The 70,929-nt window shown below is 53.0% G+C and overlaps 1 protein-coding gene and 1 pseudogene across 2 annotated transcripts; both read left to right on the forward strand.

Annotated features, from left to right (window-relative positions):
* Positions 1-35,027: 35,027 nt before the first annotated feature.
* On the forward strand, positions 35,028-56,134 carry LOC308228552 (olfactory receptor 14C36-like; the record flags this gene model as incomplete). Its single annotated transcript, XM_080631934.1, has 3 exons — positions 35,028-35,945; positions 49,518-49,629; positions 56,112-56,134. The coding sequence occupies 3 exons, from the start codon at positions 35,028-35,030 to the stop codon at positions 56,132-56,134; spliced, it is 1,053 nt and encodes a 350-aa protein (XP_080488060.1).
* A 96-nt stretch (positions 56,135-56,230) lies between these two features.
* Positions 56,231-57,201, forward strand: LOC308228553 (olfactory receptor 14C36-like; annotated as a pseudogene). Its single transcript has one exon. The product of its transcript is annotated as an olfactory receptor 14C36-like (transcript).
* The last annotated feature ends 13,728 nt before the right edge of the window (positions 57,202-70,929 follow it).

A 70,929-nucleotide genomic window follows, 5' to 3' on the forward strand; every position in this document is an offset into this window, starting at 1 on the left:
TGAGCACTGCTCCTCATGCCCCATGAGCCGACCTTCCTGTCTGCCTCTCCTGCACTACCCAAACTTGCCTGGAATGCAGGATCCATCCCTGAGCCTGGAGAATGCAGGAACCTCCTGCAGTGAGGGGTCACTGCTGCAGGGGAAGTGCAAAGCTTCTGTGAGACACTTGTGAGTGCGGGCAGAGAGTGGGGTGTGCACAGCAGAGAGGGTGCTACAGGCAGGAAGCTGTCCCAGATGAGGTGCCCTGTCCCCACAGCATGGGGTACCTTGCACCCAAGGACACCACCTTTCCTTCTGGCTCTTGCCAGGAAGTTCTCAATCCAGACCATTCCCTTTTCCCACTGCTCTCCCATGGTGCTTAGTTCTCTATCCTGATGGCATCACCCATTCCTCTAGAAGCCTCCTTTAGATGGCCTTGCTGAGGGATATTCACTCCACCTGCTGAATTGACAATATAGTAGCAGCCTACAACTACTTGAAATGTGGCTTCAGAGATGAGGGAGGTTTTCTTGCTAGCGGGAAGAGAAGGAAACCTCTGCAAAGTGCAGCTTGGAAGGTTCAGACTCAAAAGTGAGGAAAGAGAAATGTCTCTCTAAAGGTGGAGCTGTGATGCAAGAGGTCACCCAGAGGGAGTCTGGCTCAGCCCATGGCTTTGTGTTTCAAGGAGCAGACAGCCATGGGTGCAGAGATGTGACTGAAGGTACAGAAATGCCAGGTGAGAGCCAGGTGGGAAAGCAAGATGGGTGTCAAGAGCCTGAAGGGAAAGAGGTGCAGGCATGGGCCAGTGAAGGACAGCCTGCAGCAGAGATGAGTGAGGATTCTGGCAAGGCTGAAAGGCCCAAAAGAACAAAAGGTCTCTGTGCCCTGGGCTATGGCAGTTGCCTCTTTCATCAAGGCCTATGGGGAGAACTTTCATTCTCAGGATTTCAGGCTCTACTTCTGCAAGGGCTGTGGTCAGGGCTTGGCCTTTCTGCTTCATCAAACAAACCAAGGGTTTTCTCACCACCAGACACCTGCATTTTGCCTTTGTCTGCTTGTAATGACAACGTGCAGTTACTTGCTTTAAGGAGTCCCTGGGGAGGCTTTGTCAGTAACAGCCCTCAGTGGGGCCCATAAATGCTGAAGGGACTTGGGGCTTTGTTTCTGACTTGGACTTCTTGAGAGGTTTCCTCAGTCTCCTCTCAGCACCTGAGGTTCATGGACTCAGCCCAAATACACCATGGGGCTCATTAAATCCTTTGGGTTTTGTCAATCCTTGCAGATTGCACAGCACATTGGAGGATTCCGAGGGCAGGAAGATTGCAAAGAGCAATGGATAAAAGTTATTTTGAGGGGTTTTTTTTCTTACTTTTCAGTTTAGAAATTTCTGTGACTTCTGCAGTGCCTGGCACAGGGATCACTGGAACCTGCCAGGGCCCTGCCGCCTTCCGCAATGCCCGGGGGGCTTGCGCGGGCCTTGCCGGAGCCAGGCAGGTCCCCTTGTGCTGAGCTCCCAGGGACAGCACCAGCAGCTGCACTGCCCAGGGGCTGCTCCTGCCCTGACACCTTCTCAGCACCTCTGACACCAGCAGCTCCTGCACACAGAAGGCTCCTGCTTCGCCCCCAGCACCTCTGCAGGCAGAGCTCAGCTCCAAGCACAGGAACGAGCCCAGCGCCTCCTCCTCACCCATCCCCTGCTCCTACAGCTGGGATGGCACCAGCACATCTCCTGACAGCTTCTCCTCCCTTTAGAGCACGCACCCACCATGTGTTTCAAGGCAACACTAAAAGAGGATTGCAAAGTCAAAGAACCCGTACCTGGATGCGCAGGGCAGGCACGGGAGATGCAGCCTCCCAAGGGAGGGCTCTCCTCTGCACTGGTTCCTGCAGGGCTCTGGCTCCTTCAATAGCCCACGCTCAGCGTGGGGGCCCCGTCACAATGGGCGTCTCCACAGAGACCACCACGGCTTTGTGATGGCGGCAGCATCGTGCCCATGGCACTGGGCACCCAGGGGTGCTCTGGTAGTTGTCACGGTGGGAGCAGCCTCTGCCCAGCCGGTCTGGGGACGTCCCTCATGGGCTGCTCTTCCTCAGTGCCTTTTAGTCCAGAGGTGGACCATGCAAGGGGTCACAGCTCAACCTGGGTAATGGAACAGGGCATCACGGCCACCTACGACAAGTAGGTGACCGACATTGGCACAGCAGAGAATCATGGAATCCCAGACTGGGTTGGGCTGGAAGGGACTTTAAAACTCATCCAGGTCCAGCCCCTGCCACTGGCAGGGACACCTTCCACTAGAGCAGCTTGCTCCAAGGCCCTGTGTCTTTATGCACTCCCGGAGTATCCCGGGGATACCCCTACAGAATCCCAGAGAATGCCTACAGAACCTCCAGAGTACCCCATAGGCCCAAAATGAGCTCATGCATCACAATGAACATGGGGACATGGGGAACTCAGGGGTGGCTGATTATGGAACTCCCCGTGTTCACGTGTGCGAGGCCACGGAACCCCATGGAACTCTTCAGTGGAGGCACCGGGAGACCACAGCTGCCTCATGGAACACAAGTTACGGGTGGAGGAGGCCAGAGCAGCTCCTCTGGTGGTTCCCGTCTTGGTGTGTGAAAGCCGGTGACACCTGTGGACACAGGAGCGTGGAGCGAGGTGGGTGGCGATGGCGATCTTGGGGTGCTTTAGGAGTTGCCAAGAACACCTCAAGTGACTTCCCCAGAGTGGCTGCTTTGTACTCGGTGTGTGAGTTGTGCCGGCTGAGCCGGCAGCGGAGCATTGAAGCTGCCTTAAATCCTGGGATCTGGCCTCATTTCTTGTGGAGAGAATAAGGGCCTGTGGGGATGGCACAAGGGGGAAGGGCTTTAACCTGACAGAGAGGAGATTGAGGTGAGATCTTAGAAGTTGTTCCCTATGAGGGTGGTGGGACACTGGCACAGGGTCCCCAGAGAAACTGTGGCTGCCCCATCCCTGGCAGTGTTCAAGGCCAGGTTGGCTGGGGCTTGGAGCGAGCTGCTCTTGTGGAAGGTGTCCGTGCCTATGGCAGGGATTGGAGCTGGATGAGTTTAAGGTTCCTCCCAACTCAAACCATTGTGTGCTTCTGTGACATCTTCAAGTCCCCAGTACTGCTGGGTGGCAGAAGCTGCCCCTCAGGAGCTGTGCACTGTAGGGATTGGTGCATGGACGGGAAGCTGCTAGGAGGGACAGGAACCAGCTGACCCTGGGGAGGTGCTTGGGCAGCAGATATAAGGAATTCTAACTGCGCAATAAATCGTTGATGACCCGCATTCTGTGAATACTCTATGTCTCAGCTCTAGTTCGGAGGGAACTAGTGCTTCCGTCCCTCACCACACGAGTAGCGAGAAACTACGAGTGGTGACCCCGACGTGATAGCGATGGATGTGAGCCACGTGGTACAGGTACTGGAGGCCCTCGCGCAGCAAGCTGGGTTGCCGAAGGCGATATACTCGGGGTCAGCGGGCCACTGCATCCAATGGTTCGGAGGCCGGAGGCCGGTGGAGGCCCCCGTGGACGTATTAGATACCTCCCGATGTGGACGGATCTGCCAAGAGCTTTTGGAAGCGGTCTTGGCTTGGGAAAAGAAAGCAGGAGATCTAGGGGAGACGTGGGGTGCCATCGAGATAGTTGTCTCCAGGAGAGGAGCAGCTGTAGCGGCTGCGGGACACGGAGGCGCTGCGAGTGGAGGAGCCGCGGGTGCAGACCTTTGCGCGGGAGCTGTGGAGGAAGGTGCCCCGGGAGGCGCGGCCGGAGCCCCCGGGCCGCGCGGCCGAGCGGGCAGCGCTGGAGCTGCAGCGCGACTGCCAGAAACCACGGCGGCGGCAACAGCAACAACGGCAGCAGCAAGGAAACGGGAAGTGGAGCGTTGTGAGCCCTGGTAACACTCCCCTTTGTGCGACAGGGCAGGGGACAGGGGGGTTCCCCACAACGAGCGACAGCAACCCTCAAAGCCTACCCTGGGGGAATCCTCCCTACTAAGGACATTGTCTTTATTCTTGGCTACCAGGCCGGAGTGTTCAGTTTGTTTTTGATTTTCTAGGAAAAAACAAACAAACAAACAAACAAAAAAAAGCCCCACAGCAATTTAATGTACCCTTACAGCCTTTTGAAAACGTTATGTGAGTGCCGTGGCGGACTGTGGACTTGGGACCCCATCTGCAACTCATTTGATAGTTTCTCTGTGATCCACATGTACTAGAGGTTGGCAAATATAAGTATATCCATCTTTCTATTAGCCCTTGGAGACTTCTTATGGATATTGCTGACCACTTCTTCCGATGTAGGCTGGCCACCTGCATTGGAATGAGTGTGCATTTTGGCCAGTGTAAAAGCCCAAGGCTCATGCGATGTGGGGAGGCAGAGCCTCTGGGGACGCCTGCTGAAGTTGAGCCTGCAACCTCACACTGCGATGATGCTGCTTGGAACTGATTTTTATTGTCTTCACAGGGTCCTTACGCCACATTCCGTGTAGTAGGAGAGGTGATTGTCTGGGTTTTGTGTTTCAAATATTGTAATTGTATAGAGTTTGCTTGTGGGATCCCATATGTGTGTGTGTGTGTGTGTGTTGAGGGCGGACAGTGTTCTGTATATTTTTTGTTGTTGGGTTTGTGTAAAAGTTTTAATGGGTAGCAGATTAACATTTTGGACAAGAAAGGGTTAATGCAAGGTGCTGTTGCTGGCAGGTATTTATGGCTGCTGCTAAGCAGGCAGGCAGCTGTAGCTTCACATTCCTTTCCCATCAGAATGCCTTTGAATCACTTTAACCCAACTCCTTCTCAAGAGCTGATAGCCTGGGAGAGGGGGTATGTTTGTGTCCTCCTACCTACAGGTCCATGGCAGCTGCCTGCAAAGTTTGTCAAGCCTTGCCATGAGCTGGACAGGCAAGTGGAGGAACCCGATGCCTCAGCTACAGGAGCTGACAGTGAATACCCCGAGCAGAATGAGATAGAGGAGGAGAAAAATGAATGATTGCAGGACATCACTTGGGGGCAACTGAAAAGTAACAACTCGAATATGTGTGCTTGTAACGTAGCTATTATTAGAGGCTGTGATTTTGTGTATAAAACCACCTGTATTTACTAGCCAGTTGCTAATGAGAAACTATACCTTGTATTGTGTGTATTTGTTACTTGTAAAAGAGATGTCAGAGCATGCAAATTTGCAGCAGCTGCTAGAAAATGCTAAGACAAAAGCTAGAAAGATTCTAATACAATGGTAGTGTTATAAAGCAGGTAATGGAACAAATTAAGAGGGTGGGAGAACTCCACTGGCAAGAAAGTTCTTTGGCTGGTTTCTCACTGCCATCAGCATTTTCAACATGCTGTTGTAACCTGTAATAGTTACTCTGGTAATGTCAATCTGTGTGTGCTTAGCCACAATACCAACTTGTTACTGGATGAAGCAGGTGAAACTCTGCATTGACAACGAGGTACAAGAACTGAGGTTGACCAAATGCCTGCTGCCACAGTCAAGGGCAAGACTGGGTTGGCCTCTGTGTTTGCCACCAAGAAGAACTTTTAGCTCCGCTGCTGGCTGCAACCCAGGAGGTGTGGAGCGGTGGGGACACATGCCATGCCAGACCTTGATGTGAGAGGATGGCCTCCCCTGTTATCAGAGAGACATCCAGGAGAAAAATGGCAGACCCAGCAGCCTGTGATTGACCTATGTTGAAGAAATATGGAAACATGCTAAGATCTTACACATGGTGTATGAGGATGGGCAAGCCTTTTGGCTGGACAATTTGTTAGGTGAATGGGGACTGACAGATTGGCTGGTTGCTCCAGTAAAAGGTGGACTAATGGTGTTTATTGTCATTTTAACGATTTTGATTTTGTTTCTGTATATTTTTATTACGTGTGTTAGTTTTATTTGTATTAGTAGCAAGTTATATGTTGCGGTGTGTGATATCTATGGTTAAGAAACATCCGTCTGGTTTGCTCAAAAACAAAAAGAGGGAATTGTGGAGTCGCTAAGGGATGGTGGACATTTTGTGACCAACTCAGACGTCTTAACCTTAGGAGATGGTGGTTATGAAGAATACAGCTGAACAATCGACATGTGAGCAATCCCAGCAGTTTGGTCTTAGCCAAACTCTGAGTTAAGTTGCAAGGTCTGAATTCAAGTTACCCAGGCTGCAAGGCATAGCCTTAGGTTACTAAAGGACAGTTACGTGCAGTAGAATAAGGAACTTGGCGTTTGCTCAAGGCTAACAAGATGTGGGAGCGGGATGGTGAAACTGCAAGTTATGTGAGAAAGGTAGCGAATGGATAATTTTAGCTAGCTTGTTATCTGCTTCAAAATGTGTGGACTGCAGTTCTGAGCCAATCACAATCTATATTGGTTACGTCTAGCCACTAGCAGTTCGATTTCTGGAAGCATATACTGTAGCTACTGTGCTACGACAGTGGTCTGCGGACCCCATTAGCCATTGAGACTACGATGGAGTGTGTGCAAGTCCTTTTTCAGGCTTTGTCTGAGCGAGCTGCTGAAATTTGCCCAAAACACTGTAATAGTCATTCGCACATCCCTGGACTCCTAACTGAAGGTAACAATAGTGCAGACCGTGTTGCACAAGGTCTGCCAGTCCCTGACTGTTGCGCTCCAGTTTTTATGCGCTATTTACATGTCACAGTTGATACCTGTAGCAGTGTCATCTTGGCTACGGCACAACGCAAGCAAGACGCCAAAGCGGCCATTTTGCATTGGCGCGAGGTCATGGTGATTTTGGGAGTCCCTAGCCAGATCAAGACTGACAACGGCCCAGCATATTCAAGTCAACTGGTGGCCTCGTTTTTACAACAGTGGGGCATTGAGCATAAGACCGGTTGTCCTCATAACAGCACTGGCCAAGTTATCGTTGAACGTGCACACCGGACTCTGAAAGCTCGCCTTGTGTGTCTTGAGGCGGGGGAGTCCGTGCCCGGAGAAAATCCCGCAAGCCGTGTGCGCCGACTTTTACTTTCTGCTCTGACTAGTTCAAATCAATTCTCGCGTGGATCAAGTGAACAATCCCCAATGAGCTCGCACTTTGCCCCACCTCTAGACAAACCCCCGTATCCACAGGTACGGGTGAAAGATCCGGAAAAGGGTAAGATAGGTCCATTTGCCCTACGGGCTCACGGGTGGGGCTATGCCTGTGTAGAGGGTGAGACTGGGCTACGCTGGGTACCAGCAAAATGGTTATTACCGTACTTGTAGTTGTGTCTGTAAGTTTGTATTTGAGCTATATTTCACAGGTGGTGACTGGCGCTGGGCTGTATCTGGGAGAGAGTGATGGAAAGAGGTGCAAAATGACATCCCTGGCCCTTGTGTGTCCAGATGACTTCACTCACGGATCCAGTCACAATGTGCCTTACGAACTTTGTAGCCGGCCGTTGAATATGACAACACTCAGGCCGGAAACACCTGCGTCTAGGTCCCTTTAGGCTGACGCTCTGTGTTTATGCTTGTTTCTTTCTCGCTTGATTATGTAATACACACCATGTGTGAATACTTAGTTGCACAAACCTTTCTTACTTGGTTAATTAGAGTTATGAGTTACGCACCATGTGTGAATACTTAGTTACACGAACCTTCCTTACTTAGTTAATTAGAGTTATAAGTTGTTATCTGGAATAGCTGTTAAAACCCTGAGTTTTCTAGTCTTGAGGTGGGGGAGATGTAGGGATTGGCGCATGGAAGATCATGTGATGTGAGGGAAGTTGCCAGGAGGGACAGGAACCAGCTGACTCTGGGGAGGTGCTTGGGCAACAGATACAAGGATTGTAACTGCGCAATAAATCGTTGTTGACCCGCATTCCGTGAATGCTCTATGTCTTGACCCTAGTTCGGAGGGAACTAGTGCTTCCGTCCCTCATCACACGAGTAGCGAGAAACTACATCACCCAGCTATCTTAAAAGCGTAAGCCCACAGACACATTCATCCAGATGACAGAAGCTGGTGCTCACCCTTCCTATTCTGGAGTGAAACAACAGGAGGAGGAAGATTTTTCCTATAGGAAGACGGGCACACTACTGCACAGCTACTGAGCACCACTGTGGCCTAGGGAACACCATTCAAAAACAACCATAAAGGAAAGCAGACCAAAAAATTTTGAAGGAAACACACAATTCTGAACCGGTTCACCACTTGTAAAAATTAGTCGAACAAAAGAAGCTGTTTCTTATCTCCTGGATAACAGCACTGGAACCAGATCCATATTCAGGTCAAACAGTTCACTTGGAAGTTCTGCACCATTCTTCATTTCTTTTAAAAAGGAAGAAGTCCCAACAACTTGCTTTCTTAGCACAGGGAAAGTTCAACAACAGTTGTGCAAGGGAGCATTTGAAACCGATGGTTTGGGAGTCACAGCAGCAACGTGCTCAGCAGTAAACAACATGAATGCTTTCTGTCCTTTTCCTGCTTTCAAATCCATCTCCTACCAACCAAACCACAATCCCCACATGGCAGCACAGCAGCTGTGACAGACTTGACTGTGCTTGACAGGATTCACTGAATATTGTTGATACGCTGTCAGGAGGTGTGCAAGGATGGCTGCTTATTGTGAGCCAAACCCTTCAGGTGCCCTAAAAGAATCAACTGCCTTGAAAACAGAAGAGATTGGGAAAGAAAACAAACCCTGCTGCTGTTATTTTAAAAGGCAAGAGGAAAAGGATGAGCACCAGACAAAAATCAGGCAGCCCATGCCTTGGTGAAGGTCATCAGCACAACCACGGCCTGACTGGATTGCAGGAGCAGAACATGGCCTCACAGAGAAGAAGGCAATGCGGGCACTGTTTAACCCCCTTTTTCCTCCCGAATGGTCTCTTCCTGTTCACAACGGGCTCCGGTTCAGACAAGCTGTGTAAACCCTGTGCTCACCGGAGCGCGGAGCCAAAGCACCGCTGCTGCTGCTGCAGAGCCACGAGAGCTGATGGGCACTGCCCTTGTGCACAGCCTGCCGGCAGGGGGCACCAGAGGAAGCTCAGCGCTGCACTGCCATGGCTCTGACAGCCCCGCAGAGCAGGGCTCAGGACAAGAGGAGCAAAAAGCTTTTTGGATGTTCCTGCTGGCGCTGCTCAGGCTGAAATGGAACCAACCGGGAAAGTTTGCTCCCCCCAACCCATCCGTGCCTCCGGGATGCCAGGATTCTCTGACCCCCAACCTGGGGGGCAGTTGTGGGTCTGGGGGTCACTTGGGGGTCACTTGAGGGGCAGTTGTAGGTCGGGGGGGTGACTGGCTGGGCAGTTGCAGGTCTGGGGAGTCATTTGGGGGGCAGGAGTGTGTTTGGGGGTGACTGGGAGGTCACTGGAGGTGGAGGTGTAGGTCTGACGTGCCACTTGGGGGTCACTTGGGTTTGTTGTGCGTCTGGGTGGACACCTGGGGGTCACTTGAATGACAGTTGTGGGTCTGCGGGTTTACTCAGGGGTCACTTAGGGGGCAGTTGTGGGTCTAGGGTGTCACTTGGGAGGCAGTTTTGAGTCTGGGGAGTCACTTGGGGGGGCAGTTGTTTGCCTGGGTGGTCACTTGGCGGGCAGATGTGGGTCTGGGGAGTCAATTTGGGGTCACTTGGGGGGCAGTTTTTGGCTCTATGGGGATATCTTTAGGGTCACTTGGGGGCAGTTGTGGTTCTGGAAGTCACTGGGGGGTCACTTGAGGGGCAGTTTTTGGTCTATGGAGTCAATTTGGAGTCACTTGGGGGGGCATTTGTGGGTCTGGAGGGTCACATGCGGGGCAGTTGTGGGTCTGGGTGCTTACTTGGGGTAACTTGTGGGGCAGTTGTGGGTCTGGTGAGTCAATTTGGGGTCACTTGGGGAGCAGTTGTGTGTCTGGGTGGTCACTTCAGGTCTCTTGGGGGGCAGTTGTGGGTCTGGGTGGTCACTTGGGGGTCACTTGGGGGACAGCTGTGGCTCGATGGGGGTCACTTGGGGGTCACTTGTGAGGCAGTTGTGGGTCTGGGGAGTCAATTTGGCATCACTTGGGGGACAGCTGTGGCTCGATGGGGGTCACATGGGGGTCAATTTGGGGACAGTTGGGGGTCTAGGTGGTTACTTGGTGGTCATTTGGGGGCAGTTGTGGGTCTGGGGGGTCACTTTGGGGTCACTTGGGTCGCAGTGGTTGGTCTGGGGAGTCAATTTGGGGTCACATGGGGGACAGTTGTGTGTCTGGGGGTCTCTGGGGGGTCACTTGGCAGGCAGATGTGGCTCGATGGGGGTCACTTGGGGGGTATTTGTGGGTCTGGGGAGTGTCATGGTTTAGCCCAGCCGGTAACTGAGAACCACGCAGCCGCTCGCTCACTCTCCTTCCTCTCCCCCCACCTCCCTCTGACCTCCATCCCCACCCCCCCCCAGGCTCCAGAGGGAAGGGGAGGAGAATGGAAAGAATGTAACTGCCATGGGTTGAGATAAGAGCAGTCCAGTAACTAAGGGATAACTGAAACCCACTGCTGCTACCGCCAGTAACAATAATGGTGAGGGGAAGAACAAGGGGGGAGAATACAATTGCTCACCACTCACCGACCAATACCCAGCCTGCCCCGAGGAGGGATCTGGGCGTCACGAGTGACTCCCCCCAGTTTCCCCCTGGGGCGGCTGCGGGGTCTCTCTGCCACCCTGCGGGATGGAGGGATGTGGGCAGGGGAGGGAAGGGCAGCGCAAGGGACGTGACCACGTTTGATGCCTACAGGAAAGCTGGAGGGGGATTCTTTACAAGGGTGTGTAGTGGTCAGACAAGTGGGAACGGCTTTAAGTTGACAGGGGGGTGAATAAGATGAGACCTTAGGGGGAAGTTCTTCTCTGTGAGCGTGGTGGGACACGGTCACAGGCTGCCTAGAATGACATTCATTCGGCAGCGGGTCTTTCGTAGTTCAAGGCAAGCAGAGAGGCAGCTTTTCCTGGATTTACCACAGATTTAATATAGATTGGATGAGAGGGAGAGAAATTCTATTGAATAAGGGTCAGGATGGAGAAAGTGCTCCCTGCTCATGGCAAGGTTGGAGTAAAAAAACCAATAAACCCCAGGTTTGCCAGATTTGGGAGGGATTTGGTCTGCGGTGACACCTAAAGCACCCCCAGAGCATCCTCAGGATGCCCAGAGCAACCCAGGGATGCCCCTAGAGATGCCCAGAGAGTGCCTGCAGCACCTCCAGAGCACCCCATGGACCCAGTCAGGGTTCATGCATCACAATGACCTTGGGGACATGGGGACCAAATGGGGGGCTGATTCTGGAACACTCCGTATTGAGGTGTGCGAGGCCACGGAACCCCACGGAACCCTTCAGGAAGCCTTCAGAGTGCCCAGTGCCATGGGCACGATGCTGCCGCCATCACAAAGCCGTGGGGGTCGCTGTGGAGACGCCCATTGTGACGGGGCCCCCACGCTGAGCGTGGGCTATTGAAGGAGCCAGAGCCCTGCAGGAACCAGTGCAGAGGAGAGCCCTCCCTCGGGAGGCTGCATCTCCCGTGCCTGCCCTGCGCATCCAGCAGCACGAGGCCGATGTGAAGCTGCTGCAGGGGCAGCAGCGCCGGGACCTGAAGGAGCAGCACAAGAAGCACCTCAAGAGGCTCTTGGCTCTGCACAAGCACCTGCAGCCAGGTGGGACCCCAGAACCCGGCACCTCAGGACCCAGCCCCCCCTGCACCCCAAAATCCCAGCGGGGAGCCCCGAATCCCCCAAACCCAAACCCTGCAGCTCCAAATCCGCCCCGGCTCAGCGTAGCTGCCAGGAGGCCCCTGAAAAAGGGGTGGTCTGAAAAGTGGGGTCCCCCCAGCACATGCCCTGGGGTCCCCCCAAATGCTGTGGGACCTCAAATCCACTGGGGGGACCCCAACATTGCTTTGGGTTCAGCAGTGAATTCAGGGTGTGGGGGGGCTTGGACCCTCCAAGAGTGGCACCCCAATAAAGGGCCCTGGAGGCAGCCAAAGGAATCGTGGTGCCCCCTAGAATCCTAGGGGACCCCAAATCTCCTTGAAGCAACAGACAAGCAGGCAGGACCCCCAAATGGGTGGCCTGTAGCACCTCCAAAGTGAACTGCACCCCACCATCACCATGGGCCCTGCCAAATGAACCCGAGGACAGAAAATCCTGGAGAGGCCCCACCAAACACCCCCACCCCCAACTGGAGGTGCCCCTAGAAAGCTGCTCCCTCCCTCCAATGCCACCCAGGCCCAAATTGCTCCTTGTTGCCCCCAAATCACACCCCATGGGGCACCCCAACTCCCCCCCTCTCTGCTATCAGGGAGTCGTCAGGGCCAGCCCCAGAGTGGGGGTTGCCTAATTTGGGGTGTCCCCCTGAAAAAGACCAAGGAGGTCATGTGGGGGATGAGCAGGAGCACCTGTGGCAGGGAGTGGGAGCACTGGGAGGGACTGGGAAGGACTGGGAGCACCTGCAGCAGGTAGTGGGAGCATTGGGAGGGATTGGGAGTTGAGCACAGCTGCAAGGGGGAAGACCTGCAGCAGGGACTGGGAACACTGGGATATTGAAACCCCAGCAGTATCTGGGGCCATAGTGGCCTATGTTGGTCTGTACTGGTGCAAACTGGTCCATACTGCTCCATACTGGGATGTGTAAATTTGCGGCCAACACCACATTGGGTGGGAGCGTTGATGTGCTGGTTTTTACTTGGTTTCTGACATTGCTCTGGTGGAACTTTGACATCCTGTAGTGTTTCCAACACTGCTGTTGCTGCTTCCCCTACCTCTGTGAGGTATCTCCTCTGATTAAGACATCATCTCTAGAATGGTACATTTTCACCTTCTGAGGAAGTGAGATCTCCTGTGGGTTTGTGGTGTTCATGGGAGGGAGCTGAGTCCCCTTCCAGCCCCAGGGCTACAGTCCCGGGAGGAGATGCCTCAACTGAGCAGGCTGAATCCCTTCCTTCAGCAGGGGTAAAGGAGATCCCAGCCTGTCCTGGCCTGCCTGTCCTGTCTGATGATGGGACAAGAAACAGGCTGCCTGCTGGAGTGGTTGTGTCACCATCCCTGGAGGTATATAAAAGACATGTTCTAATGGACATGGTTCATGTGTTGACTTGCCAGTGTTCGGTTAATGGTGGACTCAATGTTCTTAAGGGTCTTTTCCAACCTAAGTGATTCCATGATTCTACAAAATCTTGTTGTTCAGACCAAACTCTGTCTCTCATCATAGCAATGACACTGCAGGCAGGCAGTGTGTCTGCCAGCTGAGGGAGGGAACAGCAGGGCTTGCTTCAGGCTGTTTCCCATAGTGTTCCCTAGAGCCCCAGGCAGCCCCGGTGGGAGCTCAGCAGGGCGGAGGCAGAGCCACCTTGGGCTGGGCCTCTGCTGCTGAGCTGGGCCTGGCTCCTGGGATGCAGACAGATGCTGGCAAGCGGGCAGCACTGCAGAGAGACAGCTCTGGCCAGGAGCAGGGCTGGGGCACTGCCTGCAGGCACCCAGGGGAGACCTGCGAGCCTCAGAGAGCTTAAAGGCACTTGGCAGTGGAGGATGCTGAGAGCTCCCTGCAGGAGAAACCTTCCCAGCCCTGTGCATGGTAAGGCTCTGGGTGCAGGGCAATGCAGCTGCAGTTCCTGGAGGGATCTGCTCAAGCTGCTGCCTCGGACAGGCCATGGGATCTGCCAGGAGGACTCTCTTGGTTTCTCTGTGTAGATAAGGAGCAGGATGTGCTGCAGAGCAGGGCTTCCCTCTGCACCATGCGAGGGACAGGACAAGGCAGGTCCCTTGTCCCGTGGCTGGCTGCAGGCTGTGAATGTGGGTGTGCAGGCAGGGGTGCCCAGCGCTGTCCTTGCGAGCAGGGTGCCTGCAGCCCAGGGGCTGTGTGCAGGGGCAGGGACTCTGCTGCCTGCCAGGGTCAGCACTCAGCCTGCCTGGGAGCTCCCCACGGTGCCAGAGGGAAAGCTGTGGGGGAAGGAAGAACCCCTGGCAGGGAAGGAAAAGTGTTCTTGTGCACTGGAGAGGGTGCTGTGTGGGTCAGGGTTGTTCAGAGCTCCACATCACTCTGAGGGTCCTTCTGAAAGGCACTGAGGCAGTGATTGCCTGATAGGGAAGGATCCTGAGCTTTGACGTTTTCCACTCTTGGTGGGCAGGTTGGGCAGTGGGAGCTGGGAGTTTCCTTCTCTGCTTTGGAGAAGGCACCGAGAGTCTTGTCAGGACTTGTGTGAGCTGCTGCTGAGCCCCTGCAGAGGCAGAGATGCCCCTGGGCAGAGCCCTGCTGTCGGGAACCTCACACCTGGCACTCCATGGATCCATCAATGGTGAATGGAGAATCACAGAATCACAGAATCCCAAGGGTTGGAAGGGAGCTCAAAAGATTATCTAGTCCAACCCCCCTGCAAGAGCAGGGTAACCTAGAGTACATCACACAGGAACTTGTCCAGCTGGGCCTTGAATATCTCCAACGTAGGAGATTCCACAACCCCCCTGGGCAACCTGTTCCAGTGCTCTGTCACTCTCACAGTAAAGAAGTTTTTCCTGATGTTCACATGGAACCTCTTATGCTCCAGTTTACACCCATTACCCCTTGTCCTATCCCTGGACATCACTGAGAAAAGCCTAGCTCCATCATCCTGACACTCATCCTTTACATATTTGTAAACACTGATGAGTTCACCCCTCAGTCTCCTCTTCTCCAAGCTAAAGAGACCCAGCTCCCTCAGCCTCTCCTCATAAGGGAGATGTTCCACTCTCTTAATCATCTTAGTTGCCCTGCACTGGACTCTTTAAAGCAATTCCCCGTCCTTCTTGAACTGCACCCTAGGATGCCATTGGCCTTCTTGGCCACAAGGGCACAGTGCTGGCTCATGGTCATCTTCCTATCCACCAGGACCCCCAGGTCCCTTTCCCCTTCACTACTTTCCAGCAGGTCAACCCCCAACCTGTACTGGTACATGGGGTTGTTCCTCCCCACATGCAAGACTCTACACTTGCCCTTGTTGAATGTCATCAAGTTTCTCCCCGCCCAACTCTCCAGCCTGTCCAGGTATCGCTGAATGGCAACACAGCCTTCTGGTGTGTCAGCCACTCCTCCCAGTTTAGTGTCATCAGCAAACTTGCTGAGGGTACATTCAGTTCCCTCATCCAGGTCGTTGATGAAAATATTAAACAGCACTGGTCCCAGCACCCACCCCTGAGGGACTCCACTAGTCACAGACCTCCAGCTAGATTCTGCCCCATTGACCACAACTCTCTGCCTTCTTCCTTTCAACCAGTTCTTGATCCACCTCACTACCTGATCATCAAGCCCACACTTCCTTAGCTTATCTATGAGGATGCTGTGGGAGACGGTATCAAATGCCTTACTGAAATCAAGGAAAACCACATCCACCGCTCTACCATCATCCATCCACCTAGTTACTTCCTCATAGAAGGCTATAAGGTTGGTCAAACATGACTTCCCCTTGGTAAAACCATGTTGGCTACTCTTAATGACCCCCTCATCCTTGATATGTCTAGAGATGGTGTCAAGAATAAGTTGTTCCATCACCTTTCCAGGGATGGAGGTAAGGCTGACCAGTCTATAATTACCCGCGTCCTCCTTTTGGCCCTTCTTATAGACTGGCATGACATTTGCCATCCTCCAATCCTCAGGCACCTCTCCTGTTTCCCACGACTTACCAAAGATGATGGAGAGTGGCCTAGCAATGACCTCCGCCAGCTCCCTCAGCACTCGTGGGTGTATTCCATCCGGACCCATCGATTTATAGATGTCCAGATTGCTTAACTGATCCCTAACCCAATCCTCATCTACCAAAGCAAACTCCTCCTTTATCCTGACTCTTTCTGGGGCAATGGGAATCTGGGGCCCCCGGGGAGAGTCTGCAGGAGTAAAGACAGAGGCAAAGAAGGCATTCAGCACCTCTGCCTTCTTTATATCCTCTGTCTCCAGGGCACCCTCCTCGTTCAGCAGTGGGCCTATATTGCCTCTTGTGTTAGTTTTATCCGCTATGTATTTGAAGAAGCCCTTTCTATTGTCCTTAACCTGACTTGCAAGATTAAGTTAAAAGGAGGCCTTAGCTGTCCTAATTGCCTCCCTACATCCTCTAACAACAGTCCTATATTCCTCCCAAGTGGCCAGCCCCTCCTTCCATAATCCATAGATTCTCTTTTTCTGCATGAGTTTGCCCAGCAGTTCCTTGTTTAACCATGCTGGTCTCCAGGCTCCCTTACTTGATTTCCTACCCATTGGGACGCTCTGATCCTGAGCTTGAAAGAAGTGGTCCTTGAATGCTGACGAACTATCTTGAGCCCCTCTACCACCTAGTACCCTTTCCCATGAGACTTCCCTTAGCAATTGATTGAAGAGGCCAAAGTTGGCCCTTCGGAAATCCAGAATTGTGGCCTTGCTAGGTATTCTATTCCTCCCACACAGGATCCTAAACTCCACCATCTCATGGTCACTGCAGCCAAGGCTGCCATTGACCATCACCACTTCAACCAGACCCTCCTTGTTGGTGAGTACTAGATCCAGCAGCGCTCCTCTCCTAGTTGGTTTGTCCACCATTTGCATTAAGAAGTTATCAGTGCACTGGAGGAACCTGCTAGACTGTGAATGACTGGCTGTGTGAGTCTTCCAGCAAATATCGGGGTAGTTAAAATCCCCCATGAGGACCAAGGCATGTAGTTGAGAGGCTGCATTCAGTTGCCTGTAGAAAGCCTCATCAACTCCTTCATCCTCATCAGGAGGTCTATAATAGACCCCCACGACTGTATCACCTGTACCAGCCTGTCCCTGTTTCCAACTCTTTGAATCTAGAAGGTAAAGGAAATCTTCATCGTGAGCAGACCATCATTACGCACAGCTTGACTTAAAGGTGCAATCACAGTTTCCCCTCATTTTCCCCTAGTTTGCCCTGCTGAAGGGCAAAATCCTTCAGCCAGCCCCTCCCCCCCCAATATCTCTGGTGCCTGTGCTGGTGCTTGTGCTTGATTCTCATTGTCAGCACCTTCAGCCCCATTATTCACAGTACCCCTTCTCTAGAGAGCTGCCATCAAATCCAAATCCTCCTCTGCATTCCGCAGACGTTTAGTATCCTATGGTGCACAAAGAGCAACAGCATTTAAGCGAATTTCACTGTCTTTCTCCAAGGACAATACAGACAGGTCCTGGAGTGCAAAATTAAAACTGCAATCCTTTTGCCGTTCCAGATGATATCTCAAAGTGAAACACATTTCTGCATAAGATACTTCATCCCACTTTCCTTCTCCTCTCAAGGATAACATTCACCTCTGACCACCGCATTTTAGCAGAGTCTCCTGAGTAACCAAACCCCTCGGGGGTCCACCACTTTGTTCCAAAGTCTCCTGAGTGACCGAACCACGCGGGGGTTCACCGATTTGTTTCCAGTGTTGTGAAATGCAACCCAATGGGGATTTCTTCAACCACCCCCATGGAGGCAGTGGTTCTGACCTCCACCCAGATTGTTGCAAAATGCAACCCAGTGGGGACCTTTTCAGGATCCCCCCTTTGGAGGCAGTGGTACCCATGATCCTGACCTCCACCAAATACCAAAGTCCAGACAACCAAAACTAAACTGCCTTTTACCCACCGCGCAGGGCGTCCCTCTGTGCCTTACGTGGAAAGAGACCAAAAAGGATGCCCTTTTAAAGAAATTAAATCAAGGTCTCACCAAGGTCCTGAGATTGGTTCTGGGTTTCAGGAAAACTCCCCCAATGCTGGCGTGAAGGTCCCAGAGACTCCCCAGATCCATGGGAAACACGGCTGAGTGTCCCTGTTCAGGCACCAAATTGTTACCATCAAAGTCAGTCAGAGAAACTCTCTAAGGCTCAATGTGGAGTTTCAGAAAGCAGCATTCTTTATTGCAGCACTGGGCGCACACGTAATCATTTCACAAAGGTGAGCACACCCGGTACTTGCCGACAGCAGCTCTATATTTAGCATAGTCATGCATATTCACAGCTTTTTCAGGAACTAGTTATAATATTTGCATCCTGGTTACGCATGCGCTTTCTTGCTGAGTGGGCACCGATAGTCTTCCTCTGTGTTTACTGAATGACCTCAGTGGTTGCGCACGCTCGCAATGTCCTAGTGCCCAGTTAGCAGTTGGTATGTCCTTGCTTCTGCTCTGTTCCAGTCTCGCTCCACGCTGGGCGCCACTCTGCTATCCTGAAGGCTGGCATCCTTGGTGGTATTTACTGTCTCCTTAGCTGGTATCAGTCCCATGATGTTCCTTTCCCCATCAGCCAAACATTCCTTTCTCTCTACACATTAGTAAGAACAGTTTGGCCTATTCTACTATGCTAAAGGCACACACACTATTGTTGGTTTAAGTTTTAAAGTTACAACACAGTGAGCACAGGGACGCGCTGGGGTCACGGGGACAGGGTGACCATAGGGATATGGTGGGTCACATGGGGACCATGGGGACACAGACATCACAATGACCATGGAGACATGGGACCACAGGGTTGGCTGATTCTGGAACACCCCATGTTCAGGTGTGCAAGGCCACAGAACCCCACAGAACCCTTCACCAGAGGCACATGGAGACGACAACTGCTCCTTGGAACACAAGCTACCGGTGGAGGAGGCAAGAGCAGCTCCTCTGGTGGTTCCGATCTTGGTGCCTGGGCACGCAGTGGGGCTGCTCTGACACACTGTGACATCACCTGCCACACACTGTGACGTCACCTGCCATGCACTAGGACATCACCGCTCCCACTGCTTATATTGCATGCAGTGACTCCCCAGGGCAGTCACTGTGCAGAGACGACTCTGAGAACTTCCCAAAGCAGCACCTGCAGCATCCTCGGGCAGCATCCAAGAGGAGGGACCTTCTGCACTGGCAGTGCCAGCATCCCCAGGTGCATCAACCCTACACGATGGCGCAAGGGTTCATGGGGAGCTTCCAGCCTCTCTCTGGGAGTCCCTGTTCCAGAGGCACCCACAGTTCCTCCGGTCGCTGCAGCCCTGTCTTGTCGTGGGAACTGGAGCAGTTCTTTGGTGTGAAGGGTTTGAAGGCTGCCTGGGCAGGCAGTGGGGCTGGTGCTGGCCTCAGGGCTGAGCTCTCATCCCCTGGTCAGGCAGCGGGATTGGCGCTGGCTTCAGGGCTGAGCTCCCATCCTCTGTTCAGGCAGCGGGGCTGGTGCTGACATTGGGGTTGAGCACCCAGACCCTGGGTGGTGTTTTGGCTGGGACAGATTTAATTCTCTTTCCTGTAGCTGTGTTCTGGCTTTATTCTGGCAATAACACTGGTAACACACTGATGCTTCAGTTGTCGCTCAGTAGCTCTTACCCTGATCAAGGACTTTTCAGTCTCTCACGCTCTGCAGTGAGGAGGGGCACAAGAAGCCAGGAGGAAGCAGACAGGACACCTGACCCAAACTAGCCAAAGGGGTATTCCATCCCACAGCACGTCATGCCCAAGATAGAAACTGGGGGAGTCACCCTGAAGGGATGGGATTGGGTCAGGCTGGGTATCGCTCAGTGGGTACTGAGCAATTGCATTGGGCATCACTGCTGGTTAGTATTATACTCTCTCCTGTCTACTTTTATGCTCTGTCCCTTTTAAACCACAATAGCTCTACAGGAGCAAAGTTTGCTGTACAGCTCTTCATAGTGATTTTAGTGATAGAAGATTTTACCTTTTCTGTTGTTGTTGCTCCAGGTTTGGTTTTTCACTTCTTTTCATGACTTTGTTCTTGTATTTTTAAAGAGCTCTGGCTGGTGGGGGAGTTATTTCTCTCTCTATAATTCCTGCGGGTTTCCAACCCGCACCTTGCTCCTTCACCTGCTGATTGCCAGGTTTTCCATGTGGGTCCTTCCCTCTGTGTGCGTCCCGTGCCCATTCCAGGACCGTCGCATTCCCGTCAGCAGCCTGGCGGAGGTGCGGAGCGGCTCCTGCTCCCCAGCTCTCTGTGGTCACAGTTGTGGTCGCTGCCGTTTCGCTGGCACGGGCAGATTCTCAGTCTGCAGCTGAGGGTTGCTTTTCTGTGGGGGGGTCTTGTCTGGGGCTGGGGCAGGGTGGGGGCTAGCTCCAGAGGTCTCTGCTGTCAAGTCTGGCCATAGGACCATGTGTTGAGTTGGTGGGATTTGTGCTCACAGTTAATAGTGCACAGTGTAGGGAACGCAGGAATCTGGTTTGTTTTCCACGCGGATTGAAGTAAAAGGAAGCACTTGATGGCATGAAGCCATCCCTTTCTTGTGAGGTTGCGGGATGAAGGATGCTGTGAGCGTGCGGGGTGCAGGGCAGCTCAGCGTGGCTGCTGCAGGGCCGGAGGTTTGTCTCTTACTGAGACTGACTCTGCGGCTCTGGCAGCAGAGGGCAGAGGCTGGTCCCCCCATGGCCACTCCTGGAGCACCCCTGGGTGCCCAGTGCCATGGGCACGATGCTGCCGCCATCACAAAGCCGTGGTGGTCGCTGTGGAGACGCCCATTGTGACGGGGCCCCCACGCTGAGCGTGGGCTATTGAAGGAGCCAGAGCCCTGCAGGAACCAGTGCAGAGGAGAGCCCTCCCTCGGGAGGCTGCATCTCCCGTGCCTGCCCTGAGCATAGAATCATAAAATCATAGAATAGTTAGGGTTGGTGCAGAGAGAAGCCCTGCTCTGCAGCACATCCTCCTCCTTATCTACACAGAGAAACCAAGAGAGTCCTCCTGACAGATCCCAGGGACTGTCCGAGGCAGCAGCTTGAGCAGATCCCTCCAGGAACTGCAGCTGCATTGCCCTGCACCCAGAGCCTTACCATGCACAGGGCTGGGAAGGTTTCTCCTGCAGGGAGCTCTCAGCATCCTCCACTGCCAAGTGCCTTTAAGCTCTCTGAGGCTCGCAGGTCTCCCCTTGCTCCCAGCTCATCAGGAGAGACCCAGCCCAAGGTGGTTCTGCCTCTGCCCCACTGGGCTCCCTCCAGGGCTCCCTGGGCTCCAGAGGAACACCATGGGAAACAGCCTGAAGCAAGCACTGCTGTTCCCTCCCTCAGCTGGCAGACACACTGCCTGCCTGCAGTGTCATTGCTCTGATGAGAGATGGAGTTTGGTGTAAACAAAGTTTCTCACAATTACAGAATCATTTAGATTCAAAAGCACTCTCAACATCAACTCTTAACTCTATTAGCCAAAGACGGTCAAGTCCACCACTGACCCATGTCAACACGTGCCACATCTCCATGTCTTTTAAAGGCCTCCAGGAATGGTGACACAACCACTTCTGTGGGCAGCCTGTTTCTTGTCCCATCATTAGGACAGCCAGACAAGGACAGGCTGGGATCTCCTTTACCCTTGCTGATGGAGTGGATTCACCCTGGTTAGCTGAGGCATCTCCTCCTAAGTCTGTAGGCCTGGGACTGGAAGGGGACTCAGCTCCTTCCCATGAACACCACAAACCCACAGGAGGTAGGATTCCTCCTGCCTCTGGTCAGGTCTTCCTTGAAAAGGCACCTACGTGAGGGAGCTTTGTCTCAGCATTAACATTGACGGGGGCCAGGAGTGACGTGTCTGGGTGCAAATCTCTGGTGACAGTTGGCATTACAGGGCTGGTCAAAGTTACGTGCAAGTTATAGAGACAGGCCAAAGATACGTGCAGGCTGATATAGAGACAAGACAATGTTGTTGGGAATATTCTTGTAAGTGCTCAGAGGCATCAGGCATCAGTTGCTATCAGTGATGCCAGGTCTGTCCTTTCTGCCACCCTTTAGCTGCAGGCATTGAGTGAACAAAAAGTGCATCACTGCAGGGTCTTTACTCACTCCCTTGATGATTCAGCTAAGGAACAGCCCAAGCATTTTAACTGTGTGCTTGGCTACATCTGGCTTTCAGAGACAGCATCCTTTATGCACAGCGATGGGTCATAGCAAATCTCAGACAAGCTCAAACAGGAATTGAAGAGCGTCAGGATGACATGCTCCTACTTCAGGAACAGTTAAAGAAGAAACAAGATAACGCAGGACCACCACTAAATAAAGCAAGAGTACATGCAGGTAGATCTCAGATAGCCTATCTCCTCATTGCCTCAGTTACCACCAGCAAGATCTCTTAGGACTTTGTGCTTTGAGAAGGGACCCTGGATGGGAAAGGGAAACAACCAGCACTGGATGGGGATCAAGTCAGGGGTTAGGGTCTTTGCAGACTACAGCCTTACCAGTCCATGAGACCAAAGGGGCAGCATCCAAGGTGCTGAGAGAATGTTTTTCACCAGGACCTGCTGGTCTGTTGCTGTCCCAGGAGAAAATGCACTGGACTCTGTGAGGCATCATTTAAAATGCTGTTCCCTAGATCTAGCTCTGTAAGGAGAGAATTGTACAGGTAGTCTCATGTCCCTTTGATGGCTGCAACCCCAAGAGGCGTAGCATGGAGACAAGAAGGATGAGGAGGGTCGATGCCCCCTGCATGAAGGGGAAACTTGGATTTCTGGAGGTCCTCTGTGTGACAGGGAACAGGTTGGGTTGCCTTTTGTGACTGAGGATCAGAGGAGTGGATAAGAGGGACATTGTGCTCCCAGTTACAAACTACTTGCTCAGGGAGGGGAAACAGAAAAGGTCTTTTGTCAGCACCTGAGGAAGCCTCCAGGCTAATGAGCAGGTACCTTGCAGGTAATTGCCCTGGCAGTCCCTGGCCATGCAAAGCAACAGGGTGCAACAGTGTGGAGGGTCTTGGCACAACCGGTTAACACAGGTGCAGGGCAGGCCAACAAGGGTGATGCTCCCCTGGAAAGGCTGCTCAGGATGTGATCATCAGTGTCAGCCTTGGCTGCCATGAGCATGCAATAGTGGGGACTCAGATGCTAAAGGGCATGAGGAAGGCCAGCAGCAGAGAACAGACTCTGGACTCACTTGGGGACCATTCCAGGAGTTTCCATGGGAAGCGGCTCTGATGGTGAAGGAGCCTGAGCAAGTCTGATAAGGATCCCTGAGCCTGGAATACTTGGAGGGCTTCCAAGGTCCTCCAGGGCTTTTGCCACCTTCCTGAGTGTCGGTCAGGCTCCTGAGGGCTTTAGCACAGTTCCAGAGCACCTGCGCATTCTGGAATGGCCCGTGTTATTCCGCAGCCTTGCCAGAGCCTGCTGAGGCCTCTGCCTCCATCTAGAATGCTTGAGGAGATTCTGCAGGGTTGGTGCAGACTGCCAGGGCCCTGCCATGTTCTGCAATGTTGGGAGTCCTTCCAAGCGTGCTGGTGGAAGCACTTAAACTCTGTTTAAGTTTGAACCCATTGCCCCTTGTCTTATCACTACAGTCCCTAATGAAGACTCCCTCCCCACCATCCTTATAGTCCACCTTCAGATACTGAAAGGCTGCTGTGAGGTCTCCACGCAGCCTTCTCTTCTCCAGGCTGAGCAGCCCCAACTTTCTCAGCCTATCTTCATACGGGAGGTGCTCCAGTCCCCTGATCATCCTCATGGCCCTCCTCTGGACTTGTTCCAACAGTTCCATGTCCTTTTGATGTTGAGGACACCAGAACTGCACACAATACTGCAAGTGAGGTCTCACGAGAGCAGAGGAGAGGGGCAGGATCACCTCCTTCGACCTGCTGGTCATGCTCCTCTTGATGCAGCCCAGGATACGCTTGGCTTTCTGGGCTGCGAGCGCACACTGCAGCTGGCTCATGTTCATTTTCTCATTGACCAACACCCCCAAGTCCTTCTCTGCAGGGCTGCTCTGAATCTCTTCTCTGCCCAACCTGTAGCTGTGCCTCGGATTGCTCCAACCCAGGTGTAGGACCTTGCACTTGGCATGGTTAAACTTCATAAGGTTGGCATCAGCCCAACTCACAAGTGTGTCGAGGTCCCTCTGGATGGCATCCCTTCCCTCCGCCGTATCAACTGAACCACACAGCTAGGTGTCATCGGCAAACTTGCTGAGGGCGCACTCAATCCCACTGTCCATGTCGTCAACAAAGATGTTGAACAAGACCGGTCCCAACACCCATCCCTGAGGGCCACCACTCGTTACCGGTCTCCAGCCAGACATCGAGCCATTGACCACAACTCTTTGTGTGCGGCCATCCAGCCAGTTCTTTATCCACCGAGTGGTCCACCCATCAACCTTTCATGCCCCACGTTGGGCACCAAAAAAGAACTGTCGTGGTTTAAACCCAGTCAGCCATCAATCAGCCACGCAGTCTCTCCCCCCACTTCTTTCCCTCCCCCTGCTCCCAGAGAGATAGGAAGGAGAATTGAAAGAATGTAACTCCCACAGGTTGAGGTAAGAACAGTTTAGTACCTAAGGTATAACACAAATCACTGCTGCTACCACCAATAATAATAGTGATAAAGGAAATAACAAGGGAAGAGAATACAACACCTCACCACCTGCTGACCGATAACTCACCCCCACCCAGCAGTGATCCAGCCCTTCCGGGTAACTCTCAGTTACCTCCCGGGCATGACGTGCTGCGGTATGGAATACCTCTGGCTAGGTTGGGTCAGGTGTCCTGTCCCTGCTTCCTCCCGGCTTCCCCTCCTCCCTGGCAGAGCCTGAGACTCACAAAGTCCTTGGTCAGACCAAACATCCGTGTTATCAGCTCTGTTCCCAGGCTGAAAGTCAAAAACACAGCGCTGCACCAGGTACTAAGGAGAAAAAATGACTGCTACTGCTGAACCAGGACAGCACCAAGTGACACCAAGTGACCCTCCAGACCCACAACTGCCCCCCAAAGTGACACCCCAGATCCACAACTGCCTCCCCAGTTACCCGAAGGAGATCCCTCAGACCCACATCCGCCCCAAGTGACCCTCCATACCCACAACTGCCCCCCAAGTGACCCACCCAGACCCACAACTGCCCCCCAAAGCGACACCCCAGACCCACAACTGCCTCCCCAGTTACCCGAAGGAGATCCCTCAGACCCACATCCGCCCCAAGTGACCCTCCATACCCACAACTGCCCCCCAAGTGACCCTCTAGACCCACAACTGCCCCCCAAAGCGACACCCCAGACCCACAACTGCCTCCCCAGTTACCCGAAGGAGATCCCTCAGACCCACATCCGCCCCAAGTGACCCCCCATACCCACAACTGCCCCCCAAGTGACCCACCCAGACCCACAACTGCCCCCAGTGACCCCAAAGAGACCTCTCAGACCCACAACTGACCCCCAAATGATACCCCAGACCTACAACTGCCATCCAAGTGACCCTCCAGACCAACAGGTGACCCCAAGTGACCCCAAAGTGACTCCCCAGACCCACAACTGCCCCCCAAGTGACCCAGAAGTGAAACCCCAGACCCACAACTGCCCATCAAGTGACCTCTAAGAGACTCCGCAAAACCACAACTGCCTCCTAAGTGATCCCCAAAGTGACCACCGAGACCCACAACTGCCCCCCAAGTGACACCCAAGTGAATTCCCAGACCCACAATGCCCCCCAAGTAACCCTCAAGTGAATTCCCAGACCCACAATGCCCCCCAAGTAACCCCCAAGTGAATTTCCAGACCCACAATGGCCCCCAAGTGACCCACCCAGACCCGCAACTGACCCACAAGTGACCCCAAGTGACCCCCATTACCTACAACTGCCCCCAAGGTGACCACCAAGTGACCCCCCAGACCCACAACTGCCCCCAATATGACCTACCCGGACCAACAACAGCCCCCCAGTGACCCCAAAGAGACCACTGAGACCCACAACTGCCCCCGAAATGATACCCCAGACCTGCAACTGCCCTCCAAGTGACCCTCCAGACCCACAAGTGCCGCCCACATGACCCCAAAGTGATTCCCCAGACCAACAACTACTGCCCAATGACCCCCAGACCCACAACTGCCCCCCAGTGACCTCAAAGAGACCGCTCAGACCATGCTGCTCAGGCAGTAGACTTGCAGCTGCTTTCCTCTGTTAGGAAATTGAAATGACTTTTGCCTAGCCAGAAGGCTGGGATTATTTAGTTTGCTTCTTGGATCAGTTTGAAGTCAAGATCCTCGCCTCTTTGTATACAGAGACAGAGGTTTGCACTCTGCAGAAGTGAAGATTCTGATGAGGTGAGGTGGTAAAAGGCAGAAGCTCCCTCCTGAATAGGCTTAATGCTCTGTAAACACAAATGTATGAAAACAGAAATGGAATCGTAGGAAGGACTCTAAGACACTCAGATTTATTCCACAAGAAGGCTTCTTGTGCAAACACGGCTCAGAATAAATCTGAACTCCAGCCTTTAAGTGCTACTTCCAAAAGAAAGAGGGGAAAAATGGTCAAGAAGATTTTTAGAATTATTTCTTTTACTTATCTCGAGCGAATCAAAAGATCCAGATTGTTGCTGAGATGTTAAAACCAAATGAACAGATCAGCTGTGTAATCAAAAGAGGTGCACGCACGACTCAAGAGAGTTTCTCCTTCTTGCCTTTTTGTGCCGGTAGGCTGGCAATACCTTCTGACAGCCAAAGCTCTCAGTGCCCTGACATACTGTCACTGGAGCTGTCTTTATTTCCAGCCAAACAAGGGGCAGGACAACTGCACCCAGTGAACAGTAACCAATAAAAACTCTCCCTTGAATTAATGCCCTTTTGCACTTCAGGCCTGCCCTGAAATGTGAAGGCTCTTCATTTTGTCCTTAGCCTGGTAAGCAGATGGGAAGTCACCCAAGTGTTTGCTCACATACCTAAAATAGGGAAATGGGGCTTCTTTTGGTTAGTGCCTGTGTCACATCTGGCTGTTATGTTTTCATTGTGGGGTCCTACGTGCAGATCTTCAGGGCCGTGCTGAGGATCCCCTCTGAGCAGGGACCCCACAAAGCCTTTTCCAAGGGCCTCCCTCACCTGGCCGTGCTCTCCCTGCTTGTCAGCACTGGTACCTTTGCCTACCTAAAGCCCCTCTCCGTCTCCTCCGCCTCCCAGGATCTGGCTATGGTGGTGCTGTACTCGGTGGTGCCTCCAGCAGGAAACCCCCTCATCTGCAGAGGAGAGGGGTTTTTTTAAGATCTTACAATGACGGGCTTATGAAGGGCTACAAAAAGATGCTCCGAGGGCTGGAGCTCGTGTCCAGACGACTTCACCTGCAGACGAAGACAGGCTGAGGGAGCTGGGGATGTTCAGCCTGGAGAAGACAAGGTTCCAGGGATACATCTTAGCAATCTGCCCATTTCTAAACACGGCCTACAAGAAATCTGGAAAGGGGCTTTTTACAAGTGTGTGCAATGACAGGAGAAGGGGGAATGGATTTGAGCTGAAAGAGGGGGATTTACATCAGACATTAGGAAGGAATTCTTCCCTGTGACAGTGGTGGGACACTGGCACAGGGTGCCCAGAGAAGCTGTGGCTGCCCCGTCAATGACAATGTTCAAGGCAAGGTTGGACACAGGGGCTTGGAGCAACCTGCTCTAGTGGACCACCATAAAACACCTCTGTAACACCCAGAAACACCTGTGAAACACCTCAAAAATAACCCCAAACCACTCCTACAACTGCCAAAGGACACCTTGAAACATCCCCAGAGCCCCCGAAACACCATTGGCATCCCCCAAACCATTCAGGTCCTTGTCTTCCCCCTGCTGTGATGCCGTGGCATAAATCAAACCCTAAACACGAAATCCCTGTTCTTGACCCTAATTTTAACCCTCACTGATTTTTATAATGTTATAATATTGTAATAGAATGTAACTAAATTATCTATTATACTAATAGAAATGCTTGTCTATCTATATAACTATTATAAATTATACACTAATATAAATGCTTTTCAGTCCAGTGGGCCCATGACACCTCAGGCCATAGAAACTGGCCTGAAGGGATGAGTTGCTGCTTGGTTCAGGCTGGGTGTCGCTCAGAACATGCTGAACAATTGCACTGGGCATCACTGCTCGCTATAGGTCTTTTCTTTCCCCTTTTGGTTCTGTATCTCTCCCCTTCTTCTTTCCATTCTTGTTAATAACAATAACACTAATATTACATTGTGCTTGATTTCAGTTCCTGACCTGTTCTCATCTCCACCCGTGGGTTTCACACTGTTCCCATTCTCCTCCCCATCCCACCCGGGTGCTGAGCGAGCGGCTGCTGGTGCTGAGTTCCCGGCTGGGTTTCAACACTGCCCCTGTCCTGGCCCCTTTGCTGTGGCAGCAGGGGCTGGACGTTTGCACTCTTGGAGCTGGGCTCTTTGTATGGGCACGCAGCTGGAAGCAGCATTCCTTGGCTCAGGAAGCGCAGCTCCCCAGTGTTCCTGGGGCTGGGGCAGTGCTTGCCAAGGGCAGGGGAGGCCCAGCAACAGCTCCTGTCCTGGCCCTGCTGCTGGGGGAGCAGAGGGGCTCCCGCGGGCATTGCCGCAGTCAGGATTGCGCAGGTGTGCCCAGAGCCCACCAGCTCCTTCCCACCTTGCGCAATGCCCGCTGGGCTTCTGGGCTGTGCCTGCGCCTGCCAGGGCCTTTGTCACCTTCCAGAATGCATTGGCAGAGCCCAGCAGAGCACTGGAGCCTTGCGCAATGCCCGGTGCTGGCCTGGCCTTTCCCAGAGCCCCGCGGCACCCCTCCTGCCTTCCGCAATGCCCGGGGGGCTTGCGCGGGCCTTGCCGGAGCCAGGCAGGTCCCCTTGTGCTGAGCTCCCAGGGACAGCACCAGCAGCTGCACTGCCCAGGGGCTGCTCCTGCCCTGACACCTTCTCAGCACCTCTGACACCAGCAGCTCCTGCACACAGAAGGCTCCTGCTTCGCCCCCAGCACCTCTGCAGGCAGAGCTCAGCTCCAAGCACAGGAACGAGCCCAGCGCCTCCTCCTCACCCATCCCCTGCTCCTACAGCTGGGATGGCACCAGCACATCTCCTGACAGCTTCTCCTCCCTTTAGAGCACGCACCCACCATGTGTTTCAAGGCAACACTAAAAGAGGATTGCAAAGTCAAAGAACCCGTACCTGGATGCGCAGGGCAGGCACGGGAGATGGAGCCTCCCGAGGGAGGGCTCTCCTCTGCACTGGTTCCTGCAGGGCTCTGGCTCCTTCAATAGCCCATGCTCAGCGTGGGGGCCCCGTCACAATGGGCGTCTCCACAGCGACCACCATGGCTTTGTGATGGCTGGAGAGCATGGAACTCTGCCTGTGGACAGGTGAGCAGTCAACAGAGAGTTTATGGGTCAGGTTTAAAGGGAGAACAGCTATGGGAGACATTACTGTGTGCATCTGTTACAGACCGTCTGATCAAGAGGACTCTGTGGATGAAGCACTCTACAGACAGATAGGAACAGCCTCATGCTCACAGGTCCTTGTTCTCATGGGGGACTTCAACCACCCTGATACCTGTTGGAGGGACGGTACGGCCCAGCACAAGCAATCCAGGAGGTTTCTCGATTATGTGGAAAACAACTTCCTTCTGCAAGTAATAGAGGAGCCAGCAAGGATAGGTGCCATGCTTGACCTCGTGCTCACCAACAGGGAAGGGCTGGTTGGAAATGTGACGCTCCAGAGCAGCCTTGGTTGCAGCGATCATGAAATGGTCGAATTTGAGATCCTCAGGACAGTGAGAAGAGCGTGCAGCGAGCTCATTGCCCTGGACTTCAAGAGAGCAGACTTTGGCCTCTTCAGGAACCTGCTTAGTAAGGTTCCATGGGATATAGCTCTAGAGGGCAGGGGGTCCAAGGCTGTTGTTGATATTCAAGGATCTCCTACTACAAGCTCAGGAGTGCTGCATCCCAACTAGAAGGAAGTGCAGCAGGAGGGCCAGGAGACCTGACTGGATGGAAAAGGAGTTGCTGAGGAAACTTCGAAGGAAAAAAGAGGCTTATAAAAGGTGGAAGCAAGGACAGGCAGCCTGGGAAGAATACAGGGATGTTGTCTGAGAAGCTATGGACCAGGTTAGGAAAGCTAAGGCCCAGTTAGAATTAAACTTGGCTAGAGGTGTGAAAGATAACAGGAAGGGATTCTATAGTTACATTGCAAATGAAAGATAGGCTAGGGACAACGTAGGAGAACTGGCTACCCGGGATTTGGAGAAGGCTGAGGTTCTTAATGACTTCTTTGCCTCAGTCTTCACTGTCCCCAAGTCCATGACCACATCACCCAAGTCTTGGAAGGCAGAAGCAGGGACTGTGAGAATGAAGACCTTGGGCCCACTGAAGAAGAGGATCTGGTTCGAGACCATCTTAAGAACCTGAACGTGCACAAGTCCATGGGACCTGATGACATCCATCTATGGGTCCTGAAGGAGCTGGTAAATGAAGTTGCTAAGCCACTGTCCATCATATTTGAAAGAACATGGCAGTCAGGTGAAGTTCCCGATGACTGGGAAAAGGGAAATATAACCCCCATTTTCAAGAAGGGGGAAATGGGTGACCCAGGGAATTACAGACCAGTCAGTCTCACCTCTGTGCCTGGCAAAATCTTGGAGCAGATTCTCCTGGAAGGCATGCTAAGGCACATGAAAAACAAGGAGGTGGTTGGTGACAGCCAGCATGGCTTCACTAAGGGGACATCCTGCCTGACCAATTTAGTGGCCTTCTATGATGGGGCTACAGAACTGATGGACAGGGGTAGAGCAGTTGATGTCATCTACCTGGACTTATGCAAAGCGTTTGACACTGTCCCACACGACATCCTTGTCTCTACATTGGAGAGACATCAATTTGATGGGTGGACCACTCGGTGGATAAAAATCTGGATGGATGGCTTTATGTAAACAGTTGTGGTTAATGTCTCAGTGTCCGGCTGGACACCAGTAACGAGTGGTGTCCCTCAGGGATGGGTGTTGGGACCGACCTTGTTCAACATCTTATTCGGTGACATAGACAGTGGGATTGAGTGCGCCCTCAGCAACCTTGCCGATGACACCGAGCTGTGTGGTTCAGTTGATACGCTGGAGGGAAGGGATGCCATCCAGAGGGACCTCGACACGCTTGTGAGTTGGGCTGATGCCAACCTTATGAAGTTTAACCATGCCAAGTGCAAGGTCCTACACCTGGATGGGATCAATCCGAGGCACAGCTACAGGTTGGGCAGAGAAGAGATTCAGAGCAGCCCTGCAGAGAAGGACTTGGGGGTGTTGGTCAATGAGAAAATGAACATGAGCCGGCTGCAGTGTGCGCTCGCAGCCCAGAAAGCCAAGCGTATCCTGGGCTGCATCAAAAGGAGCGTGACCAGCAGGTCGAAGGAGGTGATCCTGCCCCTCTCCTCTGCTCTCGTGAGACCTCACTTGCAGTATTGTGTGCAGTTCTGGTGTCCTCAACATCAAAAGGACATGGAACTGTTGGAACAAGTCCAGAGGAGGGCCATGAGGATGATCAGGGGACTGGAGCACCTCCCGTATGAAGATAGGCTGAGAAAGTTGGGGCTGCTCAGCCTGGAGAAGAGAAGGCTGCGTGGAGACCTCATAGCAGCCTTTCAGTATCTGAAGGTGGACTATAAGGATGGTGGGGAGGGAGTCTTCATTAGGGACTGTAGTGATAAGACAAGGGGCAATGGGTTCAAACTTAAACAGAGTTTAAGTGCTTCCACCAGCACGCTTGGAAGGACTCCCAACATTGCAGAACATGGCAGGGCCCTGGCAGTCTGCACCAACCCTGCAGAATCTCCTCAAGCATTCTAGATGGAGGCAGAGGCCTCAGCAGGCTCTGGCAAGGCTGCGGAATAACACGGGCCATTCCAGAATGCGCAGGTGCTCTGGAACTGTGCTAAAGCCCTCAGGAGCCTGACCGACATTCAGGAAGGTGGCAAAAGCCCTGGAGGACCTTCGAAGCCCTCCAGGTATTCCATACTCAGGGATCCTTATCAGACTTGCTCAGGCTCCTTCACCATCAGAGCCACTTCCCATGGAAACTCCTGGAATTGTCCCCAAGTGAGTCCAGTCTGTTCTCTGCTGCTGGCCTTCCTCATGCCCTTTAGCATCTGAGTCCCCACTATTGCATGCTCATGACAGCCAAGGCTGACACTGATGATCACATCCTGAGCAGCCTTTCCAGGGGAGCATCACCCTTGTTGGCCTGCCCTGCACCTGTGTTAACCGGTTGTGCCAAGACCCTCCACACTGTTGCACCCTGTTGCTTTGCATGGCCAGGGACTGCCAGGGCAATTACCAGCAAGGTACCTGCTCATTAGCCTGGAGGCTTCCTCAGGTGCTGACAAAAGATCTTTTCTGTTTCCCCTCCCTGAGCAAGTAGTTTGTAACTGGGAGCACAATGTCCCTCTTATCCACTCCTCTGATCCTCAGTCACAAAAGGCAACCCAACCTGTTCCCTGTCACACAGAGGACCTCCAGAAATCCAAGTTTCCCCTTCATGCAGGGGGCATCCACCCTCCTCATCCTTCTTGTCTCCATGCTACGCCTCTTGGGGTTCCAGCTGTCAAAGGGACATGAGACTACCTGTACAATTCTCTCCTTACAGAGCTAGATCTAGGGAACAGCATTTTAAATGATGCCTCACAGAGTCCAGTGCATTTTCTCCTGGGACAGCAACAGACCAGCAGGTCCTGGTGAAAAACATTCTCTCAGCACCTTGGATGCTGCCCCTTTGGTCTCATGGACTGGTAAGGGTGTAGTCTGCAAAGACCCTAACCCCTGACTTGATCCCCATCCAGTGCTGGTTGTTTCCCTTTCCCATCCAGGGTCCCTTCTCAAAGCACAAAGTCCTGAGAGATCTTGCTGGTGGTAACTGAGGCAAAGAGGAGATAGGCTATCTGAGATCTACCTGCATGTACTCTTGCTTTATTTAGTGGTGGTCCTGCGTTATCTTGTTTCTTCTTTAACTGTTCCTGAAGTAGGAGCATCTCATCCTGACGCTCTTCAATTCCTGTTTGAGCTTGTCTGAGATTTGCTATGACCCATCGCTGTGCATAAAGGACGCTGTCTCTGAAAGCCAGATGTAGCCAAGCACACAGTTAAAATGCTTGGGCTGTTCCTTAGCTGAATCATCAAGGGAGTGAGTAAAGACCCTGCAGTGATGCACTTTTTGTTCACTCAACGCCTGCAGCTGCAGGGTGGCAGAAAGGACAGACCTGGCATCACTGATAGCAACTGATGCCTGAAGCCTCTGAGCACTTACAAGAATATTCCCAACAACATTGTCTTGTCTCTATATCAGCCTGCACGTATCTTTGGCCTGTCTCTATAACTTGCACGTAACTTTGACCAGCCCTGTAATGCCAACTGTCACCAGAGATTTGCACCCAGACACGTCACTCCTGGCCCCTGTCAATGTTAATGCTGAGACAAAGCTCCCTCACGTAGGTGCCTTTTCAAGGAAGACCTGACCAGAGGCAGGAGGAATCCTACCTCCTGTGGGTTTGTGGTGTTCATGGGAGGGAGCTGAGTCCCCTTCCAGCCCCAGGCCTACAGACTTAGGTGGAGATGCCTCAGCTAACCAGGGTGAATCCACTCCATCAGCAAGGGTAAAGGAGATCCCAGCCTGTCCTTGTCTGGCTGTCCTAATGATGGGACAAGAAACAGGCTGCCCACAGAAGTGGTTGTGTCACCATTCCTGGAGGCCTTTAAAAGACATGGAGATGTGGCACTTGTTGACATGGGTCAGTGGTGGACATGACAGTGTTTGGTTAAGAGAGTTAAGAGTTGATGTTGAGGGTGTTTTTGAATCTAAATGTTTCTGTAATTGTGAGAAACTTTGTTTACACCAAACTGCATCTCTCATCAGAGCAATGACACTGCAGGCAGGCAGTGTGTCTGCCAGCTGAGGGAGGGAACAGCAGGGCTTGCTTCAGGCTGTTTCCCATGGTGTTCCTCTGGAGCCCAGGGAGCCCTGGAGGGAGCCCAGTGGGGCAGAGGCAGAACCACCTTGGGCTGGGCCTCTCCTGATGAGCTGGGAGCAAGGGGAGACCTGCGAGCCTCAGAGAGCTTAAAGGCACTTGGCAGTGGAGGATGCTGAGAGCTCCCTGCAGGAGAAACCTTCCCAGCCCTGTGCATGGTAAGGCTCTGGGTGCAGGGCAATGCAGCTGCAGTTCCTGGAGGGATCTGCTCAAGCTGCTGCCTCGGACAGGCCATGGGATCTGTCAGGAGGACTCTCTTGGTTTCTCTGTGTAGATAAGGAGGAGGATGTGCTGCAGAGCAGGGCTTCCCTCTGCACCATGCGAGGGACAGGACAAGGCAGGTCCCTTGTCCCGTGGCTGGCTGCAGGCTGTGAATGTGGGTGTGCAGGCAGGGGTGCCCAGCGCTGTCCTTGCGAGCAGGGTGCCTGCAGCCCAGGGGCTGTGTGCAGGGGCAGGGACTCTGCTGCCTGCCAGGGTCAGCACTCAGCCTGCCCGGGAGCTCCACATGGGGCTGGGGGAGAAGCTGGGGGAGAAGGAAGAAACCCTGGGAGGGAAGGAAAAGTGTTCTTGTGCACTGGAGAGGGTGCTGTGTGGGTCAGGGCTGCTCAGAGCTCCACATCACTCTGAGCACGTTTGCAGAGTCCCTCTGAAAGACACTGAGGGAGCGATTACCTGATAGGGAAGGATCCTGAGCTCTGATGTTTTTCACTCTTGGTGGGCAGGTTGGGCAGTGGGAGCTGGGAATTTCCTTCTCTGCTTTGGAGAAGGCACCGAGAGTCTTGTCAGGACTTGTGTGAGCTGCTCCTGAGCCCCTGCAGAGGCAGAGCTGCCCCTGGGCAGAGCCCTGCTGCCGGGAGGGGTGTGCAGGGCAGAGCTGAGCACACAGCCCATGGGATGGGCTCTGGGAGCACTGAGAGGGAGCAGAGCTGGGCCCAGAGCAGCAGCTCCTGGCAGGGACAGCTCCAGGCGGCAGAGACATGGGCAGGGAGTGGGGGGAAAGTGCAGCCCAGGCCTGGGGAGGGTGCGTTCAGGCAGCTCTCTTGGTGCCTGGCACTGGAGGTGGCTGCTGGCCATGCTCTGCTGGGCAAGGAGCTGACTGTCCCTCTAGAAAGTGCAGGGCAGCTGAGAACCAGACTGATGGACTCTGCAGCAACCTTGAGTTGTCACGAACCCACAGACAGTTGAGAACTTTTGTCTGTCTCACGCCGAAACTCTTCACAGTTGCCTTCAAAAACTTAGGAATTTTATCCCTAATAGAGCCACAAAAAAAGCCAAACAAACCAACCCACCAGCCTTACAGAAAAACATGACCAAGTCACGCTGAGCCTCTCCTATGCAGACCGAAAATGTTCAGAGTCATGAGTGTGTAAATTGAACTTCTGTATCTGACATCCCTCCTGTCCTAACCTGTCACTGCCTTTTTCTGCTCTGACAGTGCCCCATGCCCAGAGGCAGCAGATGTCCAACGGCAGCTCCATCACCCACTTCCTCCTCCTGCCATTCGCAGACAGGCGGGAGCTGCAGCTCTGGCACTTCTGGCTCTTCCTGGGCATCTTCCTGGCTGCGCTCCTGGGCAACGGCCGCATCATCACCAGCACAGCCTGCGACCAGCACCTCCACACCCCCATGTACTTCTTCCTCCTCAACCTCTCCCTGCTGGACCTGGCCTGCATCTCCACCACTGTCCCCAAATCCATGGTCAATTCCCTCTGGGACACCAGGGCCGTCTCCTACACAGGTTGTGCTGCACAGCTCTTTTTCTTCGTCTTTTTCATGTCAGCCGAGTTTTCTCTCCTCACTGTCATGTCCTACGACCGCTACGTGGCCATCTGCAAGCCCCTGCACTACGGGAGCCTCCTGGGCAGCAGAGCTTGTGTCCACATGGCAGCAGCTGCCTGGGGCGCTGGGTTTCTCACTGCTCTGCTGCACACAGCCAATACATTTTCACTCCCCCTCTGCCGAGGCAATGCTGTGGAGCAGTTCTTCTGTGAAATCCCCCAGATCCTCAAGCTCTCCTGCTCACATTCCTACCTCAGGGAAGTTGGGCTTCTTGTGCTTAGTGCCCTGATTGCTATTGGCTGTTTTGTGTTCATTGTGGGGTCCTATGTGCAGATCTTCAGGGCTGTGCTGAGGATCCCAAATGAGCAGGGACGCCACAAAGCCTTTTCCACGTGCCTCCCTCACCTGGCCGTGCTCTCTCTGCTTGTCAGCACTTCAGCATTTGCCTACGTGAAGCCCCCCTCCATCTCCTCCCCATCCCTGGATCTGGTGCTGTCAGTGCTGTACTCAGTGGTGCCTCCAGCAGTGAATCCCCTCATCTATAGCCTGCGGAATCAGGAGCTCAAGGATGCTGTGAGGAAGCTGCTGACTGGATGTGTTTCAGCAGCCATACACTGCCTGCTGTCCTCTGCAAAAGGCTTCCATTGTAGGTCATTACAGGCCAAGTCTGTCTTTGCTGCTTTACATTTGTTTTCCTGTTTCAATTTGTGGTGATGTTGTCTTCATAGAAATGTCAGTTTTCATCTCCTCCAGCTTAACTAGCCACCCATGTTGTGTGACCCACAGACTTTGTGTCAGTGAAGGTCTCTCACAGTATTTGAGTTAAATAAATGATCCTGCAGCAACTTCTTCTCTGTGCTGTGTGCTCACATGGCAGGAATGAAGGGGAATGAAATCAGCTTTCTGGCTGCTCCAGCTCTGGGATTGCTGCTCTGTGCCTGGAGCAGGAAGAGCTCTTGAGGAGCCCAAGGGCCGGGGCTGTTGTGCTGGTGTGGGGAGATGGGATGGCATGGGGGGGCTGCAGAGCTCTCAGGGTGTCCTGGGCAGGAGAGCAGGGGACACAGGGGTCCCTGCAGGGGACTCCCCTGCAATGGCCCAGGCTGGGGCTGCCTGGCTGGGAGCAGCCCATGGGAAAGGTCTGGGTGGGCAGGAGCTGGACAGGAGGCAGCGTGTGCCCTGGCAGCAAGGGAGGACAGCAGCATGGCGGGCTGTATGACCAGGAGCACGGCAGGAGAACAAGGGAAGGGATGCTCTGGAATACTCCATCCAGGTTTCAGATCCCCAGTTCAGGAATGCTATTGGCAAGCAGGTTTGGGTTTAAAAACGGGCCCTGAGGACAGGCAGGGACTGGAGCACGGTGCCTGTAGGGAGAGGCTGTGGGAGCTGGGCTTGTCCAGCCTGGAGAAGGGAAGGCTGATGGGGACCTGAGATCTTGGGAAGGGCAGGCTGTTGGGGACTGGCTGCCTGTACCGGCAAGGAGGACATGGAAAATACAGAGCCAGGCTCCTCACCATGGTGCCTGTTGGGAGGACAAAAGGCAATGGGGGATAGTGACAGAGGAGACGTTGAGCCAGGACATAAGGAAACCTTGTTCCCACAGGCTCAGGCAAGTGTTACATCAGGTCACCCAGAGAGGCTGTGCAGTCTCTGGCTTTGGGGTTTTCCAACTCAGACTGAATCAAGCCTTGAACCGCTTCCTCTGACCTTGCTCCTGACGGATTAGACTTGAGACGTCCTGGGGTCCCTTCCAACCTCTGTTCTCATATGATCTTACAATGATGGGCTTATGAAGGGTCACAAAGATGCTCTAAGGGCTGAAGCACATCTCCAATGGTGACAGCTGAGAGAGCTGAGGGTGTTCAGCCTGGAGAAGAGAATGCTCCAGGGAGACATCCTAGCAATCTGCCCATACTTAGGCAGGGCCTACAAGAAATCTGGAGAGGGGCTTTCTACAAGGGTGTGCAGTGACAGGACAAGGGGGAATGGATTTAAGCTGAAAAAAGGGAGATTTAGCTTGGACATTCAGAGGAATTTTTTCTATTTGAGGGTGGTGGGACACTGGCACAGGGTGCCCAGAGGATCTGTGGCTGCCCCATTCCCGATAGTGTTCATGGCCATGTTGGTTGGGCGTCATCTTATGTGTGAAGCAGTGCTTTGTCCAGCTCTGATGTTCACAAGGAATGTCAGATTAAATCCAACATGACTGTAGAGTTCTCTGCATATACTCATGACTAAGATGAGTCTGATCTGCACAAGAGAGGCTCAGCACTGTTTAGAGTCACTTTGACTGTGTTATTTATTTACCAGCTTAACACTGCTGAGGGTTTGTTTTTTTTTGGGGGGGGAGGGTGTTATAAAACATTCTCTGTATGACTGAAAACCTGAAGAGTATTGAAACAGGGAGAAGTTCTCAGCTTTTTTGCAGATTAGTGCAGAGCCAGGAGAGCTGCAGTGTCCATCAGACCTTTCCCATTTGCCCTCTGCTTTCACTTGCAGTGTCTGTAAGATGCCTTCACACACAAATTGATCCTAAGAACCCCCAGAAACACCTGTCCTGTGCTGAGAGCAGGGCAGCACGGTTTCAAAGGGCAGATCACGGAGCTCTCATGGGGAGAAGCAAAGGACTGTGCCCAGCAGAGCATGGCCAGCAGCCACCTCCAGTGCCAGACACCAAGAGAGCTGCCTGAACGCACCCTCCCCAGGCCTGGGCTGCACTTTCCCCCCACTCCCTGCCCATGTCTCTGCTGCCTGGAGCTGTCCCTGCCAGGAGCTGCTGCTCTGGGCCCAGCTCTGCTCCCTCTCAGTGCTCCCAGAGCCCATCCCATGGGCTGTGTGCTCAGCTCTGCCCTGCACACCCCTCCCGGCAGCAGGGCTCTGCCCAGGGGCAGCTCTGCCTCTGCAGAACCTCACACCTGGCACTCCATGGATCCATCAATGGTCAATGGAGAAACATAGTCACCCCCTGAGGAAAGCCTTGAGAGCTTCTTAACTCTTCAGTGAGTTACTGGTGGCAATGAGCAGTGTGCAGGGAGGTGAGGGAGGGTGGAGGGAAGTCAGCAAGAAGCAAGGTGATGGTTCAGGGCTTTAACCAATCCTTACAAGCAGGACGGAGCCCAGCAATGGAGAGCAGTTGATGTCTGTAGGTGGAGGAGGAGGAGGTGTTCCTGGAGTGTGGCTGCAGAGCCTGGACAAACCAGAGGCTGTCTGAGAAGTTTCCTCATGGGAAAGAAAGAAGCTCAATGTAATGACCTCAAGGAGCAGACAGCCATGGGTGCAGAGATGTGACTGAAGGTACAGAAATGCCAGGTGAGAGCCAGGTGGGAAAGCAAGATGGGTGTCAAGAGCCTGAAGGGAAAGAGGTGCAGGCATGGGCCAGTGCAGGACAGCCTGCAGCAGAGATGAGTGAGGATTCTGGCAAGGCTGAAAGGCCCAAAAGAACAAAAGGTCTCTGTGCCCTGGGCTATGGCAGTTGCCTCTTTCATCAAGGCCTATGAGGAGAACTTTCATTCTCAGGATTTCAGGCTCTACTTCTCCAAGGGCTGTGGTCAGGGCTTGGCCTTTCTGCTTCATCAAACAAACCAAGGGTTTACTCACCACCAGACACCTGCATTTTGCCTTTGTCTGCTTGTAATCACAACATGCAGTTACTTGCTTTAAGGAGTCCCTGGGGAGGCTTTGTCAGTAACAGCCCTCAGTGGGGCCCATTAATGCTGAAGGGACTTGGGGCTTTGTTTCTGACTTGGACTTCTTGAGAGGTTTCCTCAGTCTCCTCTCAGCACCTGAGGTTCATGGACTCAGCCCAAATACACCATGGGGCTCATTAAAATCTTTGTGTTTGGTCAAGCATTGCAGATTGGACTGCACTTTGGAGGTTTCTGAGTGCAGGAAGATTGCAAAGAGCAATGGATAAAAGTTATTTTGAGGGGTTTTTTTTCTTACTTTTCAGTTTAGAAATTTCTGTGACTTGTGGAATGCCTGGCACAGGGATCACTGGAACCTGCCAGGGCCCTGCCGCCTTCAGCAATGCCCGGGGGGCTTGCGCGGGCCTTGCCGGATCCAGGCAGGTCCCCTTGTGCTGAGCTCCCAGTGACAGCACCAGCAGCTGCACTGCCCAGGGGCTGCTCCTGCCCTGACACCTTCTCAGCACCTCTGACACCAGCAGCTCCTGCACACAGAAGGCTCCTGCTTTGCCCCCAGCACCTCTGCAGGCAGAGCTCAGCTCCAAGCACATGAACAAGCCCAGCACCTCCTCATCACCCATCCCCTGCTCCTACAGCTGGGATGGCACCAGCACATCTCCTGACAGCTTCTCCTCCCTTTAGAGCACGCACCCACCATGTGTTTCAAGCCAGCACTAAAAGAAGATTGCAAAGTCAAAGAACCCGTACCTGGATGCACAGGGCAGCCACGGGAGATGCAGCCTCCCGAGGGAGGGCTCTCCTCTGCACTGGTTCCTGCAGGGCTCTGGCTCCTTCAATAGCCCACGCTCAGTGTGGGGGCCCCGTCACAATGGGCGTCTCCACAGCGACCACCACGGCTTTGTGATGGCGGCAGCATCGTGCCCATGGCACTGGGCACCCAGGGGTGCTCTGGTAGTTGTCACGGTGGGAGCAGGTCTGGGGACGTCCCTCATGGGCTGCTCTTCCTCAGTGCCTTTTAGTCCAGAGGTGGACCATGCAAGGGGTCACAGCTGAACCTGGGCAATGGAACAGGGCGTCACGGCCACCTACGACAAGTGGAGGGTGACCGACATTGGCACAGCAGAGAATCATGGAATCCCAGACTCGGTTGGGCTGGAAGGGACTTTAAAACTCATCCAGGTCCAGCCCCTGCCACTGGCAGGGACAGCTTCCACTAGAGCAGCTTGCTCCAAGGCCCTGTGTCTTTATGCACTCCCGGAGTATCCCGGGGATACCCCTACAGAATCCCAGAGAATGCCTACAGAACCTCCAGAGTACCCATGGGCCCAAAATGAGCTCATGCATCACAATGAACATGGGGACATGGGGAACTCAGGGGTGGCTGATTATGGAACTCCCCGTGTTCACGTGTGCGAGGCCACGGAACCCCATGGAACCCTTCAGTGGAGGCACCGGGAGACAACAGCTGCCTCATGGAACACAAGCTACTGGTGGAGGAGGCAAGAGCAGCTCCTCTGGTGGTTCCTGTCTTGGTGTGTGAAAGCCGGTGACACCTGTGGACACAGGAGCGTGGAACGAGGTGGGTGGCGATGGCCATCCTGGGGTGCTTTAGGAGTTGCCAAGAACACCTCAAGTGACTTCCCCAGAGTGGCTGCTTTGGACTCGGTGTGTGAGTTGTGCCGGCTGAGCCGGCAGCGGAGCGCTGAAGCTGCCTTAAATCCTGGGATCTGGCCTCATTTCTTGTGGAGAGAAGAAGGGCCTGTGGGGATGGCACAAGGGGGAAGGGCTTTAACCTGACAGAGAGGAGATTGAGGTGAGATCTTAGAAGTTGTTCCCTATGAGGGTGGTGGGACACTGGCACAGGGTGCCCAGAGAAACTGTGGCTGCCCCATCCCTGGCAGTGTTCAAGGCCAGGTTGGCTGGGGCTTGGAGCGAGCTGCTCTTGTGGAAGGTGTCCGTGCCTATGGCAGGGATTGGAGCAGGATGAGTTTAAGGTTCCTCCCAACCCAAACCATTGCGTGCTTCTGTGACCCCAGTACTGCTGGGTGGCAGAAGCTGCCCCTCAGGAGCTGTGCACTTTAGGGATTGGTGCATGGACGGGAAGCTGCCAGGAGGGACAGGAACCAGCTGACCCTGGGGAGGTGCTTGGGCAGCAGATATAAGGAATTGTAACTGCGCAATAAATCGTTGTTGACCCGCATTCCGTGAATGCTCTATGTCTCAGCCCTAGTTCGGAGGGAACTAGTGCTTCCGTCCCTCACCACACGAGTAGCGAGAAACTACGAGTGGTGACCCTGACGTGATAGCGATGGATGTGAGCCACGTGGTACAGGTACTGGAGGCCCTCGCGCAGCAAACTGGGTTGCCGAAGGCGATATACTCGGGGCCAGCGGGCCACTGCATCCAATGGTTCGGAGGCCGGAGGCCGGTGGAGGCCCCCGTGGACGTATTAGATACCTCCCGATGGGGACGGATCTGCCAAGAGCTTTTGGAAGCGGTCTTGGCTGGGGAAAAGAAAGCAGGAGATCTAGGGGAGACGTGGGGTGCCATCGAGAAAGGTATCTCCAGGAGAGGAGCTGCTGGAGCGGCTGCGGGACACGGAGGCGCTGCGAGTGGAGGAGCCGCGGGTGCAGACCTTTGCGTGGGAGCTGTGGAGGAAGGTGCCCCGGGAGGCGCGGCCGGAGCCGCCGGGCCGCGCGGCCGAGCGGGCAGCGCTGGAGCTGCAGCGCGACTGCCAGAAACGGCGGCCGCGGCAACAGCAACAACGGCAGCAGCAAGGAAACGGGAAGTGGAGTGTTGTGAGCCCTGGTAACACTCCCCTTTGTGCGACAGGGCAGGGGACAGGGGGGTTCCCCACAACGAGCGACAGCAACCCTCAAAGCCTACCCTGGGGGAATCCTCCCTACTAAGGACATTGTCTTTATTCTTGGCTACCAGGCCGGAGTGTTCAGTTTGTTTTTGATTTTCTAGGAAAAAACAAACAAACAAACAAACAAAAAAAAGCCCCACAGCAATTTAATGTACCCTTACAGCCTTTTGAAAACGTTATGTGAGTGCCGTGGCGGACTGTGGACTTGGGACCCCATCTGCAACTCATTTGATAGTTTCTCTGTGATCCACATGTACTAGAGGTTGGCAAATATAAGTATATCCATCTTTCTATTAGCCCTTGGAGACTTCTTATGGATATTGCTGACCACTTCTTCCGATGTAGGCTGGCCACCTGCATTGGAATGAGTGTGCATTTTGGTCAGTGTAAAAGCCCAAGGCTCATGCGATGTGGGGAGGCAGAGCCTCTGGGGACGCCTGCTGAAGCTGAGCCTGCCACCTCACACTGCGATGATGCTGCTTGGAACTGATTTTTGATTGTCTTCACAGGGTCCTTACGCCACGTTCCGTGTAGTAGGAGAGGTGATTGACTGGGTTTTGTGTTTCAAATATTGTAATTGTATAGAGTTTGCTTGTGGGATCCCATATGTGTGTGTGTGTGTGTGTTGAGGGCGGACAGTGTTCTGTATATTTTTTGTTGTTGGGTTTGTGTAAAAGTTTTAATGGGTAGCAGATTAACATTTTGGACAAGAAAGGGTTAATGCAAGGTGCTGTTGCTGGCAGGTATTTATGGCTGCTGCTAAGCAGGCAGGCAGCTGTAGCTTCACATTCCTTTCCCATCAGAATGCCTTTGAATCACTTTAACCCAACTCCTTCTCAAGAGCTGATAGCCTGGGAGAGGGGGTATGTTTGTGTCCTCCTACCTACAGGTGCATGGCAGCTGCCTGCAACGTTTGTCAAGCCTTGCCATGAGCTGGACAGACAAGTGGAGGAACCTGATGCCTCAGCTACAGGAGCTGACAGTGAATACCCCGAGCAGAATGAGATAGAGGAGGAGAAAAATGAATGATTGCAGGACATCACTTGGGGGCAACTGAAAAGTAACAACTCGAATATGTGTGCTTGTAACGTAGCTATTATTAGAGGCTGTGATTTTGTGTATAAAACCACCTGTATTTACTAGCCAGTTGCTAATGAGAAACTATACCTTGTATTGTGTGGATTTGTTACTTGTAAAAGAGATGTCAGAGCATGCAAATTTGCAGCAGCTGCTAGAAAATGCTAAGACAAAAGCTAGAAAGATTCTAATACAATGGTAGTGTTATAAAGCAGGTAATGGAACAAATTAAGAGGGTGGGAGAACTCCACTGGCAAGAAAGTTCCTTGGCTGGTTTCTCACTGCCATCAGCATTTTCAACATGCTGTTGTAACCTGTAATAGTTACTCTGGTAATGTAAATCTGTGTGTGCTTTGCCACAATACCAACTTGTTACTGGATGAAGCAGGTGAAACTCTGCATTGACAACGAGGTACAAGAACTGAGGTTGACCAAATGCCTGCTGCCACAGCCAAGGGCAAGACTGGGTTGGCTTCTGTGTTTGCCACCAAGAAGAACCTTTAGCTCTGCTGCTGGCTGCAACCCAGGAGGTGTGGAGCGGTGGGGACACATGCCATGCCAGACCTTGATGTGAGGGGATGGCCTCCCCTGTTATCAGAGAGACATCCAGGAGAAAAATGGCAGACCCAGCAGCCTGTGATTGACCTATGTTGAAGAAATATGGAAACATGCTAAGATCTTACACATGGTGTATGAGGATGGGCAAGCCTTTTGGCTGGACAATTTGTTAGGTGAATGGGGACTGACAGGTTGGCTGGTTGCTCCAGTAAAAGGTGGACTAATGGTGTTTATTGTCATTTTAACGATTTTGATTTTGTTTCTGTATATTTTTATTACGTGTGTTAGTTTTATTTGTATTAGTAGCAAGTTATATGTTGCGGTGTGTGATATCTATGGTTAAGAAACATCCGTCTGGTTTGCTCAAAAACAAAAAGAGGGAATTGTGGAGTCGCTAAGGGATGGTGGACATTTTGTGACCAACCCAGACGTCTTAACCTTAGGAGATGGTGGCTATGAAGAATACAGCTGAACAATCGACATGTGAGCAATCCCAGCAGTTTGGTCTTAGCCAAACTCTGAGTTAAGTTGCAAGGTCTGAATTCAAGTTACCCAGGCTGCAAGGCCTAGCCTTAGGTTACTAAAGGACAGTTACGTGCAGTAGAATAAGGAACTTGGCGTTTGCTCAAGGCTAACAAGATGTGGGAGCGGGATGGTGAAACTGCAAGTTATGTGAGAAAGGTAGCGAATGGATAATTTTAGCTAGCTTGTTATCTGCTTCAAAATGTGTGGACTGCACTTCTGAGCCAATCACAATCTATACTGGTTACGTCTAGCCAATAGCAGTTCGATTTCTGGAAGCATATACTGTAGCTACTGTGCTACGACAGTGGTCTGCGGACCCCATTAGCCATTGAGACTACGATGGAGTGTGTGCAAGTCCTTTTTCAGGCTTTGTCTGAGCGAGCTGCTGAAATTTGCCCAAAACACTGTAATAGTCATTCGCACATCCCTGGACTCCTAACTGAAGGTAACAATAGTGCAGACCGTGTTGCACAAGGTCTGTCAGTTCCTGACTGTTGCGCTCCAGTTTTTATGCACTATTTACATGTCACAGTTGATACCTGTAGCAGTGTCATCTTGGCTACGGCACAACGCAAGCAAGACGCCAAAGCGGCCATTTTGCATTGGCGTGAGGTCATAGTGATTTTGGGAGTCCCTAGCCAGATCAAGACTGACAACGGCCCAGCATATTCAAGTCAACTGGTGGCCTCGTTTTTACAACAGTGGGGCATTGAGCATAAGACCGGTTGTCCTCATAACAGCACTGGCCAAGTTATCGTTGAACGTGCACACCGGACTCTGAAAGCTCGCCTTGTGTGTCTTGAGGTGGGGGAGTCCGTGCCCGGAGAAAATCCCGCAAGCCGTGTGCGCCGACTTTTACTTTCTGCTCTGACTAGTTTAAATCAATTCTTGCGTGGATCAAGTGAACAATCCCTGATGAGCTCGCACTTTGCCCCACCTCTAGACAAACCCCCGTATCCACAGGTACGGGTGAAAGATCCGGAAAAGGGTAAGATAGGTCCATTTGCCCTACGGGCTCACAGGTGGGGCTATGCCTGTGTAGAGGGTGAGACTGGGCTACGCTGGGTACCGGCAAAATGGTTATTACCGTACTTGTAGTTGTGTCTGTAAGTTTGTATTTGAGCTATATTTCACAGGTGGTGACTGGCGCTGGGCTGTATCTGGGAGAGAGTGATGGAAAGAGGTGCAAAATGACATCCCTGGCCCTTGTGTGTCCAGATGACTTCACTCACGGATCCAGTCACAACGTGCCTTACGAACTTTGTAGCCGGCCGTTGAATATGACAACACTCAGGCCGGAAACACCTGCGTCTAGGTCCCTTTAGGCTGACGCTCTGTGTTTATGCTTGTTTCTTTCTCGCTTGATTATGTAATACACACCGTGTGTGAATACTTAGTTGCACAAACCTTTCTTACTTGGTTAATTAGAGTTATGAGTTACGCACCATGTGTGAATACTTAGTTACACGAACCTTCCTTACTTAGTTAATTAGAGTTATAAGTTGCTTATCTGGAATAGCTGTTAAACCCCTGAGTTTTTTAGTCTTGAGGCGGGGGAGATGTAGGGATTGGCGCACGGAAGATCATGTGATGTGAGGGAAGTTGCCAGGAGGGACAGGAACCAGCTGACTCTGGGGAGGTGCTTGGGCAACAGATACAAGGATTGTAACTGCGCAATAAATCGTTGTTGACCCGCATTCCGTGAATGCTCTATGTCTTGACCCTAGTTCGGAGGGAACTAGTGCTTCCGTCCCTCATCACACGAGTAGCGAGAAACTACATCACCCAGCTATCTTAAAAGCGTAAGCCCACAGACACATTCATCCAGATGACAGAAGCTGGTGCTCACCCTTCCTATTCTGGAGTGAAACAACAGGAGGAGGAAGATTTTTCCTATAGGAAGACGGGCACACTACTGCACAGCTACTGAGCACCACTGTGGCCTAGGGAACACCATTCAAAAACAACCATAAAGGAAAGCAGACCAAAAAATTATGAAGGAAACACAATTCTGAACCGGTTCACCACTTGTAAAAATTAGTCGAACAAAAGAAGCTGTTTCTTATCTCCTGGATAACAGCACTGGAACCAGATCCATATTCAGGTCAAACAGTTCACTTGGAAGTTCTGCACCATTCTTCATTTCTTTTAAAAAGGAAGAAGTCCCAACAACTTGCTTTCTTAGCACAGGGAAAGTTCAAGAACAGTTGTGCAAGGGAGCATTTGAAACCGATGGTTTGGGAGTCACAGCAGCAACGTGCTCAGCAGTAAACAACATGAATGCTTTCTGTCCTTTTCCTGCTTTCAAATCCATCTCCTACCAACCAAACCACAATCCCCACATGGCAGCACAGCAGCTGTGACAGACTTGACTGTGCTTGACAGGATTCACTGAATATTGTTGATACGCTGTCAGGAGGTGTGCAAGGATGGCTGCTTATTGTGAGCCAAACCCTTCAGGTGCCCTAAAAGAATCAACTGCCTTGAAAACAGAAGAGATTGGGAAAGAAAACAAACCCTGCTGCTGTTATTTTAAAAGGCAAGAGGAAAAGGATGAGCACCAGACAAAAATCAGGCAGCCCATGCCTTGGTGAAGGTCATCAGCACAACCACGGCCTGACTGGATTGCAGGAGCAGAACATGGCCTCACAGAGAAGAAGGCAATGCGGGCACTGTTTAACCCCCTTTTTCCTCCCGAATGGTCTCTTCCTGTTCACAACGGGCTCCGGTTCAGACAAGCTGTGTAAACCCTGTGCTCACCGGAGCGCGGAGCCAAAGCACCGCTGCTGCTGCTGCAGAGCCACGAGAGCTGATGGGCACTGCCCTTGTGCACAGCCTGCCGGCAGGGGGCAGCAGAGGAAGCTCAGCGCTGCACTGCCATGGCTCTGACAGCCCCGCAGAGCAGGGCTCAGGACAAGAGGAGCAAAAAGCTTTTTGGATGTTCCTGCTGGCGCTGCTCAGGCTGAAATGGAACCAACCGGGAAAGTTTGCTCCCCCCAACCCATCCGTGCCTCCGGGATGCCAGGATTCTCTGACCCCCAACCTGGGGGGCAGTTGTGGGTCTGGGGGTCACTTGGGGGTCACTTGAGGGGCAGTTGTAGGTCGGGGGGGTGACTGGCTGGGCAGTTGCAGGTCTGGGGAGTCATTTGGGTGGCAGGAGTGTGTTTGGGGGTGACTGGGAGGTCACTGGAGGTGGAGGTGTAGGTCTGACGTGCCACTTGGGGGTCACTTGGGTTTGTGTGCGTCTGGGTGGACACCTGGGGGTCACTTGAATGACAGTTGTGGGTCTGCGGGTTTACTCAGGGGCCACTTAGGGGGCAGTTGTGGGTCTAGGGTGTCACTTGGGAGGCAGTTTTGAGTCTGGGGAGTCACTTGGGGGGCCAGTTGTTTGCCTGGGTGGTCACTTGGCGGGCAGATGTGGGTCTGGGGAGTCAATTTGGGGTCACTTGGGGGGCAGTTTTTGGCTCTATGGGGATACCTTTAGGGTCACTTGGGGGCAGTTTTGGGTCTAGGGTGTCACTTGGGAGGCAGTTTTGAGTCTGGGGAGTCACTTGTGGGGCCAGTTGTTTGCCTGGGTGGTCACTTGGCGGGCAGATGTGGGTCTGGGGAGTCAATTTGGGGTCACTTGGGGGGCAGTTTTTGGCTCTATGGGGATACCTTTAGGGTCACTTGGGGGCAGTTGTGGTTCTGGAAGTCACTGGGGGGTGACTTGAGGGGCAGTTTTTGGTCTATGGAATCAATTTGGAGTCACTTGGGGGGGCATTTGTGGGTCTGGAGGGTCACATGTGGGGCACTTGTGGGTCTGGGTGCTTACTTGGGGTAACTTGTGGGGCAGTTGTGGGTCTGGGGAGTCAATTTGGGGTCACTTGGGGAGCAGTTGTGTGTCTGGGTGGTCACTTCAGGTCTCTTGGGGGGCAGTTGTGGGTCTGGGTGGTCACTTGGGGGTCACTTGTGAGGCAGTTGTGGGTCTGGGGAGTCAATTTGGCATCACTTGGGGGACAGCTGTGGCTCGATGGGGGTCACGTGGGGGTCAATTTGGGGACAGTTGGGGGTCTAGGTGGTTACTTGGTGGTCATTTGGGGGCAGTTGTGGGTCTGGAGGGTCACTTTGGGGTCACTTGGGTCGCAGTGGTTGGTCTGGGGAGTCAATTTGGGGTCACATGGGGGGCAGTTGTGTGTCTGGAGGTCTCTGGGGGGTCACTTGGCAGGCAGATGTGGCTCGATGGGGGTCACTTGGGGGGTATTTGTGGGTCTGGGGAGTGTCATGGTTTAGCCCAGCCGGTAACTGAGAACCACGCAGCCGCTCGCTCGCTCTCCTTCCTCTCCCCCCACCTCCCTCTGACCTCCATCCCCACCCCCCCCCCCCCAGGCTCCAGAGGGAAGGGCAGGAGAATGGAAAGAATGTAACTGCCATGGGTTGAGATAAGAGCAGTCCAGTAACTAAGGGATAACTGAAACCCACTGCTGCTACCGCCAGTAACAATAATGGTGAGGGGAAGAACAAGGGGGGAGAATACAATTGCTCACCACTCACCGACCAATACCCAGCCTGCCCCGAGGAGGGATCTGGGCATCACGAGTGACTCCCCCCAGTTTCCCCCTGGGGCGGCTGCGGGGTCTCTCTGCCACCCTGCGGGATGGAGGGATGTGGGCAGGGGAGGGAAGGGCAGCGCAAGGGACGTGACCACGTTTGATGCCTACAAGAAAGCTGGAGGGGGATTCTTTACAAGGGTGTGTAGTGGTCAGACAAGTGGGAACGGCTTTAAGTTGACAGGGGGGTGAATAAGATGAGACCTTAGGGGGAAGTTCTTCCCTGTGAGCGTGGTGGGACACTGTCACAGGCTGCCCAGAATGACATTCATTCGGCAGTGGGTCTTTCCTGGTTCAAGGCAAGCAGAGAGGCAGCTTTTCCTGGATTTACCACAGATTTAATATAGATTGGATGAGAGGGAGAGAAATTCTATTGAATAAGGGTCAGGATGGAGAAAGTGCTCCCTGCTCATGGCAAGGTTGGAGTAAAAAAAACAATAAACCCCAGGTTTGCCAGATTTGGGAGGGATTTGGTCTGTGGTGACACCTAAAGCACCCCCAGAGCATCCTCAGGATGCCCAGAGCAACCCAGGGATGCCCCTAGAGATGCCCAGAGAGTGCCTGCAGCACCTGCAGAGCACCCCATGGACGCAGTCAGGGTTCATGCATCACAATGACCTTGGGGACATGGGGACCACAGGGGTGGCTGATTCTGGAACACTCCGTATTCAGGTGTGCGAGGCCACGGAACCCCACGGAACCCTTCAGGAAGCCTTCAGAGTGCCCAGTGCGATGGGCACGATGCTGCCGCCATCACAAAGCCGTGGGGGTCGCTGTGGAGACGCCCATTGTGACGGGGCCCCCCCGCTGAGCGTGGGCTATTGAAGGAGCCAGAGCCCTGCAGGAACCAGTGCAGAGGAGAGCCCTCCCTCGGGAGGCTGCATCTCCCGTGCCTGCCCTGCGCATCCAGCAGCACGAGGCCGATGTGAAGCCGCTGCAGGGGCAGCAGCGCCGGGACCTGAAGGAGCAGCACAAGAAGCACCTCAAGAAGCTTTTGGCTCTGCACAAGCACCTGCAGCCAGGTGGGACCCCAGAACCCGGCACCCCAGGACCCAGCCCCCCCTGCACCCCAAAATCCCAGCGGGGAGCCCCGAATCCCCCAAACCCAAACCCTGCAGCTCCAAATCCGCCCCGGCTCAGCGTAGCTGCCAGGAGCCCCCTGACAAAGGGGTGGTCTGAAAAGTGGGGTCCCCCCAGCACATGCCCTGGGGTCCCCCCAAATGCTGTGGGACCTCAAATCCACTGGGGGGACCCCAACATTGCTTTGGGCTCAGCAGTGAATTCAGGGTGTCGGGGGGCTTGGACCCTCCAAGAGTGGCACCCCAATAAAGGGCCCTGGAGGCAGCCAAAGCAATCGTGGTGCCCCCTAGAATCCTGGGGGACCCCAAATCTCCTTGAAGCAACAGACAAGCAGGCAGGACCCCCAAATGGGGGGCCTGTAGCACCTCCATCAAAGATGATGAAGGGAGTGGAGCATCTCCCTTATGAGGAAAGGCTGAGGGAGCTGGGTCTCTATAGTTTGGAGAAGAGGAGACTGCGGGGGGACCTTATTAGTGTATATAAATATATAAAGGGGGAGTGTCACGAGGATGGAGCCAGGCTCTTCTCAGTGGCAAACAATGATAGGACAAGGGGTAATGGGTACAAACTGGAACACAAGAGGTTCCACTTAAACTTGAGAAGAAACTTCTTCTCAGTGAGGGTGACGGAACACTGGAACAGGCTGCCCAGGGAGGTTGTGGAGTCTCCTTCTCTGGAGACATTCAAAACCCGTCTGGACACATTCCCGTGTAACCTTATCTAGGTGTTCCTGCTCTGGCAGGGGGATTGGACTAGATGATCTTTTGAGGTCCCTTCCAATCTCTAACATACTGTGTGATACTGTGTGTGATAACAGGAAAGCATTCTATAGGTACATTGCAAATGAAAGATAGACGAGGGACAACGTAGCCCTCCTCAGGAAGCTATCAGGAGAACTGCCTACCCTGGATTTGGAGAAGGCTGAGGTTCTTAATGACTTCTTTGCCTCAGTCTTCACTGGCAAACACTCTGACCACATCACCAAAGCCTTGGAAGGCAGACGCAGGGACTGTGAGAATGAAGACCTTGGGCCCACTGAAGAAGAGGATCTGGTTCGAGACCATCTTAAGAACCTAAATGTGCACAAGTCCATGGGACCTAATGAAATCCATCTACGGGTCCTGAAGGAGCTGGCAAATGAAGTTGCTAAGCCACTGTCCATCATAGTTGAAAGATCACAGCAGTTAGGTGAAGTTCCCAGTGACTGGAAAAAGGGAAATATAACCCCCATTTTCAAGAAGGGGGAAATGGATGAGCCAGGGAATTACAGAGCAGTCAGTCTCACCTCTGTGCCTGGCAAAATCTTGGAGCAGATTCTCCTGGAAGGCATGCTAAGGCACATGAAAAACAAGGAGGTGGTTGGTGACAGCCAGCATGGCTTCACTAAGGGGACATCCTGCCTGACCAATTTGGAGACCTTCTATGATGGGGCTATGTAACTGATGGACAGGGGTAAAGCAGTTGATGTCATCTACCTGGACTTGTGCAAAGCCTTTGACACTGTCCCACACGACATCCTTGTCTCTCTAAACTCTAAAGAGTTGTGGTCAATGGCTCGATGTCCGGCTGGAGACCGGTAACAAGTGGTGTCCCCCAGGGATGGGTGTTTGGACCGGTCTTGTTCAACATCTTTGTCGCTGACATGGACAGCGGGATTGAGTGCGCCCTCAGCAAGTTTGCCGATGACACCGAGCTGTGTGGTTCAGTTGATACGGCGGAGGGAAGGGATGCCATCCAGAGGTACCTCGACAGGCTTGTGAGGTGGGCTGATGCCAACCTTCTGAAGTTTAACCATGCCAAGTGCAAGGTCCTACACCTGGGTCAGAGCATTCCCAGGCACTGCTACAGATTGGGCAGAGCAGAGATCCAGAGCAGCTCTGTGGAGAAGGACTTGGGGGTGTTGGTCGATGAGAAAATGAACATGAGCCGGCTGCAGTGTGTGCTCGCAGCCCAGAAAGCCAAGCGTATCCTGGGCTGCATCAAAAGAAGCGTGACCAGCAGGTCGAAGGAGGTGATCCTGCCCCTCTGCTCTGCTCTCCTGAGACCTCACTTGCAGTATTGTGTGCAGTTCTGGTGTCCTCAACATAAAAAGGACATGGAACTGTTGGAACAAGTCCAGATGAGGGCCACAAGGATGATCAGGGGGACTATATGAAGATAGGCTGAGCAAGTTGTGGCTGTTCAGCCTGGAGAAGAGAAGGCTGCTTGGAGACCTCACAGCAGCCTTCCAGTATCTGAAGGGGGCCTACGAGGATGCTGGGGAGTGACTCTTCATCAGGGACTGTAGTGATAGGACAAGGGGTAACGGGTTAAAACTTAAACAGAGAAGTTCAAATTGGATCTAAGGAAGAAATTCTTTACTGTGGGGGTGGTGAGGCACCGGAATGGGTTGCCCAGAGAAGTTGTGAATGCTCCATCCCTGGGGGTGTTGAAGGCCAGGTTGGACAAAGCCTTGGGTGGCATGGTTTAGTGTGAGGTGTCCCTGCCTGTGGCATGGGGGTTGGAACTAGATGATCTTAAGGCCCTTTCCAACCCTAACTATTCTATGATTCTACGATTCTATTATTATTACTGGTGGTAGCGGCGGTGGTTTGTGTTATTCCTTAGTTACTGGACTGTTCTTATCTCAACTCGTGGGAGTTACATTTTTTCGATTCTCCTTCCCATCCCTCTGGGAGGGGCAGTGAGCGAGCGACTACGTGGTTCTGAATTACTGACTGGACTTAAACCACGGCACCGCGGCAACACATCGGGGCTGCCGGAAGGTGGCAAAGGCCCTGCTGGGAAACTGGAGGGTTCCAGCAATGCCCATGGAAGTGCTTCTGCCAGCACGCTTGGAAGGACTCCCAACATTGCAGAACATGGCAGGGCCCTGGCAGTCTGCACCAACCCTGCAGAATCTCCTCAAGCATTCTAGATGGAGGCAGAGGCCTCAGCAGGCTCTGGCAAGGCTGCGGAATAACACCGGGCATTCTAGAATGAGCATGTGCTCTGGAACTGTGCTAAAGCCCTCAGGAGCCTGACCGGCATTCAGGAAGGTGGCAAAAGCCCTGGTGGGCCTTGGAAGCCCTCCAGGTATTCCAGACTCAGGGATCGTTATCAGACTTGCTCATGCTCCTTCACCATCAGAGCCGCTTCCCATGGAAACTCCTGGAATGGTCCCCAAGTGAGTCCAGAGTCTGTTCTCTGCTGCTGGCCTTCCTCATGCCCTTTAGCATCTGAGTCCCCACTATTGCATGCTCATGACAGCCAAGGCTGACACTGATGATCACATCCTGAGCAGCCTTTCCAGGGCAGCATCACCCTTGTTGGCCTGCCCTGCACCTGTGTTAACCGGTTGTGCCAAGACCCTCCACACTGTTGCACCCTGTTGCTTTGCATGGCCAGGGACTGCCAGGGCAATTACCTGCAAGGTACCTGCTCATTAGCCTGGAGGCTTCCTCAGGTGCTGACAAAAGACCTTTTCTGTTTCCCCTCCCTGAGCAAGTAGTTTGTAACTGAGCACAATGTCCCTCTTATCAAATCCTCTAATCCTCAGTCACAAAAGGCAACCCAATCTGTTCCCTGTCACACAGAGGACCTCCAGAAATCCAAGTTTCCCCTTCATGCAGGGGGCATCCACCCTCCTCATCCTTCTTGTCTCCATGCTACACCTCTTGGGGTTCCAGCCATCAAAGGGACATGAGACTACCTGTACAATTCTCTCCTTACAGAGCTAGATCTAGGGAACAGCATTTTAAATGATGCCTCACAGAGTCCAGTGCATTTTCTCCTGGGACAGCAACAGACCAGCAGGTCCTGGTGAAAAACATTCTCTCAGCACCTTGGATGCTGCCCCTTTGGTCTCATGAACTGATAAGGCTGTAGTCTGCAAAGACCCTAACCCTTGATCCCCATCCAGTGCTGGTTTTTCCCCTTTCCCATCCAGGGTCCTTTCTCAAAGCACAAAGTCCTGAGAGATCTTGCTGGTGGTAACTGAGGCAAAGAGGAGATAGGCTACCTGAGATCTACCCGCATGTACTCTTGCTTTATTTAGTGGTGGTCCTGTGTTATCTTGTTTCTTCTTTAACTGTTCCTGAAGTAGGAGCATCTCATCCTGGTGCTCTTCAATTCCTGTTTGAGCTTGTCTGAGATTTGCTATGACCCATCGCTGTGCATAAAGGATGCTGTCTCTGAAAGCCAGATGTAGCCAAGCACACAGTTAAAATGCTTGGGCTGTTCCTTAGCTGAATCATCAAGGGAGTGAGTAAAGACCCTGCAGTGATGTACTTTGTGTTCACTCAATGCCTGCAGCTGCAGGGTGGCAGAAAGGACAGACCTGGCATCACTGATAGCAACTGATGCCTGATGCCTCTGAGCACTTACAAGAATATTCCCAACGATATTGTCTTGTCTCTGTATCAGCCTGCACGTATCTTTGGCCTGTCTCTATAACTTGCATGTAACTTTGACCAGCCCTGTAATGGAAATGTCACCAGAGATTTGCACCCAGACACGTCACTCCTGGCCCCTGTCAATGTTAATGCTGAGACAAAGATCCCTAATGTAGGTGCCTTTTCAAGGAAGACCTGACCAGAGGCAGGAGGAATCCTACCTCCTGTGGGTTTGTGGTGTTCATGGGAGGGAGCTGAGTCCCCTTCCAGCCCCAGGCCTACAGACTTAGGTGGAGATGCCTCAGCTAACCAGGGTGAATCCACTCCATCAGCAAGGGTAAAGGAGATCCCAGCCTGTCTTTGTCTGGCTGTCCTAATGATGGGACAAGAAACAGGCTGCCCACAGAAGTGGTTGTGTCACCATTCCTGGAGGCCTTTAAAAGACATGGAGATGTGGCACTTGTTGACATGGGTCAGTGGTGGACATGACAGTGTTTGGTTAAGAGAGTTAAGAGTTGATGTTGAGGGTGTTTTTGAATCTAAATGTTTCTGTAATTCTGAGAAACTTTGTTTACACCAAACTGCATCTCTCATCAGAGCAATGACACTGCAGGCAGGCAGTGTGTCTGCCAGCTGAGGGAGGGAACAGCAGTGCATGCTTCATGCTGTTAACCATGGGGTTCCTCTGGAGCCCAGGGAGCCCTGGAGGGAGCCCAGTGGGGCAGAGGCAGAACCACCTCGGGCTGGGCCTCTCCTGATGAGCTGGGAGCAAGGGGAGACCTGCGAGCCTCAGAGAGCTTAAAGGCACTTGGCAGTGGAGGATGCTGAGAGCTCCCTGCAGGAGAAACCTTCCCAGCCCTGTGCATGGTAAGGCTCTGGGTGCAGGGCAATGCAGCCGCAGTTCCTGGAGGGATCTGCTCAAGCTGCTGCCTCGGACAGTCCATGGGATCTGTCAGGAGGACTCTCTTGGTTTCTCTGTGTAGATAAGGAGGAGGATGTGCTGCAGAGCAGGGCTTCCCTCTGCACCATGCGAGGGACAGGACAAGGCAGGTCCCTTGTCCTGGGGCTGGCTGCAGGCTGTGAATGTGGGTGTGCAGGCAGGGGTGCCCAGCGCTGTCCTTGCGAGCAGGGTGCCTGCAGCCCAGGGGCTGTGTGCAGGGGCAGGGACTCTGCTGCCTGCCAGGGTCAGCACTCAGCCTGCCCGGGAGCTCCACATGGTGCTGGGGGAGAGGTGCTGGAGGTTAGGAACAACCCCTGGCAGGGCAGTAGAAGTGTTCTTGTGCACTGGAGAGGGTGCTGTGTGGGTCAGGGCTGCTCAGAGCTCCACATCACTCTGAGCACGTTTGCAGAGGGTCCTGCTGAAAGACACTGAGGCAGCGATTGCCTGATAGGGAAGGAGCCTGAGCTCTGATGTTTTCCACTCTTGGTGGGCAGGTTGGGCAGTGGGAGCTGGGAATTTCCTTCTCTGCTTTGGAGAAGGCACCGAGAGTCTTGTCAGGACTTGTGTGAGCTGCTCCTGAGCCCCTGCAGAGGCAGAGCTGCCCCTGGGCAGAGCCCTGCTGCCGGGAGGGGTGTGCAGGGCAGAGCTGAGCACACAGCCCATGGGATGGGCTCTGGGAGCACTGAGAGGGAGCAGAGCTGGGCCCAGAGCAGCAGCTCCTGGCAGGGACAGCTCCAGGCGGCAGAGACATGGGCAGGGAGTGGGGGGAAAGTGCAGCCCAGGCCTGGGGAGGGTGCGTTCAGGCAGCTCTCTTGGTGTCTGGCACTGGAGGTGGCTGCTGGCCATGCTCTGCTGGGCAAGGAGCTGACTGTCCCTCTAGAAAGTGCAGGGCAGCTGAGAACCAGACCGATGGACTCTGCAGCAACCTTGAGTAGGCACGAACCCACAGACAGTTGAGAACTTTTGTCTGTCTCACGCCGAAACTCTTCACAGTTGCCTTCAAAAACTTAGGAATTTTATCCCTAATAGAGCCACAAAAAAAGCCAAACAAACCAACCCACCAGCCTTACAGAAAAACATGACCAAGTCACGCTGAGCCTCTCCTATGCAGACCGAAAGTGCTCAGAGTCGTGAGTGCGTAAATTGAACTTCTGTATCTGACATCCCTCCTGTCCTAACCTGTAACTGCCTTTTTCTGCTCTGACAGTGCCCCATGCCCAGAGGCAGCAGATGTCCAACGGCAGCTCCATCACCCACTTCCTCCTCCTGCCATTTGCAGACAGGCGGGAGCTGCAGCTCTGGCACTTCTGGCTCTTCCTGGGCATCTTCCTGGCTGCGCTCCTGGGCAACGGCCGCATCATCACCAGCACAGCCTGCGACCAGCACCTCCACACCCCCATGTACTTCTTCCTCCTCAACCTCTCCCTGCTGGACCTGGGCTGCATCTCCACCACTGTCCCCAAATCCATGGTCAATTCCCTCTGGGACACCAGGGCCATCTCCTACACAGGTTGTGCTGCACAGATCTTTTTCTTTCTCTTTTTCATTTCAGCAGAGTATTTTCTCCTCACTGTCATGTCCTACGACCGCTACGTGGCCATCTGCAAGCCCCTGCACTACGGGAGCCTCCTGGGCAGCAGAGCTTGTGTCCACATGGCAGCAGCTGCCTGGGGCGCTGGGTTTCTCTATGCTCTGCTGCACACAGCCAATACATTTTCACTGCCCCTCTGCCGAGGCAATGCTGTGGAGCAGTTCTTCTGTGAAATCCCCCAGATCCTCAAGCTCTCCTGCTCACATTCCTACCTCAGGGAAGTTGGGCTTCTTGTGCTTAGTGCCCTGATTGTTATTGGCTGTTTTGTGTTCATTGTGGGGTCCTATGTGCAGATCTTCAGGGCTGTGCTGAGGATCCCAAATGAGCAGGGACGCCACAAAGCCTTTTCCACGTGCCTCCCTCACCTGGCTGTGCTCTCTCTGCTTGTCAGCACTTCAGCATTTGCCTACGTGAAGCCCCCCTCCATCTCCTCCCCATCCCTGGATCTGGTGCTGTCAGTGCTGTACTCAGTGGTGCCTCCAGCAGTGAATCCCCTCATCTATAGCCTGCGGAATCAGGAGCTCAAGGATGCTGTGAGGAAGCTGCTGACTGGATGTGTTTCAGCAGCCATACACTGCCTGCTGTCCTCTGCAAAAGGCTTCCATTGTAGGTCATTACAGGCCAAGTCTGTCTTTGCTGCTTTACATTTGTTTTCCTGTTTCAATTTGTGGTGATGTTGTCTTCATAGAAATGTCAGTTTTCATCTCCTCCAGCTTAACTAGCCACCCATGTTGTGTGACCCACAGACTTTGTGTCAGTGAAGGTCTCTCACAGTATTTGAGTTAAATAAATGATCCTGCAGCAACTTCTTGTCTGTGCTATGTGCTCACATGGCAGGAATGAAGGGGAATGAAATCAGCTTTCTGGCTGCTCCAGCTCTGGGATGGCTGCTCTGTGCCTGGAGCAGGAAAAGCTCTTGGGGAGCCCAAGGGCCGGGGTTGTTGTGCTGGTGTGGGGAGATGGGATGGCATGGGGGGGCTGCAGAGCTCTCAGGGTGTCCTGGGCAGGAGAGCAGGGGACACAGGGGTCCCTGCAGGGGACTCCCCTGCAATGGCCCAGGCTGGGGCTGCCTGGCTGGGAGCAGCCCATGGGAAAGGTCTGGGTGGGCAGGAGCTGGACAGGAGGCAGCGTGTGCCCTGGCAGCAAGGGAGGACAGCAGCATGGCGGGCTGTATGACCAGGAGCACGGCAGGAGAACAAGGGAAGGGATGCTCTGGAATACTCCATCCAGGTTTCAGATCCCCAATTCAGGAATGCTATTGGCAAACAGGAGTGGGTTTAGCAATGAGCCCTGAGGACAGGCAGGGACTGGATTATGGTGCCAGTGGGGAGAGGCTGGGGGAGCTGGGCTTGTCCAGCCTGGAGAAGGGAAGGCTGATGGGGACCTGAGATCTTGGGAAGGGAAGGCTGTTGGGGACTGGCTGCCTGTACCGGCAAGGAGGCCATGGAGAATACAGAGCCAGGCTCCTCACCATGGTGCCTGTTGGGAGGACAAAAGGCAATGGGGGATAGTGACAGAGGAGAGGTTCAGCCAGGACATAAGGAAACCTTGTTCCCATAGGCTCAGGCAAGTGCTGCATCAGGTCACCCAGAGAGGCTGTGCAGTCTCTGGCCTTGGGGATTTCCAACTCAGACTGAATCAAGCCTTGAACCACTTGCTCTGACCCTGTTACTGATGGGTTTGACTTGAGACCTCTTGATGTCCCTTCCAACTTCTCTTATGATGTTACAATGATGGGCTTACGAAGGGCCACAGAGGTGCTCTAAGGGCTGGAGAACATCTCTGATGAAGACAGGCTGTGAGAGCTGGGAGTGTTCAGCCTGGAGAAGGTCCCAGTTGGACATCTTAGCATCTGCTGTACGTAAGCAGGGTGTACAAGAAATCTGGAGAGGGGCTTTTTGCAAAGGTGTGCAGTGACAGGAATAAGGGGAATGGCTTCAGGCTGAAAATGGGTAGATTTAGATCAGACATTAGGAGGAAGTTGTGCCCTTTGAGATGCCACGAGGGCTGAAGCAATTCTGTGATGAAGTCATGTTGACAGATTTGAGTGTTCAGCCTGGAGAATAGAAGGTTCTAGGGAGACATCGTAGCAATCTGCCCATATCTAACCAGGGCCTACAAGAAATCTGGAGAGGGTCTTTTTACAAGGGTGTGCAGTGACACGACAAGGGGGAGTGGATTTAAGGTGAAAAAAGGGTGATTTAGCTTGGACATTCAGAGGAAGCTGTTCCCTCTGAGGATGGTGGGACACTGGCACAGGGTGCCCAGAGAAGCTGTGGCTGCCCCATCCCTGGCAGAATTTAAGGCCAGGTTGGATGGGACTCATCTCTGAAGCAGTGCTTTGCCCAGCTGTGATGTTCACAAGGGATGTCAGATGAAATCCAACTTCATTATAAAGTTCTCTACTTGTACTCATGACTCAGATGATTCTGGGCTGCATAAGAGAGGCTCAGCATGGCCTTAGAGTCATTTTGACTGTGTTATTTATTTACTGGCATAACATTGGTGAGGTGGTTTTTTAGGGTATAAAACATTCTTTGTATGACCGAAAACCTGAAGAGTATTGAAAGAGTGAGAAGTTCTCACCTCTTTGTAGCTTAGTGCAGAGCCAGGAGAGTTCTTTCCCATTTGCTCTATGCTTTAACCACTTGTGTAAGATACCTTCACACACAAATTGATCCTAAGAACCCCCACAAACACCTGTCCTGTGCTGAGAGCAGGGCAGCACGGTTTCAAAGGGCAGATCACGGAGCTCTCATGGGGAGAAGCAAAGGACTGTGCCCAGCAGAGCATGGCCAGCAGCCACCTCCAGTGCCAGACACCAAGAGAGCTGCCTGAACGCACCCTCCCCAGGCCTGGGCTGCACTTTCCCCCCACTCCCTGCCCATGTCTCTGCTGCCTGGAGCTGTCCCTGCCAGGAGCTGCTGCTCTGGGCCCAGCTCTGCTCCCTCTCAGTGCTCCCAGAGCCCATCCCATGGGCTGTGTGCTCAGCTCTGCCCTGCACACCCCTCCCGGCAGCAGGGCTCTGCCCAGGGGCAGCTCTGCCTCTGCAGGAACCTCACACCTGGCACTCCATGGATCCATCAATGGTCAATGGAGAAACATGGTCACCCCCTGAGGAAAGCCTTGAGAGCTTCTTAACTCTTCAGTGAGTTACTGGTGGCAATGAGCAGTGTGCAGGGAGGTGAGGGACGGTGGAGGGAAGTCAGCAAGAAGCAAGGTGATGGTTCAGGGCTTTAACCAATCCTTACAAGCAGGACGGAGCCCAGCAATGGAGAGCAGTTGATGTCTGTAGGTGGAGGAGGAGGAGGTGTTCCTGGAGTGTGGCTGCAGAGCCTGGACAAACCAGAGGCTGTCTGAGAAGTTTCCTCATGGGAACATGCCTCAGCGTGGCACATGGGGCATGCCCACTGCTGGGGGTGCCTGAGCACTGCTCCTCATGCCCCATGAGCCGACCTTCCTGTCTGCCTCTCCTGCACTACCCAAACTTGCCTGGAATGCAGGATCCATCCCTGAGCCTGGAGAATGCAGGAACCTCCTGCAGTGAGGGGTCACTGCTGCAGGGGAAGTGCAAAGCTTCTGTGAGACACTTGTGAGTGCGGGCAGAGAGTGGGGTGTGCACAGCAGAGAGGGTGCTACAGGCAGGAAGCTGTCCCAGATGAGGTGCCCTGTCCCCACAGCATGGGGTACCTTGCACCCAAGGACACCACCTTTCCTTCTGGCTCTTGCCAGGAAGTTCTCAATCCAGACCATTCCCTTTTCCCACTGCTCTCCCATGGTGCTTAGTTCTCTATCCTGATGGCATCACCCATTCCTCTAGAAGCCTCCTTTAGATGGCCTTGCTGAGGGATATTCACTCCACCTGCTGAATTGACAATATAGTAGCAGCCTACAACTACTTGAAATGTGGCTTCAGAGATGAGGGAGGTTTTCTTGCTAGCGGGAAGAGAAGGAAACCTCTGCAAAGTGCAGCTTGGAAGGTTCAGACTCAAAAGTGAGGAAAGAGAAATGTCTCTCTAAAGGTGGAGCTGTGATGCAAGAGGTCACCCAGAGGGAGTCTGGCTCAGCCCATGGCTTTGTGTTTCAAGGAGCAGACAGCCATGGGTGCAGAGATGTGACTGAAGGTACAGAAATGCCAGGTGAGAGCCAGGTGGGAAAGCAAGATGGGTGTCAAGAGCCTGAAGGGAAAGAGGTGCAGGCATGGGCCAGTGAAGGACAGCCTGCAGCAGAGATGAGTGAGGATTCTGGCAAGGCTGAAAGGCCCAAAAGAACAAAAGGTCTCTGTGCCCTGGGCTATGGCAGTTGCCTCTTTCATCAAGGCCTATGGGGAGAACTTTCATTCTCAGGATTTCAGGCTCTACTTCTGCAAGGGCTGTGGTCAGGGCTTGGCCTTTCTGCTTCATCAAACAAACCAAGGGTTTTCTCACCACCAGACACCTGCATTTTGCCTTTGTCTCCCAGTAGTCACAGCCTGCAGTTACTTACTTTAAGGAGTCCCTGGGGAGGCTTTGTCAGTAACAGCCCTCAGTGGGGTCCATTAATGCTGAAGGGACTTGGGGCTTTGCTTCTGACTTGGACTTCTTGAGAGGTTTCCTCAGTCTCCTCTCAGCACCTGAGGTTCATGGACTCAGCCCAGATACACCATGGGGCTCATTAAAACCTTTGGGTTTTGTTAAGTCTTTCAGATGACACAGCACATTGTAGGATTTCGAGTGCAGGAAGATTGCAAAGAGCAACTGATAAAAGTTATTTTGAGGGGGTTTTTTTCTTACTTTTCAGTTTAGAAATTTCTGTGACTTCTGCAATGCCTGGCACAGGGATCACTGGAACCTGCCAGGGCCCTGCCGCCTCCCGCAATGCCCGGGGGGCTTGCGCGGGCCTTGCCAGAGCCAGGCAGGTCCCCTTGTGCTGAGCTCCCAGTGACAGCACCAGCAGCTGCACTGCCCAGGGGCTGCTCCTGCCCTGACACCTTCTCAGCACCTCTGACACCAGCAGCTCCTGCACACAGAAGGCTCCTGCTTCGCCCCCAGCACCTCTGCAGGCAGAGCTCAGCTCCAAGCACATGAACAAGCCCAGCGCCTCCTCCTCACCCAGCCCCTGCTCCTACAGCTGGGATGGCACCAGCACATCTCCTGACATCTTCTCCTCCCTTTAGAGCACGCACCCACCATGTGTTTCAAGGCAACACTAAAAGAGGATTGCAAAGTCAAAGAACCCGTACCTGGATGCGCAGGGCAGCCACGGGAGATGCAGCCTCCCAAGGGAGGGCTCTCCTCTGCACTGGTTCCTGCAGGGCTCTGGCTCCTTCAATAGCCCACGCTCAGCGTGGGGGCCCCGTCACAATGGGCGTCTCCGCAGCGACCACCACGGCTTTGTGATGGTGGCAGCATCGTGCCCATGGCACTGGGCACCAAGGGGTGCTCTGGTAGTTGTCACGGTGGGAGCAGCCTCTGCCCAGCCGGTCTGGGGACGTCCCTCATGGGCTGCTCTTCCTCAGTGCCTTTTAGTCCAGAGGTGGACCATGCAAGGGGTCACAGCTCAACCTGGGCAATGGAACAGGGCATCACGGCCACCTACGACAAGTGGAGGGTGACCGACATTGGCACAGCAGAGAATCATGGAATCCCAGACTGGGTTGGGCTGGAAGGGACTTTAAAACTCATCCAGGTCCAGCCCCTGCCACTGGCAGGGACACCTTCCACTAGAGCAGCTTGCTCCAAGGCCCTGTGTCTTTATGCACTCCCAGAGTATCCCGGGGATACCCCTACAGAATCCCAGAGAATGCCTACAGAACCTCCAGAGTATCCATGGGCTCAAAATGAGCTCATGCATCACAATGAACATGGGGACATGGGGAACTCAGGGGTGGCTGATTATGGAACTCCCCGTGTTCACGTGTGCGAGGCCACGGAACCCCATGGAACCCTTCAGTGGAGGCACCGGGAGACAACAGCTGCCTCATGGAACACAAGCTACTGGTGGAGGAGGCAAGAGCAGCTCCTCTGGTGGTTCCTGTCTTGGTGTGTGAAAGCCGGTGACACCTGTGGACACAGGAGCATGGAACGAGGTGGGTGGCGATGGCCATCTTGGGGTGCTTTAGGAGTTGCCAAGAACACCTCAAGTGACTTCCCCAGAGTGGCTGCTTTGGACTCGGTGTGTGAGTTGTGCTGGCTGAGCCGGCAGCGGAGCACTGAAGCTGCCTTAAATCCTGGGATCTGGCCTTATTTCTTGTGGAGAGAAGAAGGGCCTGTGGGGATGGCACAAGGGGGAAGGGCTTTAACCTGACAGAGAGGAGATTGAGGTGAGATCTTAGAAGTTGTTCCCTATGAGGGTGATGGGACACTGGCACAGGGTCCCCAGAGAAACTGTGGCTGCCCCATCCCTGGCAGTGTTCAAGGCCAGGTTGGCTGGGGCTTGGAGCGAGCTGCTCTTGTGGAAGGTGTCCATGCCTATGGCAGGGATTGGAGCTGGATGAGTTTAAGGTTCCTCCCAACCCAAACCATTGCGTGCTTCTGTGACATCTTCAAGTCCCCAGTACTGCTGGGTGGCAGAAGCTGCCCCTCAGGAGCTGTGCACTGTAGGGATTGGTGCATGGACGGGAAGCTGCTAGGAGGGACAGGAACCAGCTGACCCTGGGGAGGTGCTTGGGCAGCAGATATAAGGAATTCTAACTGCGCAATAAATCGCTGATGACCCGCATTCCGTGAATGCTCTATGTCTCAGCCCTAGTTCGGAGGGAACTAGTGCTTCCGTCCCTCACCACACGAGTAGCGAGAAACTACGAGTGGTGACCCCAACGTGATAGCGATGGATGTGAGCCACGTGGTACAGGTACTGGAGGCCCTCGCGCAGCAAGCTGGGTTGCCGAAGGTGATATACTCGGGGTCAGTGGGCCACTGCATCCAATGGTTCGGAGGCCGGGGGATGGTGGAGGCCCCCGTGGACGTATTAGATACCTCCCGATGGGGATGGATCTGCCAAGAGCTTTTGGAAGCGGTCTTGGCTGGGGAAAAGAAAGCAGGAGATCTAGGGGAGACGTGGGGTGCCATCGAGAAAGGTATCTCCAGGAGAGGAGCTGCTGGAGCGGCTGCGGGACACGGAGGCGCTGCGAGTGGAGGAGCCGCGGGTGCAGACCTTTGCGCGGGAGCTGTGGAGGAAGGTGACCCGGGAGGCGCGGCCGGAGCCCCCGGGCCGCGCGGCCGAGCGGGCAGCGCTGGAGCTGCAGCGCGACTGCCAGAAACCACGGCGGCGGCAACAGCAACAACGGCAGCAGCAAGGAAACGGGAAGTGGAGCGTTGTGAGTCCTGGTAGCACTCCCCTTTGTGCGACAGGGCAGGGGACAGGGGGGTTCCCCACAACGAGCGACAGCAACCCTCAAAGCCTACCCTGGGGGAATCCTCCCTACTAAGGACATTGTCTTTATTCTTGGCTACCAGGCCGGAGTGTTCAGTTTGTTTTTGATTTTCTAGGAAAAAACAAACAAACAAACAAACAAAAAAAAGCCCCACAGCAATTTAATGTACCCTTACAGCCTTTTGAAAACGTTGTGTGAGTGCCGTGGCGGACTGTGGACTTGGGACCCCATCTGCAACTCATTTGATAGTTTCTCTGTGATCCACATGTACTAGAGGTTGGCAAATATAAGTATATCCATCTTTCTATTAGCCCTTGGAGACTTCTTATGGATATTGCTGACCACTTCTTCCGATGTAGGCTGGCCACCTGCATTGGAATGAGTGTGCATTTTGGCCAGTGTAAAAGCCCAAGGCTCATGCGATGTGGGGAGGCAGAGCCTCTGGGGACGCCTGCTGAAGTTGAGCCTGCAACCTCACACTGCGATGATGCTGCTTGGAACTGATTTTTATTGTCTTCACAGGGTCCTTACGCCACATTCCGTGTAGTAGGAGAGGTGATTGTCTGGGTTTTGTGTTTCAAATATTGTAATTGTATAGAGTTTGCTTGTGGGATCCCATATGTGTGTGTGTGTGTGTGTGTTGAGGGCGGACAGTGTTCTGTATATTTTTTGTTGTTGGGTTTGTGTAAAAGTTTTAATGGGTAGCAGATTAACATTTTGGACAAGAAAGGGTTAATGCAAGGTGCTGTTGCTGGCAGGTATTTATGGCTGCTGCTAAGCAGGCAGGCAGCTGTAGCTTCACATTCCTTTCCCATCAGAATGCCTTTGAATCACTTTAACCCAACTCCTTCTCAAGAGCTGATAGCCTGGGAGAGGGGGTATGTTTGTGTCCTCCTACCTACAGGTCCATGGCAGCTGCCTGCAAAGTTTGTCAAGCCTTGCCATGAGCTGGACAGACAAGTGGAGGAACCCGATGCCTCAGCTACAGGAGCTGACAGTGAATACCCCGAGCAGAATGAGATAGAGGAGGAGAAAAATGAATGATTGCAGGACATCACTTGGGGGCAACTGAAAAGTAACAACTCGAATATGTGTGCTTGTAACGTAGCTATTATTAGAGGCTGTGATTTTGTGTATAAAACCACCTGTATTTACTAGCCAGTTGCTAATGAGAAACTATACCTTGTATTGTGTGTATTTGTTACTTGTAAAAGAGATGTCAGAGCATGCAAATTTGCAGCAGCTGCTAGAAAATGCTAAGACAAAAGCTAGAAAGATTCTAATACAATGGTAGTGTTATAAAGCAGGTAATGGAACAAATTAAGAGGGTGGGAGAACTCCACTGGCAAGAAAGTTCTTTGGCTGGTTTCTCACTGCCATCAGCATTTTCAACATGCTGTTGTAACCTGTAATAGTTACTCTGGTAATGTCAATCTGTGTGTGCTTAGCCACAATACCAACTTGTTACTGGATGAAGCAGGTGAAACTCTGCATTGACAACGAGGTACAAGAACTGAGGTTGACCAAATGCCTGCTGCCACAGTCAAGGGCAAGACTGGGTTGGCCTCTGTGTTTGCCACCAAGAAGAACCTTTAGCTCCGCTGCTGGCTGCAACCCAGGAGGTGTGGAGCGGTGGGGACACATGCCATGCCAGACCTTGATGTGAGAGGATGGCCTCCCCTGTTATCAGAGAGACATCCAGGAGAAAAATGGCAGACCCAGCAGCCTGTGATTGACCTATGTTGAAGAAATATGGAAACATGCTAAGATCTTACACATGGTGTATGAGGATGGGCAAGCCTTTTGGCTGGACAATTTGTTAGGTGAATGGGGACTGACAGATTGGCTGGTTGCTCCAGTAAAAGGTGGACTAATGGTGTTTATTGTCATTTTAACGATTTTGATTTTGTTTCTGTATATTTTTATTACGTGTGTTAGTTTTATTTGTATTAGTAGCAAGTTATATGTTGCGGTGTGTGATATCTATGGTTAAGAAACATCCGTCTGGTTTGCTCAAAAACAAAAAGAGGGAATTGTGGAGTCGCTAAGGGATGGTGGGCATTTTGTGACCAACTCAGACGTCTTAAACTTAGGAGATGGTGGTTATGAAGAATACAGCTGAACAATCGACATGTGAGCAATCCCAGCAGTTTGGTCTTAGCCAAACTCTGAGTTAAGTTGCAAGGTCTGAATTCAAGTTACCCAGGCTGCAAGGCCTAGCCTTAGGTTACTAAAGGACAGTTACGTGCAGTAGAATAAGGAACTTGGCGTTTGCTCAAGGCTAACAAGATGTGGGAGCGGGATGGTGAAACTGCAAGTTATGTGAGAAAGGTAGCGAATGGATAATTTTAGCTAGCTTGTTATCTGCTTCAAAATGTGTGGACTGCAGTTCTGAGCCAATCACAATCTATATTGGTTACGTCTAGCCAATAGCAGTTCGATTTCTGGAAGCATATACTGTAGCTACTGTGCTACGACAGTGGTCTGCGGACCCCATTAGCCATTGAGACTACGATGGAGTGTGTGCAAGTTCTTTTTCAGGCTTTGTCTGAGCGAGCTGCTGAAATTTGCCCAAAACACTGTAATAGTCATTCGCACATCCCTGGACTCCTAACTGAAGGTAACAATAGTGCAGACCGTGTTGCACAAGGTCTGCCAGTCCCTGACTGTTGCGCTCCAGTTTTTATGCGCTATTTACATGTCACGGTTGATACCTGTAGCAGTGTCATCTTGGCTACGGCACAACGCAAGCAAGACGCCAAAGCGGCCATTTTGCATTGGCGTGAGGTCATGGTGATTTTGGGAGTCCCTAGCCAGATCAAGACTGACAACGGCCCAGCATATTCAAGTCAACTGGTGGCCTCGTTTTTACGACAGTGGGGCATTGAGCATAAGACCGGTTGTCCTCATAACAGCACTGGCCAAGTTATCGTTGAACGTGCACACCGGACTCTGAAAGCTCGCCTTGTGTGTCTTGAGGCGGGGGAGTCCGTGCCCGGAGAAAATCCCGCAAGCCGTGTGCGCCGACTTTTACTTTCTGCTCTGACTAGTTCAAATCAATTCTCGCGTGGATCAAGTGAACAATCCCCGATGAGCTCGCACTTTGCCCCACCTCTAGACAAACCCCCGTATCCACAGGTACGGGTGAAAGATCCGGAAAAGGGTAAGATAGGTCCATTTGCCCTACGGGCTCACGGGTGGGGCTATGCCTGTGTAGAGGGTGAGACTGGGCTACGCTGGGTACCGGCAAAATGGTTATTACCGTGCTTGTAGTTGTGTCTGTAAGTTTGTATTTGAGCTATATTTCACAGGTGGTGACTGGCGCTGGGCTGTATCTGGGAGAGAGTGACGGAAAGAGGTGCGAAATGACATCCCTGGCCCTTGTGTGTCCAGATGACTTCACTCACGGATCCAGTCACAACGTGCCTTACGAACTTTGTAGCCGGCCGTTGAATATGACAACACTCAGGCCGGAAACACCTGCATCTAGGTCCCTTTAGGCTGATGCTCTGTGTTTATGCTTGTTTCTTTCTCCCTTGATTATGTAATACACACCGTGTGTGAATACTTAGTTGCACAAACCTTTCTTACTTGGTTAATTAGAGTTATGAGTTACGCACCATGTGTGAATACTTAGTTACACGAACCTTCCTTACTTAGTTAATTAGAGTTATAAGTTGCTTATCCGGAATAGCTGTTAAAACCCTGAGTTTTCTAGTCTTGAGGTGGGGGATATGTAGGGATTGGCGCACGGAAGATCACGTGATGTGAGGGAAGTTGCCAGGAGGGACAGGAACCAGCTGACTCTGGGGAGGTGCTTGGGCAACAGATACAAGGATTGTAACTGCGCAATAAATCGTTGTTGACCCGCATTCCGTGAATGCTCTATGTCTTGACCCTAGTTCGGAGGGAACTAGTGCTTCCATCCCTCACCACACGAGTAGTGAGAAACTACATCACCCAGCTATCTTAAAAGCGTAAGCACACAGACACATTCATCCAGATGATAGAAGCTGGTGCTCACCCTTCCTATTCTGGAGTGAAACAACAGGAGGAGGAAGATTTTTCCTATAGGAAGACGGGCACACTACTGCACAGCTACTGAGCACCACTGTGGCCTAGGGAACACCATTCAAAAACAACCATAAAGGAAAGCAGACCAAAAAATTTTGAAGGAAACACACAATTCTGAACCGGTTCACCACTTGTAAAAATTAGTCGAACAAAAGAAGCTGTTTCTTATCTCCTGGATAACAGCACTGGAACCAGATCCATATTCAGGTCAAACAGTTCACTTGGAAGTTCTGCACCATTCTTCATTTCTTTTAAAAAGGAAGAAGTCCCAACAACTTGCTTTCTTAGCACAGGGAAAGTTCAACAACAGTTGTGCAAGGGAGCATTTGATACCGATGGTTTGGGAGTCACAGCAGCAACGTGCTTGGCAGTAAACAACATGAATGCTTTCTGTCCTTTTCCTGCTTTCAAATCCATCTCCTACCAACCAAACCACAATCCCCACATGGCAGCACAGCAGCTGTGACAGACTTCACTGTGCTTGACAGGATTCACTGAATATTGTTGATACGCTATCAGGAGGTGTGCAAGGATGGCTGCTTATTGTGAGCCAAACCCTTCAGGTGCCCTAAAAGAATCAACTGCCTTGAAAACAGAAGAGATTGGGAAAGAAAACAAACCCTGCTGCTGTTATTTTAAAAGGCAAGAGGAAAAGGATGAGCACCAGACAAAAATCAGGCAGCCCATGCCTTGGTGAAGGTCATCAGCACAACCACGGCCTGACTGGATTGCAGGAGCAGAACATGGCCTCACAGAGAAGAAGGCAATGCGGGCACTGTTTAACCCCCTTTTTCCTCCCGAATGGTCTCTTCCTGTTCACAACGGGCTCCGGTTCAGACAAGCTGTGTAAACCCTGTGCTCACCGGAGCGCGGAGCCAAAGCACCGCTGCTGCTGCTGCAGAGCCACGAGAGCTGATGGGCACTGCCCTTGTGCACAGCCTGCCGGCAGGGGGCACCAGAGGAAGCTCAGCGCTGCACTGCCATGGCTCTGACAGCCCCGCAGAGCAGGGCTCAGGACAAGAGGAGCAAAAAGCTCTTTGGATGTTCCTGCTGGCGCTGCTCAGGCTGAAATGGAACCAACCGGGAAAGTTTGCTCCCCCCAACCCATCCGTGCCTCCGGGATGCCAGGATTCTCTGACCCCCAACCTGGGGGGCAGTTGTGGGTCTGGGGGTCACTTGGGGGTCACTTGAGGGGCAGTTGTAGGTCGGGGGGGTGACTGGCTGGGCAGTTGCAGGTCTGGGGAGTCATTTGGGGGGCAGGAGTGGGTTTGGGGGTGACTGGGAGGTCACTGGAGGTGGAGGTGTAGGTCTGACGTGCCACTTGGGGGTCACTTGGGTTTGTTGTGCGTCTGGGTGGACACCTGGGGGTCACTTGAATGACAGTTGTAGGTCTGCGGGTTTACTCAGGGGTCACTTAGGGGGCAGTTGTGGGTCTAGGGTGTCACTTGGGAGGCAGTTTTGAGTCTGGGGAGTCACTTGGGGGGGCAGTTGTTTGCCTGGGTGGTCACTTGGCGGGCAGATGTGGGTCTGGGGAGTCAATTTGGGGTCACTTGGGGGGCAGTTTTTGGCTCTATGGGGATGTCTTTAGGGTCACTTGGAGGCAGTTGTGGGTCTGGAAGTCACTGGGGGGTCACTTGAGGGGCAGATTTTGGTCTATGGAGTCAATTTGGAGTCACTTGGGGGGGCATTTGTGGGTCTGGAGGGTCACATGCGGGGCAGTTGTGGGTCTGGGTGCTCACTTGGGGTAACTTGTGGGGCAGTTGTGGGTCTGGTGAGTCAATTTGGGGTCACTTGGGGAGCAGTTGTGTGTCTGGGTGGTCACTTCAGGTCTCTTGGGGGGCAGTTGTGGGTCTGGGTGGTCACTTGGGGGTCACTTGGGGGACAGCTGTGGCTCGATGGGGGTCACTTGGGGGTCACTTGTGAGGCAGTTGTGGGTCTGGGGAGTCAATTTGGCATCACTTGGGGGACAGCTGTGGCTCGATGGGGGTCACGTGGGGGTCAATTTGGGGACAGTTGTGGGTCTAGGTGATTACTTGGTGGTCATTTGGGGGCAGTTGTGGGTCTGGAGGGTCACTTTGGGGTCACATGGGGGGCAGTTGTGTGTCTGGGGGTCTCTGGGGGGTCACTTGGCAGGCAGATGTGGCTCGATGGGGGTCACTTGGGGGGTATTTGTGGGTCTGGGGAGTGTCATGGTTTAGCCCAGCCGGTAACTGAGAACCACGCAGCCGCTCGCTCACTCTCCTTCCTCTCCCCCCACCTCCCTCTGACCTCCATCCCCACCCCCCCCCAGGCTCCAGAGGGAAGGGGAGGAGAATGGAAAGAATGTAACTGCCATGGGTTGAGATAAGAGCAGTCCAGTAACTAAGGGATAACTGAAACCCACTGCTGCTACCGCCAGTAACAATAATGGTGAGGGGAAGAACAAGGGGGGAGAATACAATTGCTCACCACTCACCGACCAATACCCAGCCTGCCCCGAGGAGGGATCTGGGCGTCACGAGTGACTCCCCCCAGTTTCCCCCTGGGGCGGCTGCGGGGTCTCTCTGCCACCCTGCGGGATGGAGGGATGTGGGCAGGGGAGGGAAGGGCAGCGCAAGGGATGTGACCACGTTTGATGCCTACAGGAAAGCTGGAGGGGGATTCTTTACAAGGGTGTGTAGTGGTCAGACAAGTGGGAACGGCTTTAAGTTGACAGGGGGGTGAATAAGATGAGACCTTAGGGGGAAGTTCTTCTCTGTGAGCGTGGTGGGACACGGTCACAGGCTGCCTAGAATGACATTCATTCGGCAGCGGGTCTTTCGTAGTTCAAGGCAAGCAGAGAGGCAGCTTTTCCTGGATTTACCACAGATTTAATATAGATTGGATGAGAGGGAGAGAAATTCTATTGAATAAGGGTCAGGATGGAGAAAG

The sequence above is a fragment of the Psittacula echo genome, assembly GCF_963264785.1.
Source record: "Psittacula echo genome assembly, chromosome: 19".
Classification (NCBI taxonomy): domain Eukaryota; kingdom Metazoa; phylum Chordata; class Aves; order Psittaciformes; family Psittacidae; genus Psittacula; species Psittacula echo.